At 49.9% G+C, this 72,089-nt stretch overlaps 1 protein-coding gene across 2 annotated transcripts; it reads left to right on the forward strand.

The window, feature by feature from the left end:
- The first annotated feature begins 26,380 nt into the window (after nt 1-26,380).
- GID8 (GID complex subunit 8 homolog) lies at nt 26,381-56,906 on the forward strand. Of its 2 annotated transcripts, none has more exons than XM_075350421.1 (5): nt 26,381-26,464; nt 31,700-31,822; nt 46,663-46,859; nt 49,392-49,589; nt 54,222-56,906. In XM_075350421.1, exons 2-5 carry the CDS (start codon nt 31,705-31,707, stop codon nt 54,393-54,395), a joined length of 687 nt encoding a protein of 228 aa, XP_075206536.1. In that variant the 5' UTR covers nt 26,381-26,464; nt 31,700-31,704; the 3' UTR covers nt 54,396-56,906. The 2 variants fall into 2 exon arrangements, with proteins under 2 accessions (XP_075206536.1, XP_075206534.1); XM_075350419.1 differs by lacking the exon at nt 26,381-26,464 and adding an exon at nt 26,471-26,562.
- The last annotated feature ends 15,183 nt before the right edge of the window (nt 56,907-72,089 follow it).

Consider the following 72,089-nt stretch of genomic DNA (forward strand, 5'->3'; position numbering starts at 1 on the left):
AGGAACTCCAACGCCAGCGTGAGACTCAGACCCGCATGCTGCAATTCATGTCTTCTGTGGACGCCCGCCTGAACACGCTACAAGCGGCAGTTACGACTTCAACATCCCGGGCTTCCACTAGTCAAGCCACGGCTCCAGCTCCTGTGGCGACTTCTTCAGATACCACCAGACTTCGGTTGGCTTCACCACCCCGGTACGCCGGAGACCCCAAGACCTGCAGGGGATTCTTAAACCAATGCTCCCTCCATTTCACGCAGCTGCCGCATTTGTTTGCCTCCGACCAAGCCAAGGTCGCCTTCATCATGTCCCATCTAGAGGGTGAGGCACTGGCGTGGGAGAAGGGGGATCCTGTGACCACGAACATCCAGGACTTCCTGCAGGCATTCCGTGGTACCTTCGATGAGCCCGGACGCGCCTCCGCGTCTGCTTCGTCTCTTCTCCGCTTACGTCAGGGGACTCTGACGGTGGGTCAATACGCGATCCGGTTTCGCACCCTGGCCTCAGAACTAGGGTGGAACAACGAGGCCCTAACCGCCGCCTTCTGGGAAGGACTCTCAGGGCGAATTAAAGACGAGCTGGCGGGTCGTGACGTACCGACCACCCTAGATGCCCTGATTGCCCTAGCGACTCGAGTGGACATTCGCTTTCAGGAGCGATCCAAGGAAGCGTCCCGTGAGAGACGTCCGGTACGGCATTCCCCTCCTCCGCAGAAACCCTCCGTACTTCAGTCATCGACAGCTGGGGCTCCCGTCCACGAGCCCATGCAGATCGACCGAGTGCGTCAGTCTGAACAACGTCGAGCAGAGCGGCTCGCCAAGGGTCTCTGCTTTTACTGCGGTGAGGGCACACACCTGCTACGCTCCTGTCCAGAGAGGCCGGGAAACTCCAAAGCCTAGGGTTGGTAGGAGAGGCCACCCTAGGTGCTGGGACTCTCTCTGACCCGGTTACATGGACAGTGCAAGTGACAACGGGAGAGACGCGGTTCACGGCTGATGCCTACCTCGATTCCGGGGCAGCAGGCAATTTCATCCAGCAGACCACGGTGGACAAGTACCGGGTGCCTGTTATTCCACTCGACAAGCCCCTAGTGATTGCCTCGGTGGATGGGAGACCCCTCTCTGACACCATCTCCTGGATCACCAGGCCGGTCGAACTGCGTATCGGTGCCCTTCACACCGAGAACATCGCTTTCTACGTCCTCCCACACATGTCCCACCAGATCCTGCTGGGACTTCCATGGTTGCGGACACACGAACCATCAGTCAGTTGGGGCACTGGCGAAATCACCCGATGGGGCTCTTCGTGTCATGAGAGGTGCCTAAAGTCCATACAACCCATCCAACGACCTCCGGTTCCAGAGAACCTACCGGGGCTGCCCTCGGCCTATTGGTCCTTTGCAGATGTTTTTGATAAAAAGGAATCCGAGGTACTGCCGCCACATCGTCCATACGATTGTGCCATCGACCTGCTCCCAGGAACAACACCACCACGAGGACGGATATATCCTTTATCTCCAGCCGAAACAAGGGCCATGTCTGCTTACATCTCAGAGAGCCTGGCAAGGGGGTTCATTCGGAGATCCTCCTCTCCTGCTGGAGCAGGTTTCTTCTTTGTCAAGAAGAAAGAGGGCGACTTACGCCCATGCATAGACTACCGGGGTTTGAATCAAATCACCGTAAAAAACAAGTACCCACTGCCGCTCATTCCCGAATTGTTTGACCGGCTTAGAGGAGCTCGTGTGTTCACCAAGCTGGATCTTCGGGGTGCTTACAATCTGGTCCGCATCCGCTCTGGTGACGAATGGAAAACCGCGTTCAATACGCGCGATGGACATTATGAATACTGCGTGATGCCCTTCGGCCTGTGTAACGCTCCTGCTGTCTTTCAAGAACTGGTGAACGACGTGTTCCGGGACCTTCTCTACATCTGTGTGGTAGTGTATCTAGATGACATCCTTGTCTTCTCTCCGGACCTCCAAACCCACAGAGAAAACGTACAGCTGGTTCTACAAAGACTGAGAGAGAATCGTCTGTACGCAAAGTATGAGAAGTGTGTCTTTGAGCAGTCTTCTCTCCCCTTCCTGGGGTACATCATCTCTGATACCGGACTGCAGATGGATCCAAAGAAGGTCTCCTCCATTCTCAACTGGCCTCCTCCTTCTGGACTGAAGGCAATCCAACGCTTCCTGGGATTCGCCAACTACTACCGCCAGTTTATCCCTCACTTCTCTGCCTTGACTGCTCCTCTCTCCGCCCTGACTAAGAAGGAGGCTAATCCAAAGGACTGGTCACCTGCGGCTGACGCCGCGTTTGGCTCTCTGAAGCGGGCATTTGCCTCCTCTCCTGTACTTCACCGTCCGGAGTTAAACCGCCAGTTCACCTTGGAGGTGGATGCCTCCTCCTCAGGAGCCGGAGCAGTGCTCATGCAAAAGTCCTCCTCCGGGAAGATGGTGACTTGCGGATTCTTCTCCAAGGGCTTCTCAGCGCCTGAACGCAACTACACCATCGGTGACCGAGAGCTCTTGGCAGTCAAACTGGCTTTGGAGGAATGGCGCTACCTCCTGGAAGGGGCAGTGTACCCCGTGATTATTTACACGGACCACAAGAACTTGGAATACCTGCGGTCCGCTCAGCGACTGAACCCACGGCAAGCCAGGTGGTCCCTATTCTTTGCCAGGTTTGATTTCCAGCTTCACTTCCGACCCGCGGACAAGAATGTACGTGCTGATGCCTTGTCCAGGTCTTTCATGCCCATGGAGCAGGAGGAAGAGACTACCCAACCCATCATTTGTCCTAGTAAAATCATTCCGGTGGCCCCTGTCACCCTGGCCCAGATACCGCCTGGGAAGACCTATGTCTCCGAGGTAGACAGGGAAAAAGTGTTACACTGGGGACATGCCTCGAAAACAGCCGGTCATGCTGGTCAGAAAAAGACATGGGGTGCGATTGTACGTCATTACTGGTGGCCATCCCTTCGCACGGACGTCGCTGCTTTTGTATCCGCCTGTTCCTCTTGTGCCAGGAACAAGACGCCCAAACACCTCCCATATGGCCGTCTTCTGCCTCTGCCGATACCGTCAGTTCCATGGCAACACATAGCAATGGACTTTATTACGGACTTGCCATTGTCCTCCGGACACACAGTCATATGGGTCGTGGTGGACCGGTTCTCTAAAATGGCCCATTTCGTCCCTATGGCTGGACTGCCCTCTGCTCAGGAACTCGCGGACGCCTATATACAACACATCTTCCGCTTGCATGGCTTTCCATTACACATCGTATCCGACAGAGGAACTCAGTTCACCTCCCGCTTCTGGAGGGCTCTCTGTAAACATCTGGGAGTGACTCTGGACTTTTCATCTGCATACCATCCTCAGTCTAATGGCCAGGTAGAGAGGGTCAATCAAATCTTGACCTCTTTCTTACGTCACTATGTTAACGCCCATCACGACGACTGGTCCGCTCTTCTTCCCTGGGCTGAATTCTCCCACAACCACCACGTCAGTGAGTCCTCCTCCAGCTCTCCCTTCCATGTTGTTTACGGACTTCAGCCTTCCATCCCATTGCCTGTATCTCCTTCTTCGGATGTCCCTGCTGCAGATACAGTAGCCCGTGACTTTGCAACCATTTGGGACTCTGTCAAAGCGTCCCTTGGGCGTGCTTCCCTGCGGATGAAAAGACACGCTGACAAGAAACGTCTGGACCCTCCGTGTTTCTCTCCTGGAGATCTCGTCTGGCTTGCTTCCCAGTACGTCCGCCTGAAGATACCATCATACAAGCTGGGTCCTCGCTACATTGGGCCGTTTAAAGTCCTCAACAAGATCAATGAGGTCTCCTACAAGCTACAGCTCCCGGCCACGATGAGGATACCCAACTCATTCCACGTCTCCCTGCTCAAGCCGGTTGTCCTTGGTCCCTTCTCCGCTGCTGCCAGTCCGGCTCCTCCACCTATTGCCGATGACGACATCTATGCGGTAAGGGATATCGTGGCCATGAAGACCGTACGAGGTCGACAGTTCTTCCTGGTGGACTGGGAAGGGTATGGTCCTGAGGATAGGTCCTGGGAGCCCAGGGAGAACGTGGGCACTCCTCTGATCCGTGCCTTCATGTCCCGGTTGCGGGGAGGGGGGCGTGGGGGGGGGGTACTGTCACGCTCCCCGGGTCCTCGGTTCCGCTCCCCGGGTCCTCACCCCCGCTCCCCGGCTCACCTGCCACGCTCCCCGCTCTCCAGCCTCCGGTGCCCGTCCTTCCCAGGCCCCCTGGTCCCCGATCCCGGCGCCCGACGGCTTCCCAGGCCCTGGCCGGCTCCCCTGCGTCCTCCTCGCAGCCTCCTTCCCTGGCTTCTGGCACCCGGGCGGCGCGCATGCGCATTAGGGCGCGCGCGCGGTCACTGACCCTTTCTTAAAGGGCCAGCGTCCATTAACAGGAAATGAGGCTAAACAGGTACAGGGTATAAAGGGGGTTATTGTCCAAGGGGGCGGGGCCTGATCTTCGTGTTTCCTAAGCTAGGAGTCAGGTCTCCTGGTGTTTCTGTGCATGTACTTACCTATCTCTCTCGTAGAGCCGTGCCTGCCTCGCCATCCAGTCCTGCCGTATCCCGAACCCCGAACGCTGTCCATCTGCCATCCTGACAGTCCGCACCATCCCGGATCCCTGCGGTGACTCATCACCTCGCTCCAAAGGTTCCGGACCCCGCCTGACATCATCTCGGCTTCCGAACCAGAGCTGCGTCACCCGGACTACCACCCGTGACTCCGTGGTCCCAGGGACTTCTCCGCTATACTCGTGTGCACGGACTGTTCTGCTGTTTATAGTGCTCCAGCTACCGGACTCTTTACTACCATCTAGGAGTTCGGCCCAGTGGATCCACCTCCTGGGTCTGCCCGTCCACCTGGCCGTGACAATATCGCTAACACATGTAGACATATTTGTGAACAATATTTGAGAAAAAGGCCTTTTGTGTACATAGAAAATACCTTAGATCGTTCAGTTCACCTAATGAAAAATGGGAGCAGAACAAAAGTGTTGTGTTTATTATTTTGTGCAGTGCATATATACAGTGGAGAAAATAAGTATTTGTTACACTGCCAATTTTGCAAGTTTTCCCACCTACAAAGAATGGAGAGGTCTGTAATTTTTATTGTAGTCACTTCAATTGTGACAGACAAAATAAAAAAAATCCAGAACATCACATTGTAGGATTTTTAATAATTCATTTGCTTTATTGCATGAAATAAGTATTTGATACAATAGAAAAACAGAACTTAATTTTTGGTACAGAAACCTTTACTTGGGTAAGTTCACACAGTGCGTTTTTCGCGGCGTTTTTGCGCGTTTTTCGGGTACGTTTTTGGCCTCAAAACTGCATGACTTTGCTTCCCCAGCAAAGTCTATGAGTTTTCATTTTTGCTGTCCGCACACAATTTTTTTTTTAAGCTGCGTTTTTGAGCTTAAAAAAAAAATGGACATGTCAATTCTTTCCTGCGTTTTTTTGCGTTTTCCCCCTATGCAATGCATTGGAAAAACGCAGAAAAACGCAGAGATCAAAAACGCAGCAAAACGCAGCCACAAACGCATTTTTTTGCTGCGGGTGCGTTTTTGTGCGTTTTTAGCAGCCAAAAACGCACAAAAACGCAGCGTAAAAAAACGCAGCGTGTGCACATAGCCTTACAGAGATCGATGTTTCATGTAATTCTTGACCAGGTTTGCCCACACTGCAGCAGGGATTTTGGCTCCTCCATACAGATCTTCTCCAGATCTTTCAGGTCAACACTGAGTTTCAGATCACTTCAAAGATTGGATATATCAGGGTCCCTGGTAAAACCCTTAGTAATTATATATTTATCACCTGTGCTTGAGTTTTAATTAGATAAGCAACCGTATTTTTTCGTTCTATAAGATGCACTGGATTATAAGACGCACCCCAAATTTAGAGGAAAAAAAAGGTAAAAAAAAATATGAGGTCCGTTTTATAGTCCGGTGATGTCTTACCGGGGGAAGGGAGGCGGTAGCCTTGGTGGAGCGGGGGTCACAGACAGGAGTCAGGGTTGCTGCTGGAGTAGGGCGATGCTACGGGTGGTGCAGAGGGGGGCCCAAATGCTCACTGCGGGCTGCAGTGCTGAGCTGGGGCTGTGGGCGCTGCTCTGTTCTGGGGCTGTGGGTACTGCTCTGTGATGGGGCAATGGGTGCTGCTCTGTACTGGGGCTGCAGGCGTTGCTCTGTTCTGGGGCTGCGGGCACTGCTCTGTGCTGGGACAATGAGTTCTGCTCTGTGCTGGTGCTGGCTACGGGCGGTGAGACATGGGCCATTCTGAAGATGTTGGCAGTGCAGGCTTCAAAGAATGGCAGCCGGAGTTGGCGCATGCGCAGATTGAGTTATCGGCTCAATGAAAACTGAGATCTCCTCTGCTCATGTGCTACCTTGGCGCCATTTTGCTTAAGTCCGCTGCTGGGAAGTCAATGGTCCAGAGGTGGCGCGTGCGCAGATGAGAGCTTCAGCCGAGAGCGCCATCTGCACAAGCGCTGCCTCCGGGCGCCATTATTTGAAACCCTCACCGCCGAGATCTTCAGAATAGCCCGTGCCTCACTGCCCGCCGCACAGAGCAGAGCTGCCCGTGACACAGAGCAGCGCCCGCAGCACAGCGCACAGCATTGCTCCTGCCTCCTGTGACCCCTCTCCCCATCCCCCGGTAAGCTACATTCGGATTTTAAGACGCACCCCTCATTTTCCTCCCAAAGTTTTTGAAGGAAAGGTGCTTCTTATAATCCAAAAAATATGGTAGCTTATGAAAACTGCCCAGAATGAATCCTAACACTTCTGGATGATTACAATCTAAAGCTAACCGTAGACTTTGGGTCCAATTCACCATTTGCTCTTTTTTATTGTCACTTTTTCTTTCATCAAATTTTTGCATGTGGTTCAAAATGGTCTTTTTTTTCTTTAGCCATTTTTGCAACATTTTTAGCTCGCAATGGCGTCCTCTTTGCAAGGTGTTGCAAAAATTACACAAAACTTTTTATTGTACATCAAGTCACTTCAAGGAGGGGACGGGACTGGAAAACATTTGGGATAAATTTTGTCAGCCGCAAATGAGGAATCAGGCAAAACATATGAATACACTAAACCCTGCCCATAGTGGAAAACTAAAATAAAAAGCAAGTGACCATGTATAAAATTGATTTTAAGAAAAGACTACATATAAAGATGAATTTGGTGCAAATAGAAAAAAAGGTGCATAATACTAAAACTCGACAAAAAAATAGGAGCAAATGCAATAATGAATCAGGCCGTTAATATGAAATGTTCTTTTTTTCAAACTCCTCTGTAAAAAGATTACTCTAGGGTCTCAAAACAAATTATTTCAAGGATGGAAGCAGAGGGGGGTACGGAGGTTGGGTGATTTACTGAAAGTAGAGAGGGCAAAATTCTGAGCTGGGCGGAGGTATCGGGAAAATTTAACTTGGAAAATCACTATTACCTACAATATCTACAAATAACAAGACATTACGCATCAGTGGTAAAAGAGGTCGGGAAGGCTGAGAAGAGGGGGAATTTTGATATATTGATTGGTCAGGGAGCGGGACATGAATCCCTTTTGATCATATTCCAACGATTGAGAGACCATGTACAGGGCCCCTGGAAAGAGCAAATATTTAAAACCTGGGAGACTTCTCTAGGCGATCCGGACATCTATGATAAAATTCTGAGGGGGTTGGAATATGTTAAGAAAGTAATGATAAATGAACAATGGAGAGAAATGCAATTCAAGCTAGTACACAACGCTATTTATGCCTTTAATATACCACATAGCAGCTCAACAGTGCATTTCTTGGACCATTGCCCTAAATGCGGACTCCATAAACCAAAACAGGTCCCGGAGAAGGCAGCGCCCGCGATGTCGATGGCCCCGGCAGTCCGCCCGGCCGCAGCAGAGACAGCCCCTGACCGGAAGTCAGCACCGCCAGAGACGCTGACCGCTCCCGGCCTCGGCTGAGGCACAGTGGGGATGCACCTGCGGGGCAGCAGAGCGGGCCATGACACAGCGGAGCCCTCTATTGCCAGTGGTGCCGGTCGTAGCTGGCACGGAGGGAGTCCGGCTGGGCCCAGCCCCCGTGCAGGTGGAAGCCGAGCATGAAGCAAGTGCTCCATATTGGGAACGGTAGCGACGCCAGCTGAACAAAGAGATAGCGGCCCGGGAGAAGAGAAAGGCGGAGGTACTGCCCCGGACGTACACGGAAAAGGACCATCTTCGAAATGCCACTTTCCGGGTGTGGGGCTCAACACACCAAGGCCAGGTCCGGCACTTCAGAGAGGCTAGGGTTTCATATATGACCCGGGCTTGGAGGCCGAGATCTTTGTGTCCCGGAGGGATGTGACCCCTCATCTGCCCGTTGGCCATCCAGACCGAGACCTGGAGCTCGGAGAGTTGGTCTCGTATACCCGGCACTGCGGAGAGAGGGGGTGGTTTGCCCTTGATGTGAGGAAGTGGGTAAAAATGGGCGCCCAGCTGCACTCCCACCTGTAATACTATTGTATGTACGGAGGATTTCGATTGCGTTAGGGCAATGACAACCAGAGACGAGTTCTTGGTGCAGAGATGTTTATAATATGTAACCAACAATATGTACATAAACGGAACAAAAACACAGTAGAACATAAAACACAGGAAATACCTTCCAGGATCGGAACGAAGGGAATTCCCGGGGCCACGCACCGGACTCCCCCAGGGAGACCACCAAGAGCGAACCCCTATACAGGGACTGTCTGGCAATCACCCCAGAAGGCCTAAATGCGCAGCAGCCGGGACACAAAGGGCAATAGGTATAGTCCAAAAATGTCCGTACGAGATGAGAGTCCAGAGTGGTTACGAACCGGGCAGAAGTGCTGAACAAAGACGGCAGACGGAGTCCGGGCACAGCTTGATGAGACCAGGTGAAGTCCAGAGTCGGTGTCGGTTGTTTTTCAGGAGGATCCAAATGTCAATCAGGAACCAAGAGCAGCAAAGCAGGAGTACACAGCAAGCAGTATACTCAGGCACTGGACTAAGCTTAGGGGCGGCCTTTTAAACAGATGGACAGGAAGTAGGGCAACAGAACAGCAAACTCCATGTTAACAGAGGGCAAGCTCTTTCAAAAGAGAACTGGAAATCCCGGAACTCTGACAGTACTCCCCCCCCCCAGAAACGGCCTCAGGACGGATCAGGGCCTGGCTTGTCCGGGTACCGCCGATGAAACTGAGCAACCTTCCGGGGCGCACGAATGTTACCCACAGGTTCCCAGGAATCGTCCTCGGGGGGAGTACCCCTGCCAACGTACCAGATACTGAAGCCGATGTCAATGGAGCCGGGAGCCAATAATGTCCTCAACCACGAACTGTTCCTGGCCGTCAACCATCACAGGCGGAGGAGGAGGCACGATACGACCATGAAACGTATTAGGGGAGACAGGTTTGAGCAGAGAAACATGAAAGACCGGGTGTACCTTCAAATGGTGCGGCAACCTCAGCCGACAGGCAACAGGGCTCACGATCCCGGTGATCCTAAACGGACCGATGAATTTCTGCCCCAGCTTCTGCGAAGGAACACCCAATTTCAGATTTTCGGTGGATAACCACACCGAGTCCCCTACCTTATACATGGGTGCCTGTTTCCGGTGAGTGTCTGCCGACTTCTTGTAACGCTCCTGAGCCGAAGCCAAAGAGTCCTTTAAAACCTCCAGATTCTGTCGTAGCTCCGTCACTCTGTCCTCCACCGCTGGCACCGAAACCGCCACCGGTGACCTAGGCAAAACATTCGGATGGTAACCCAAGTTAGCGAAAAAGGGCGTTACCTTAGTGGAGCTGCTCTGAGTGTTGTTATACGAGAACTCCGCCAAAGGAAGCAGCTTCAACCAATCATCCTGCAGATGGCTGACATAACAACGTAGGTACTGCTCCAGGGTTTGATTAGTCCGTTCGGTTTGCCCATTTGTCTGAGGATGGTATGCAGAAGACAAACAGACATCAATACGGAGTGCCGAACAAAACCCCTTCCAGAATTTAGACGTGAACTGCACGCCCCGGTCAGAGATGATCTCATCTGGTACCCCATGCAGTCGAAATACATTCTGGATAACCAAATCCACTGTCTCTGCGGCTGAGGGAAGACCAGTACATGGAATAAAGTGAGCAGCTTTGGTCAACCGATCCACCACCACTAAAATGGTATTGTTACCGCCTGAGACTGGCAACTCCACAATAAAATCCATTGAGATGGATCCCCAAGGGCGAGATGGAACGGGTAACGGTTGAAGGAGTCCCGTAGGAGCCACACGAGGGACCTTGCACCGGGCACAAACCACACATGAGTGGACATAGTCTTTCACATCCTTTAAACAGGTTGGCCACCAGAAAAAACGACTCAGAAATTCCTGTGTCTTCTGTACCCCCCTATGACCTGCCAACACGGAGTCATGGACCAATTTGAGAACCCGAAGTCTTACAGCCTCTGGGACATAAATACGTCGCTCTCTCAACCACACACCATTCCGAAGGACAAGAGTCACATCATTCGGGGGGGCAGCAAGAAATACGTCACCATCATAGGCCAGCTTGATGTCCTTCCACAAGTCCTGGTCCTGGATTACTCCAACGAAATTGGCATCAGATAACACGGTCTGAGACGGGGTTCCAGGCACGGAGTCCATGGCATGGATTCGGGACAAGGCATCGGCTTTCCCATTACGTGAACCTGGACGGTATGTAACGATAAAATTAAACTGGTTAAGGAACAAGCTCCAACGGGCTTGCCGTGGAGACAGGCACCTGGCAGATTTAAGGAATTCCAGGTTACGATGGTCTGTGAGAACTATCACTTGCTGCGCTGCTCCCTGTAAGTGGTGTCTCCATTCCTTAAAAGCCGCAATAATCGCCAACAATTCCTTGTCCGCAATGTCATAGTTCCTTTCTGCAGGGGACAACCGGCGAGAAAAGAAAGCACACGGATGCAAGAGACTCTTGTCCCCAGTTCTTTGGGAAAGGATAGCCCCTAATGCATAATCGGAAGCGTCGACTTCCACAATAAAGGGGAGTGCGGGATTCGGGTGTATTAGTATTGGTGCTGAGGTAAAACAAACCTTGAGACGATTGAAAGCTTCCTGGGCCTGGGCGGACCACACAAACGTCTGTCCTTTCTTGGTTAACAGAGTAATCGGACAGACGATCTCTGAAAAGTTACGGATAAAGCGTCTGTAAAAGTTGGCAAAACCGACAAAGCGTTGTACCTCCTTGATGTTTCCCGGTTCCGGCCAGTCTAGAATTGCTTGTATCTTGCCAGACTCCATGTTCAGTCCCTGAGGAGAGATGACATATCCTAAAAATTGTATTTTTGAGCAATGGAATTCGCACTTCTCCAGTTTAATATATAGGTGGTTATCCCTCAGTCGGGTAAGTATTGTCTTGACGTGCTCCTGGTGTTCCTGTAGGGAATCAGAAAAGATCAAGATATCATCCAGGTAAATCACCATGAATTGGTCCATTATATCCCTAAAAATATCGTTGACTAGGTGTTGGAAAGCCGCAGGAGCGTTACAAAGTCCAAAAGGCATCACTAGATACTCATAATGTCCATACCGACATCTGAACGCTGTCTTCCACTCATCTCCGGGACGTATGCGGAGTAGATTATATGCCCCACGGAGATCCAATTTAGTGAATATCTTTGCCTGTTGGACTCTCTCCAATAGCTCAGGAATCAACGGTAACGGATACCGGTTCCGGATGGTTATCTTATTTAGTTCCCGGTAGTCGATACAAGGTCTCAGAGTCCCCTCTTTCTTTTTCACAAAAAAGATGGGTGCCCCTGCTGGTGAGGTAGAAGGGCGAATAAATCCCTTGGCTAGACTTTCATCGATGTAATCCTTTAGTGCTTCTAACTCAGGTGCCGCCAACGGTTAGACATGACCAAACGGGATCTCTGCCCCTGGGAGTAAGTCTATGGGACAATCATACGGTCTATGCGGGGGAAGCCGATCTGCTTTTCTTTTGTCGCATATATCAGCGAAGTCATGATAAACCGGGGGTAGAACAGGTACCTTTACAGTGCCCTCCGCATTCGGTGTTACTGGAACCGGTACAGTTGGACTAATGGTCGGACCACTCTGCGGTGGGAAGGATATTTCTTTAGTCTCCCAATCGATGACTGGATTTGTAGACCGTAGCCATGGAATTCCTAAAATTATCGGAAAATGGGGAGAAGAAATCAACATGAAAACAAGGGTCTCCTGCTGACCTGGCTTCATCACACATTCTAGGGGTACTGTTTCCCGATCAACTGGTCCAGAAACTAACGGAGATCCGTCTACCGTCTCCATGGTAACCGGTGAGGATCTTTGTTGAGTCTGGATACCGTGTTTCCTGGCAAAAGAAGAGTCCATGAAATTTCCCCCTGCCCCAGAGTCTATCATAGCAGATGTAGGAATTAGCTGTCCCTCCCACCGTATCTGAATGGGAAGCGAGCAATGGGTGTATTTCCCTTCTGAGTCCTTAGGTGAAGTTGACATTACAGTCAAGGGAAATACCGCATCCAGGTGTCCACTTGCCTCAGAGATATCGGACTCTGCGTCCGTGTTGTCACACTCTGCCATGGCTGCCAATACCTTATTTGGGCGATTTGGACGTCTTGGGCAGTCAATCAGGAAATGGTCCGATTGACCGCAATAGAAACACAAACGCTCACGGAGCCGGTGTTCACGACGTTCGTTGGTCTCTCGCTTTTGTAGAGAGTCCACTTGCATAGGAACATCCTCGGCCTCCCGTGGCGTCCTGAGAGCGGGTTCTCTGGAAGGAAACGCAAAGTTGGTTACCTGGTTTACAGCTGCCCATTTTTCCTGTCTACGTTCCGTCAAGCGGGTATCGATACGCACACAGTGTTGGAGAAACAGTTCAAACTCCCCTGGAGATTCGGAACGAGCTAGCTCGTCCTTGATGGTACCGGACAAACCTTTTCTGAAAACTGACAATAACGCATTGTTTCCCCAGTCGGTGTCTACCACTAACCTCTTGAACTCAGTGGCGTATTCAACGACAGACCGCTTTCCCTGACGTAAGGAAAGGAGAGCCGATTCAGCGGTAGCACGGCGATTCGGATCATCAAACATTTGCGCCATTGCTGTCAGAAAGTCATCCAGGTGATTTAAACGGATATCACGATTCTCTATCATAGGATTAGCCCAAGCCAGTGCTCGTGAGGTTAACAACATGATTATACATAACACTTTTGACCGGTCAGAACGGTAATAATCAGCATGTACATCAAAAAACAGTATACATTGGTTAACAAATCCACGAAACTGACTACGATCACCACTGAAACGAAATGGGGGTAACCTAGGCATACCGGCAGCTGATACGGACGTAGTGGGGGCAGCTTCTTGAGCCTCCACTCTGGTTTGCAAATCCTGAATAGCCGGACCCAGTACCTGGTGATCATGGCCCAGCTGTACCTCCACATCCCTAAGCTTAGTTTGCACCGCCTCCATCTCCTGCTGCAAGGAGTTAATCATGGAAAAAAGCTGATCTACTCGTATCTCAGTCATTGCCCCAGCGAAATCCTTTTATGGCCTGAGTATAATGTAATACTATTGTATGTACGGAGGATTTCGATTGCGTTAGGGCAATGACAACCAGAGACGAGTTCTTGGTGCAGAGATGTTTATAATATGTAACCAACAATATGTACATAAACGGAACAAAAAGACAGTAGAACATAAAACACAGGAAATACCTTCCAGGATCGGAACGAAGGGAATTCCCGGGGCCACGCACCGGACTCCCCCAGGGAGACCACCAAGAGCGAACCCCTATACAGGGACTGTCTGGCAATCACCCCAGAAGGCCTAAATGCGCAGCAGCCGGGACACAAAGGGCAATAGGTATAGTCCAAAAATGTCCGTACGAGATGAGAGTCCAGAGTGGTTATGAACCGGGCAGAAGTGCTGAACAAAGACGGCAGACGGAGTCCGGGCACAGCTTGATGAGACCAGGTGAAGTCCAGAGTCGGTGTCGGTTGTTTTTCAGGAGGATCCAAATGTCAATCAGGAACCAAGAGCAACAAAGCAGGAGTACACAGCAAGCAGTATACTCAGGCACTGGACTAAGCTTAGGGGCGGCCTTTTAAACAGATGGACAGGAAGTAGGGCAACAGAACAGCAAACTCCATGTTAACAGAGGGCAAGCTCTTTCAAAAGAGAACTGGAAATCCCGGAACTCTGACACCACCCCTCTCCGCCAACTTCACCTGATTGAATGTTAAGGTAGCGGTTCCCGGCTACGCCAGTTATGCAAGTCCCCGTTGGGACCGTTTACAGTTTAAGTCCCATTTACAGTTCATGGACCCTGGCTTTGGACTGGAAAGCCAACCCAAAAACTTTTGGTCCTTGTAAATAGTTCCTGACCAACCTTCTCACCCTGCTTCAGTCTCTGGAGAGGCTGATTGGAGGAAGGACCTGCGGTAGAGTCGGCCGAGGCCCAGTCACCACCAAAACCGATGACTATCATCCGAGTCAGGGGTCCCCTGGACGTGGGGCCCTTGAAAAGGACTGCCGGTTAAGGAACTTTTTAGCCGGCATGTACGGGCAACACCCAGACCTACCCTGGACTTGGGCAAGGGGTGCCAACCTGTGTTTTAGAGGTGGCATCAGGGCTAGGTTATTTTGGGTGGATGAGGTGAGAAGGACCCGGTCTGTCCTGTCCCGGTTTGCATGCGTAACGTTTAAGCAAAGTGCCTGCCGTAAGGGAAGAATGTGAATATACTTCGATGTACATATGTTATTATAATTGTAATTGTGTTTTTACCTTTTTCTACAGTTTCTGTTAAATAAATGTTGGTGGTCGGACAGCCCGCGGACGGTCTGTATTAAACCAAGGGGGAATGTGACGTCCTGGCAAAACCAGGTAGTCACACATAGGCCCCCGCATAACACCTTCCCTCACCTAGGTGACACACAGCCGACCTAAAACCCTAGTCACCCCCCCTTAGGGCAAGACAGGCATACCAGTGGGCGGGACCAGGCGGTTAGGGAACGCCCACCTAGGGATCTGGACAGCCCGGGGCGGGAAAACAAACAGAGTAGATAAGTTTGTAGTTCGAGTGGAGAGGAGTGTGGGCTGGAGCTATGTGTAGCTCCAGCAGAGGAATTTCAAGTTGAACGGTGCCAGGGTCGCAGCCCTGGTACCTTGGCTAGGTGGCAGATGGTGGTCTCCTTCAGCAGGAGACGGGAAGACGGCTTGGCAGATCCGCGGAGGACCGGAGAAGGGTTGGAGCCCACTGGTACCGACACTGGAGACCTGACCGAAAACCGTGCACAGGGGGGGTACTCGGACACTGAAGCCAGATCAAGGTGTCTCTTGTCTGCATGTTTCTTCATCTGGGCAGAGGCACATTCAAGGGAGGTTTTGACAGAACTCCATATAGCAGAGAAGTCCCTGGACAGGGCATCTGCAGCAGGGACATCCGAGGTCGAGGATACCGGTAATGGAACGGAAGGCTGAAGATCGTAGACAACATAGAAGGGAGAGCTGGAGGAGGATTCACTGACGTGATGGTTATGGGAGAACTCAGCCCAAGGGAGAAGCGTGGACCAGTCGTCATGATGAACATTGACGTAGTGTCGAAGGAAGGACGTCAGGACCTGGTTGACACGTTCCACTTGGCCATTCGACTGGGGATGGTAGGCCGAGGAAAAGTCCAGAGATACTCCCAGATGTTCGCAGAGCGCCCTCCAGAAGCGCGAGGTGAACTGAGTTCCGCTGTTGGACACTATATGTAAGGGAAAGCCGTGCAGCCGGAAGATATGCTGAATGAAGGCATCAGCGAGCTCCTGGGCAGAGGGCAGTCTGACCATGGGGACGAAATAAGCCATCTTCAAGAAACGATCCACCACGACCCAGACGACCGTATGTCCGGAGGACAAAGGCAAGCCCGTGACAAAATCCATGGCTATGTGTTGCCATGGAACGGAGGGAATCGGCAGAGGCAGGAGACGGCCATAGGGCAAGTGCTTGGACGTCTTGTTCCGGGCACAGGATGGACAAGCGGAGACAAAGGAGACGACATCCTTGCGGAGGGACGGCCACCAATAGTGACGGACAATAGCGCTCCATGTTTTCTTCTGACCGGCATGTCCGGCCACTTTAGAAGAATGCCCCCATTGAAGGACTTTAGTTCTGTCGTTCTCCGTGACATACAGTTAGGTCCAGAAATATTTGGACAGTGACACAATTTTCGCGAGTTGGGCTCTGCATGCCACCACATTGGATTTGAAATGAAACCTCTACAACAGAATTCAAGTGCAGATTGTAACGTTTAATTTGAAGGTTTGAACAAAAATATCTGATAGAAATTGTAGGAATTGTACACATTTCTTTACAAACACTCCACATTTTAGGAGGTCAAAAGTAATTGGACAAATAAACCAAACCCAAACAAAATATTTTTATTTTCAATATTTTGTTGCGAATCCTTTGGAGGCAATCACTGCCTTAAGTCTGGAACCCATGGACATCACCAAACGCTGGGTTTCCTCCTTCTTAATGCTTTGCCAGGCCTTTACAGCCGCAGCCTTCAGGTCTTGCTTGTTTGTGGGTCTTTCCGTCTTAAGGCTATGTGCGCACTAGTGCGTTTTGCCCGCGGATTTACCCGCGGATTTGCCGCGGAAATTTCTTGAGAAATGTCTGCAATCTTTGTGCAGACATTTCCCAGCAAATTCTATGGTAAAAAAAAAAAAGCTGTGCGCACTGGTGCGGATTTTTCTCAAGAAATTTCCTTGAGAAGAATTTCTCGAGAAACTTTCTTGAGAAAATGAACATGTCCATTATTTCCGCAGGTACCCTGCGGATTTCGGCAGTACAGCCTGCAAAAATCCGCAGGGAACCACCCGCAGGAAAATCGCGGCAATTCCACGGCTAAACCGCGGCAAATCCGCATGCGGATTTGGTGCGGATTTTTTCCGGAGGTCCGGAAATCTTTCACTCCCAGAAGTTTCTCAAGAAATTTTCTTGAGAAACTTCACATTTCTAGTGCGCACATAGCCTAAGTCTGGATTTGAGCAAGTGAAATGCATGCTCAATTGGGTTAAGATCTGGTGATTGACTTGGCCATTGCAGAATGTTCCACTTTTTTGCACTCATGAACTCCTGGGTAGCTTTGGCTGTATGCTTGGGGTCATTGTCCATCTGTACTATGAAGCGCCGTCCGATCAACTTTGCGGCATTTGGCTGAATCTGGGCTGAAAGTATATCCCGGTACACTTCAGAATTCATCTGGCTACTCTTGTCTGCTGTTATGTCATCAATAAACACAAGTGACCCAGTGCCATTGAAAGCCATGCATGCCCATGCCATCACGTTGTCTCCACCATGTTTTACAGAGGATGTGGTGTGCCTTGGATCATGTGCCGTTCCCTTTCTTCTCCAAACTTTTTTCTTCCCATCATTCTGGTACAGGTTGATCTTTGTCTCATCTGTCCATAGAATACTTTTCCAGAACTGAGCTGGCTTCATGAGGTGTTTTTCAGCAAATTTAACTCTGGCCTGTCTATTTTTGGAATTGATGAATGGTTTGCATCTAGATGTGAACCCTTTGTATTTACTTTCATGGAGTCTTCTCTTTACAGTTGACTTAGAGACAGATACACCTACTTCACTGAGAGTGTTCTGGACTTCAGTTGATGTTGTGAACGGGTTCTTCTTCACCAAAGAAAGTATGCGGCGATCATCCACCACTGTTGTCATCCGTGGACGCCCAGGCCTTTTTGAGTTCCCAAGCTCACCAGTCAATTCCTTTTTTCTCAGAATGTACCCGACTGTTGATTTTGCTACTCCAGGCATGTCTGCTATCTCTCTGATGGATTTTTTTTATTTTTCAGCCTCAGGATGTTCTGCTTAACCTCAATTGAGAGTTCCTTAGACCGCATGTTGTCTGGTCACAGCAACAGCTTCCAAATGCAAAACCACACACCTGTAATCAACCCCAGACCTTTTAACTACTTAATTGATTACAGGTTAACGAGGGAGACGCCTTCAGAGTTAATTGCAGCCCTTAGAGTCCATTGTCCAATTACTTTTGGTCCCTTGAAAAAGAGGAGGCTATGCATTACAGAGCTATGATTCCTAAACCCTTTCTCCGATTTGGATGTGAAAACTCTCATATTGCAGCTGGGAGTGTGCACTTTCAGCCCATATTATATATATAATTGTATTTCTGAACATGTTTTTGTAAACAGCTAAAATAACAAAACTTGTGTCACTGTCCAAATATTTCTGGACCTAACTGTAAGTCTTCCCAGGGGGTATCTGTGCCAGAGTGACGGGAGCCACCGGAATGACCTTACTGTGACAGATGATGGACTGGTTCGTCTCTTCTTCTTGTTCCACCGGAACAAAGGACCGGGACAAGGCATCAGCCCGCACGTTCTTGTCCGCGGGCCGGAAATGTAGTTGGAAGTCAAACCGGGCAAAGAACAGGGACCAACGTGCTTGTTCAGTCTTCGAGCAGATCACAGATACTCCAGGTTCTTATGGTCGGTGTAAATAATAACCGGGTATACCGCACCCTCCAACGGGTAACGCCATTCCTCCAGTGCTAGCTTGACAGCTAGGAGTTCTCGATCGCCAATAGTATAGTTGCGTTTGGGTGCCGAGAAGATCTTGGAGAAGAAGCCGCAGGTGACCATCTTCCCCGTAGACGACTTCTGCATGAGCACGGCCCCAGCCCCTGAGGAAGAGGCATCCACCTCCAAGGTGAATTGTCGGTTTAACTCCGGTCTGTGGAGAACGGGAGAGGAGGCAAACGCCTGCTTCAGGAAACAGAAAGCGGCGTCGACCTCAGGTGACCAGTCCTTTGGGTTGGCCCCCTTCTTGGTCAAAGCGGAGAGAGGCGCCGTCAGAGCAGAGAAGTGAGGGATGAACTGGCGATAATAGTTGGCAAAGCCTAGGAAATGTTGGATGGCTTTCAGTCCGGAAGGAGGGGGCCACTTAAGGATAGAAGACACCTTCTCGGGATCCATCTTGAAGCCCGTGTCGGAGATCACGTAGCCCAGAAAGGGAAGGGACGTCCGTTCAAACACACATTTTTTGTACTTAGCGTACAGGCGGTTCTCCCTTGAAGAACGAGTCGTACGTTCCTTCTTTGGGTCGGCAAGTCCGGGGAATAGACCAGGATATCGTCCAGATATACGACCACACACACATAGAGAAGGTCCCTGAACACGTCATTCCCCAGTTCCTGGAAGACAGCCGGGTCGTTACAGAGACCGAAGGGATTCACACAATATTCGTAGTGCCCGTCACGGGTGTTGAACGCCGTCTTCCATTCGTCTCCAGTGCGAATACGGACCAGGTTGTAAGCTCCGCGAAGGTCTAGCTTGGTGAATATACGGGCCCCCCTGAGCCGATCGAATAGCTCTGGGATCAAAGGTAAAGGATATTTGTTTTTCACGGTGATCTGGTTCAAGCCCCGGTAGTCGATGCAGGGGCATAAGTCACCTTCTTTCTTCTTGACGAAGAAGAAGCCTGCTCCAGCAGGAGACGTGGACCTCCTGATGAACCCCCTTGCCAGGTTATCTGCAATGTAGTCCGACATGGCCTGAGTTTCTGCAGGAGACAAGGGATAGATCCGTCCACGAGGAGGAGTAGTTCCGGGCAACAAGTCGATGGCACAGTCTTAAGGCCCCGTCACACACAGAGATAAATCTTTGGAAGATCTGTGGTTGCAGTGAAATCATGGACATATTGCACCATTTGTACACAGCCACAAACCTGGCATTGATTGTCCACAATTTCACTGCAATCAAAGATCTGCCGCAGATTTATCTCTGTGTGTGGCAGGGCCTTTAGGGTCAATGTGGTAATACCTCTGCCTCCTTCTTGTCAAAAACGTCCACAAATGACCAATATGCGGAAGGCAGTCCCGGTAGGGACTCCGGAACCGGAGGCTGATGGATGGGCCGTACGGACTGCAGACAGTTCTCATGACAAGATGGGCCCCAACTGGTAATCTCTCCAGAACGCCAACTGAGGACAGGTTCATGTACTCGTAGCCAGGGCAAGCCCAACAGGAGTGATTGAGACATTTTCGGGAGGACACATAGAGCAATCTTTTCAGTGTGCAGAGCACCAATACGGAGTTCCACGGGTTTGGTGATAAACAAACAACACGGAGTCGGATAGGGGTTTTCCATCCACAGAAGCAATCACAAGGGGTTTTGCAAGCGGGATAACAGGTATCCGGTACTTGTCCACCGTAGCCTGTTGGATGAAGTTGCCCGCTGCCCCTGAATCAAGATACGCCTCTGCCGTGAACCGGGTCTCCTTCGTCGTCACTTGGACGGTCCATGTAACTGGGTCGGAGAGGGTTCCAGGACCTAGGGTGGCCTCTCCTACCAACCCTAGGATTTGGAGTTTCCCGGCTTCTCGGGGCAGGAACGAAGCAGGTGGGTACCGCTTCCACAGTAGAAGCACAGGTCCTTGGCGAGCCGTTCTGCTCGGCGTTGCTCGGTTTGTCTCAGTCGATCTATTTGCATTGGTTCGTGAGTAGAGGTGCCGGACGGCACCGACTGAGAGACGGTGGACTTCTGCGGAGTGGAGGTGTGCCGTGTCGGTCGCCTCTCCCGGGATACCTCCTTGGACCGTTCCTGGAAACGGAGATCAATCCGAGTTGCAAGAGAGACCAGGGCATCCAAGGTAGGAGGAACATCACGACCGGCCAACTCAACCTTGATGTGACCGAGAGCCCCTCCCAGAAGGCTGCTGTCAGTGCCTCGTTGTTCCACCCTAGTTCAGAGGCTAGGGTACGGAAGGGGATGGCATACTGGCCAACCGTTAAAGTCCCTTGGCGTAGCCGGAGAAGCGAAGAGGCGGACGTGGAGGTGCATCCTGGTTCGTCAAAAGTGTTACGGAAGGCCTCCAGGAATTCCCGGATGTTGGTAGTCACTGGATCTTCCTTTTCCCACAAGGGATTTATCCAGGCCAATGCTTCACCCTCCAGATGGGACATCAGAAAGGCCACCTTTGCTTGATCAGAGGCAAGCAGAGGCGGAAGCAACGTGAAGTGCAGCGAGCACTGATTCAGAAAACCTCTGCAGGTCTTGGGGTCCCCGGCATACCGGGGGGGAGAAGCTAAGCGAAGTTTCGAGGTCGCAGAGGAAGCTCCTACGGAAGCCTCTGCCGTGGTCTGAGTCGACAGGGATGTGGCTGTTGCTTGAAGAGTATTCAGGAGGGTGTCCACTGAAGACATAAAGGCCAGCATGCGAGATTGGGTCTCGCGTTGTCGTACCAGTTCTTGCTGTAATCCGGCCAGCTGGGACGCTAGTGCTTCAGCGGAATCCATGGCCTGATGAATCTGTAACGTCCTGGAGGTGGATTCACTGGACCGTGCACCGGATTCCCCCAGTGAGGCAACCCGGAGCTAACCCCTATACAAGGACTGTCCGATCACCCCACCAGAGGGCCTAGATGCACGGTAGCCGGAACACTAGGGGTACGGGATCAGAGTCCTTCAGGGATCTTGTACGGGAATGTCTCCAACGAACACTGGAGGCCGGACGGATGACTGGAACCGGATTCAGGTGCCGGTTAGGAAATGCAGACGGGGTCCGGGTCCAGCGAGACGTGAAGACTGATGTTACCAGGTGAAGTCGGGGATTGGTGATGGGTTCAGGCTGACGGTAGATGGCGGGATCCTCAGCAGACGGTCACCGGGAGACTTCCTGGGGAATCAGCAGTCAGGACCAGGTTAAGGTGGCAGGACGGGTTCTGCGGAAGAGACAGAGTTAGACGTGAGCACGGCACAAAGGGACCTGAACACCCAGCTATTTGAACACGTTGATCAGGCACCGCCTACATGGAAAGGGAGTCCTAATATACCCTGTACCTGTAATTGACCATATCCTGTTTCCGGGACGCTGGCCCTTTAAGAAGAGGTGAGTGAGCGCGCGCCCTAATGCGCATGCGCGAGGCTCGTGTGCCGGACCCCAGAGCAGGAAGCGGTGCAGGAGATGCAGGGGGACCAGACAGAGTGTCCTGGGTGGCAGGGGGACGCCAGAACCGGCGGGCAGGTGGCACGGAGGACACAGAGGAGGGAGAGTGAGGAGGGCAGACGCGGGCAGAAGGACCGGGAACCGGAGCGGTGAGTGACAGACGGCGCAGGTGTCGCCGGCGGCGGGGCGCTGCGCTCGCTAACGCTCGGGTCCGGCGCTGCGGCTGCTGCTGCTGCTCGGTGGCTCGAGCGGTGAGCCGGATCCGGGGACTCGAGCAGCGCTCCTCGCCCGTGAGTAAAAAGGGGGTGGTTTGTTTTGGGGATTTAGTCCGTGACGCCACCCACGGGTTGTGGTGAAGATGGGCACCACCGCTGCTGGTGACGGGGATCCCGGGAGCGATGGTAGGGAGCAGCTGGGATGTTGTTTTCCCCCTCCGTGGGTAGGAGTTGGTGGTCCCGGGCCCGGTGGTGTGACAGGGAGGCAGGGTCGGTGAGGTGCAGGGTTGCAGGGACAGCGCGGCGCGGTGCCGGATGACATGGGTGTACTCACTCAGCAAAAGATGCACAAAGTCTCCAGTAAACCAAACGGCTGGATGGACGGGTCCCGCGGCCAGCTGCAGTGTCTCTCCCCGGACAGGTGATGGTGGCTATCTCTCCCTGCACCTTTGTGTACTGTGTTGACTCCAATGGCTTCCCAACGGTAGTCCGCTCCCCAGTGTATAGATACCGGAGGAGCCCGTTTTGCCCGCAGGCGCTGGCACTTGGACTTCTAGCCGGTGGCGGTATGTCCTCACGGTGTGAGCGGTTGCCTTCAATAGGGACTTGGTTGTTAGGGAACCCCGGGGGTTCCTGTCACATTCGGATTTGACTATTGACGGCGGCTCCAAGCCTGGTCGGGGTCCGATGGCCCTGCCTGGGTGTGCTTAGCTTCACTCCATTCCCCGGTCCGGTACCGGTGGGCCACCGCCCAGCCCCGGTCCTTACGGCTCTGCGGAGTTCCACCAACTCCTTTAGCCGGCCACCACCGTCTGCCAACCTTGCTCTCAGTGCCTGGGCTCCAACCCAAACACTTGCAGTACGTGACCTCTCACTTTCACCTCCTGAACTGATCTACTCCAAACTCTAACTCTCACTGACTGCTTTCCCGCCTCCAGGCCTGTGAATTCCTCGGTGGGTGGGGCCAACCGCCTGGCTCCGCCCCACCTGTTGTGGACATCAGACCCTGGAGGAAGGTAACAAGGGTTTTGTGTCTGACTAATGTTACTGTCTGGGGGTGGGTGTGTGTGTGTGTTCTGTCTGTGGCTACCTGGCTAGTCCAGGGCGCCACACAGGGACCCGGGGAGCGTGACAAGTGACAACTCTGAACCACATCTCTCCATCTTCCCTGTGCTGTGTAGGTGTGTTTTAGACTTTTCATTGTTGTGGACATCTTGGATGCAGGAAGACCGCAGCGCCAGCTTCAATGAAGGAACCTGTGGGAAGTAAATGGACGGCGTCAGGTAGGGTGCATGTATATAACAAATGTGTAGTGTCTTTTTCAGTGCCAGGCTGGAGGGTCTCATTAATGTTTGATTTTTGTGGGTCTAAAGATTGGAACCCCAAACTCTCTTCCGTTACTAATCTAGGGCTCAAGGCCTCATTACACGCAGCGATATCGCTAGCGATATCGCTTGCGAGCGTACCCGTCCCATCGGTTGTGCGTCACGGGCAAATCGCTGCCCGTGGCGCACAACATCGTTAGGACCCGTCACATGGGACTTACCTGCCAAGCGACATCACTGTGGCCTGCAAACCGCCTCCTTTCTAGGGGGGGCGGTTCGTGCGGCGTCACAGCGACGTCATTAAGCGGCCGGCCAATAGAAGCGGAGGGGCGGAGATGAGCGGGACGTTACATCCCGCCCTCCTCCTTCCTTCCGCATTGCCGGCAGCCGCAGGTAAGCTGTAGTTCGTCGTTCCCGAGGTGTCACACATAGCGATGTGTGCTGCCTCGGGAACGATGAACAACCTGCGTCCTCAACAATCAACGATTTTTTAAAAAGGAACGACGTGTCAACGATGGACGATAAGATGAGTATTTTCCATCGTTAACACTCGCTTGGAGCTGTTACACACAGCGACGTCGCTAACCTGACCTCGACGATATAAAGTTAGATACGTCGTTACGTGTAACGGGGCCTTTAGTTGCAGCTGTGAGCTGTTAATAACCACTTATTAGCCCGATTTCCACCGCAACTGGGCAATTGGGATGAGCCGCGTAAAGTTCCAGGATTATCTCATCTAATGGATTTGACAATTCTGGGCGGCTGCAGGCTGCTGTTTTTAGGCTGTTTTTGGGCTGGGGGGCTCAATAACCATCGGCCTCCCCAACCTGAGAATACCAGCCACCAGCTGTTGGCTTTCTCATGGCTGAATATTAACATTGGGGGGACCGCACACCGTTTTTTAAAATTATTTATTTAAATATTTTTTTTTAAAAAATATTAGTCGCATACAGTCCCTCTTATTTTGATACACAGCCAAGATAAGCACATGGTTGGGGGCTGCAGCCTGTAGCTGTATGCTTTATATGTGCTGGGTATCATAATAAGAGGGGGACCCTATGCCAATTTTTTTACTTATTTTTACGCCAATATAGACACGCACAGTGTCTGTTATTGCAAGCAGACAGACACGCTGTCACACAGGGTGGGGGCGTGGTCTGACTGCAACCAATCAGAGATGCTGGCACTGCTGGTGAGTGGGGAAACAGTTCATTTGCATGAATGGTTTGCGAGTGCCATGCCATATTGGTAAAGCCCCTCTATTAACAGAAGAGATGCCCCACAAGGGACCAAACTTTGGAAACTAGACTCCTCAAGGAATGTATCTAGAGTGGTGACATTAGTAACGTTATCATTGTTCAGGGAGGTTGGGTCACCATGTCACTCCGGTTCATGCTGCGCTGTGTGTGACTCGGCGACTCTGATGAGCAGTAACGTTACTGATGTCACCGCTCTTCAGAGGCACCAGGTGTCACGCAGCGCAGCATTTGCTGGAATGACCTGGTGACCCGGCCACCCTGAACAGGGGTAAAGTTACTAATGTCACCGCTCTTCAGAAGCACCATGTCTCATGCAGCGCAGCGTGAACCGGAATGCTTGTAAGCAAAGTCTATGAAGTGACAGAACGATGCTCCACAGACTTTATTCGTTGGAATCCCTGGACTACGTCGGACCAGCTGGAAATCTTATTTTCTTCTGAATACAGTGGTGACCGAGGGTAAGTGTATTGTTTTATTTCTGTGTGTTTTTTTTTTTATTATTCTAATATCCTTTTTTGGACTACGACAGATTTGGTGGATTCTCTGCACTACGGCGGACTTGCATGGGGTGTTTTGTTTTTTTATAAAATGGTAAACGAGGGAATGTTTTGGGGAGTGTTTACTGAAAGAATTTTTTCTTGTGTGTCTGTTTTTTTTTTACCTAATGGATTAATAATAAGGGTATGTGATAGACACCTCTCCATTACTAACCCCAGGGCTTGATGGCAGCTGACATTATGCAGCTGACATCAATCCCATGAACCATTACCCCGATTGCCACTGCACCAGGGCAATTTGGAAGAGCCAAGACGAAGTGCCAGAATTGAAGCATCTAGTGTGATGTGCCACTTCTGAGGCAGCTGCGGGCTACTATTTTTAGGCTGGGAAGGGTCCAATAACCATGGACATTCACAGCCTGATAATACCAGCCCCAGCTGTCTGCTTTGCCTTTGCTGGTTATCAAAAATAGGCTTGAGCCCACATTATCTTTTTAAAATACTATTTATTTGGCTAATAGATGTAAAATCTATCTATCATTTATCTTTGCACATTTTTAACACATAAAAACCATTCCTTTCAGTGACATGTGAAGGGGCCTAATAAGTGACACATCTTTGGATTCAGGTTTTCTCTAGCATGAAGGCCGCAGACATTATGATATCACATCTGATGGTGGAAGGGGCTGGACTGCAACCGACTGCTGAAAATATCCCAGAATATTGGTCTTTTTGGTTTCTCGCCCCTCAATACCTTCTCGGACGCCCCCACCCTCACCGCACCCGCCCTAGATATTACATTGTAAATGTTGAAATAGTTTTTTCCAATCATTACTCCCATAGATCACACTGGTATGTGCTTTGTGGTGCTGCTGTTACTGTATGAGCTCACACATCATTACAATGTCAGTGAAATCATGGAGGGAAGGAAACAAATCACTACAGATTGACAACTAGAGCATGTGGATGTCTGGAGTGACAACTGGCCGTGCAGAACTTTATCAGTTGCCTATAGCAACCAGTAAAAAGCCAGCTAGAACGTACTGCGCATGTGCTAGCCGTACAGCCTCAATCACATGACCAAACCTCGCGATGCTGCCGCGTCACGTGACCCGCGCTGAGAACTCGGTGCTCAGGTGACGTCAGCGCCGGAAGTTCGGTAAGCGTCTGTTTACCGGGGGCTGGTGAGGATTGTGTCATTCCATGGTGTTGCCGTCCGGTGCCGACTTCCGGTCATTGTATGAGAGCCGGGCTCAGGTATCTGCCTGCGGACCCGGCGTCTGGGCTCGGGTCACATCCGGGGCTCCCGTCCATACTCTGTTGGTGCAGTGTTTCTCTGTGTTTTCATGTCTCTGCCTCCTCCATCTTCACAGCTCTGTGTCCTGCTCCATAGACTCGCAGATATCCTCCACCAATGGCTCCTGTGCTGGAAATCTGCTCATCTATGGGAAAAGCTGATAGATACTGGACAACCTGTCCCCCTCGCCTTATAATTGTGTGGCCGCACCAGGTTCTCCATCTGTCATTAGGGTTGGGGGAAATAATAAGACAGGTTTATCTGTCACCATCGCCATTATCTGACCTCAGTCCCTTCCGCCGCCATGTCTAGTAACCATGGCAGCAGAGTGTCCAGCGGGCTACAGAGCAACCTAGTCCTTCTCACAGCGGAGAGTTTGCCACTATTGTACCCGCTCTGCCAATCCGGGGCAGAAATCTGTCCTTATCATGGTTACAACGTATTGGTATGACATCTACCCCCGACACAACAGTGCGGACCCTCTGAGAAGAGTGAGATCTATGCAGAATTGTAGCCCCCAATTGGGAATCAGTATTGTCCCATTCACCCACAGCAAGCAGAGGTCAAGGAGACTGAGAAACCGAAACACTGATCTTATTACAAAGCTACCGCCATTGTTAATTATACAGTGAATAAGTCGGAAAGGGACTATTCCAAACTATAGATAGGTGATGGTTTAGAATTGTTGGGGGGGATTGATTGCTAGGACCACCCCTGCTGATCTGGAGAACAAGACTCTGAAATGTCCTATCAGACTGGATCAGGGGCCAGATGAGTGCAACTCCACTCCATGAATTCTCTACGGGACTGCCAGATGTAGTGGAGTACAGCGTAGGTGCATATGTCCGTCCCCCACTCCAATGATTCTCTATGGGGCCGCCAGATGTACCTGAGTACAGCGTAGGTATACGTTTCCATCCCCCTCTCCATGAATTCTCTACGGGACCGCCAGATGTAGCGGAGTACAGCATAGGTGCATGTGTCCATCCTCCGCTCCATGATTTTTCTACGGTGCCACCAGATGTAGCGGAGTGCAGCGTAGGTGCACATGTCCATCCTCTGCTGCATGATATCTCTACGGGACCGCCAGAGGTAGCGGAGTACAGCGTAGGTGTACATGTCCATCCTCTGCTGCATGATATCTCTACGGGACCGCCAGAGGTAGCGGAGTACAGCGTAGGTGTACATGTCCATCCTCTGCTGCATGATATCTCTACGGGACCGCCAGAGGTAGCGGAGTACAGCGTAGGTGCACATGTCCATCTTCTGATGCATGATAACTCTACGGGACCGCCAGTTGTAGCGGAGTACAGCATAGGTGCATGTGTCCATCCTCCGCTCCATGATTTTTCTACGGGGCCACCAGATGTAGCGGAGTGCAGCGTAGGTGCACATGTCCATCCTCTGCTGCATGATATCTCTACGGGACCGCCAGAGGTAGCGGAGTACAGCGTAGGTGTACATGTCCATCCTCTGCTGCATGATATCTCTACGGGACCGCCAGAGGTAGCGGAGTACAGCGTAGGTGTACATGTCCATCCTCTGCTGCATGATATCTCTACGGGACCGCCAGAGGTAGCGGAGTACAGCGTAGGTGCACATGTCCATCCTCTGCTGCATGATATCTCTACGGGACCGCCAGATGTAGCGGAGTACAGCATAGGTGCATGTGTCTATCCTCCGCTCCATGATTTTTCTACGGGGCCACCAGATGTAGCGGAGTGCAGCGTAGGTGCACATGTCCATCCTCTGCTGCATGATATCTCTACGGGACCGCCAGAGATAGCGGAGTACAGCGTAGGTGTACATGTCCACTCTCCACTCCATGAATTCTCTTTGGGACCATTGGAGGTAGTGGCGTACAACATAGGTGCACATGTTCATTCTTTGCTGCATGATATCTCTACGGGACCGCCAGATGTAGCGGAGTACAGTGTAGGTGCACGTGTCTGACCTCGCTCCATTAATTCTACTTGGGACCGCCAGATGTAGCGGAGTACAGCGTAGGTGCATGTGTCCAGCCTCCACTCCATGAATTCTCTTTGGGTCCATCAGATGTAGCGGAGTACAGCGTAGGTGCACACGTCTGGCCTTTGCTCTAATAATTCTCTACAGGACTGTCGTATGTAATGGAGTACAGAGTAGGTGTGTACGTCTGGCCCCCACTTCATTGATTCTCTACAAGACCATCGGATGTAGCGGAGTGCAGCGTTGGTGCACATGTTTGGCCTTGCTCCATTGATTCTCTATGGGACCACTAGATGTAGCGGAGTACAGCATAGGTGCACATGTCCAGTCCCCACTCCAAGAGGTAGCAGAGTACAGTGTAGGTGCACATGTATGGCCTCGGTCTATTAATGATTCTCTACGAGAAAGCCGTGGGTAGTGGAGTACAGTGTAGATGTACATGTTCGGCCTCTGCTCCATTGATTCTCTATGGGACGACCAGAGGTAGCTCAGTACAGTGTAGGTGCATGTGTTCTGCCCCCACTTCACTGATTCACTACGGGACCTCCAGAGGTAGGGAAGTACAGAGTAGGTGTACATTTCCGGTCTCCTCTCCATTGATTGTTTACTGGACCGTTGGAGGTAGCGTAGTACAGTGTAGGTGCACATGTACGGCCTCGCTCCATTAATTCTCTACGGGACCGCCATAGGTAGCGGAGTACAGTGTAGGTGCACATGTACGGCTTCGCTCCATTAATTCTCTACGGGACCGCCATAGGTAGCGGAGTACAGTGTAGGTGCACATGTACGGCCTCGCTCCATTAATTCTCTACGGGACCGCCATAGGTAGCGGAGTACAGTGTAGGTGCACGTGTACGACTTCGGTCCATTCATTCTCTGTGGAACCGCTGGAAGTAGCGTGGTACAGCGTAGGTGCACATGTCTTGCCTCTGCTTATTTCATATAGGACATTTCGAAGCCCAGTTCTCGGTACCAGTGTGGGACCCAGTGATCGGACGCCCAACCATCGAAAAATGATCACCTATTTACGCATGTGATAAATTCTATAGATGGGAATGACCCCTTAAAACATAAAAATACTTGTAGATTAGTATTTCTATTCACTGTCCTTATGCAGAGATGTTGAAATATTAATGCTGTGATTTAAGAATACCCACCCTGGTAATCAGTAGATACAGAGACAGTTTATGTCCTGGTGGTCATGTGCCATGTGTAGGTCTAGTTCTTTGCTTGTCCTTGTCATTTTTTCCCCAGTTCTGTTTATTCCCTTTTCCACCCTGGTGGTCTCACCTTACCAATATTTTGTTAGCAATGACAATGGCTGATACCCCACAGCTGTTGTGACCTGTTCTCCACAGTGTGATGTCACATTATAATTAGTGTATAGCACCAGAGCCATAAGATAAGGTAGGTGTGGGGGTCCGCTCCTTCCAGGGTCCAGCAGGGTTTGCTGCTTTACTTCTCTGCAGTGGCAGATGGATTTCTAGGTTATGTTCCCATCGGTAGATCTTTTTGATTTCTGTGTATAATTTTTACCTCTGCTCAGATTTCAGATGAATGAGACTCACAGAAAACAAATCTGCTCCGTGTGAATTCATCCTAACAGCGGATGCACACATTGCAGATATCACAGAATCGGCACTGAAATATCCCAGATTTCTATCATTACAAAAGTGAGAAATATGCAGTATAATGACCACATGCAGATGTCATTGTGGATTGTAAAGACGTTCCCTACCTTAGTGTCCATGAGGTCATTGACCTCCATAGTGAACCGCGGGATGCCGCGCAGGTCAGTGGCCTTTTGGATAGTGAGCCATGTTTTTAGCATTAGGCTTTGTGCGCACTAGAAATGTGAAGTTTCTCAAGAAAATTTCTTGAGAAACTTCTGGGAGTGGAAGATTTCCGGACCTCCGGGAAAAATCCACACCAAATCCGCGGTAAATCCGCATGCGGATTAGCCGTGAATTTGCCGCGATTTTCCCTGCCAGGTACCTGCGGAAAAGAATTGACATGCTCATTTTCTCAAGAAATTTTCTTAAGAAAATCTTCTCCAGGAAATTTCTTGAAAAATCCGCAGCGTGTGCACAGCTATTTTTTTTTTTCTCATAGGATTTGCTGGGAAATGTCTGCACAAAGATTGCAGATATTTCTCAAGAAATTTCCGCAGCAAATCTGTAATGTAGTAGTAACGTCACTGCATGTCCGATTCAGAGCGCAGCTGAAAAGCTCCGTTCTGAAACTTTGGTGACTGCAGAATTCGTGCGCTCTGGATGCTGCCTCTCCCTATAGACAGAATGGAGACAGCATGCAGAGCGCATGAAGGAAGTGACATGTTGCTTTTTAGAACGCAGCGATTTGGCAGCATGCAAATCGCTGTTCTAAAATGCAACGTGGGCATGGATAATGCATAATCTTCATAGATTGTGCAGGGGACGCAGGACGCATGCAGTTACACTGCAGTGCAGATCGCAGCGTAACTGCATGCAATACGCACACGTGGGCACAGAGCCTTAATGTCAGTTTACACTAGTTGACTTTAGGCACTAAGTGACTTCAGATCAGCTACTTGTTTGCTAATGATTAATAGCCTTGTTAGCCGACAAAGCTTCAGATGCACAGTGAGCGATCTGTAATAGATTGTTCAGTGCGCATAGGCTACCATTGTACTTGGCAGCACAGGTCCTGTTTATTTAAAGAAGTGTGTTACTGAGTCATGATCTTTTGTGCAAATGGTTATTTTACTCACTGAACATGCATTTTGCTCGTTCATCGGATAAGCGTCAGCCTGTTTAGCATACAAAATTATTGTGAAGCAAGTACTTGTTCATGATCGTTTCATGGACCTTTACATTGCTGTAAATAATATTAGACTACAGAGAAATGGTGGGGATCTCAAGAGTTGACTCCTAAGCCTGTAATGTAGCTATTTTATATTTTCGGACAGACTCTTAGTTTGTCTTCTTTACAATGAGCTGTAAATAATGTAAGATAAAAGTTCTCTTAGCAGATAGAATAAGCAAGTTATTTACAAATGTATTCAGTGTCATGGTGTCTAAGCAACTATACAAATTTCATAACATGAGAATACCCCTTATAATTTAATTATATCTTTTCTGCCTTTAACAGCAATCATGAGCTATGCAGAGAAACCCGAGGAGATCACCAAGGATGAGTGGATGGAAAAGCTGAACAACTTGCACATCCAGAGAGCAGATATGAACCGACTGATCATGAACTACCTGGTAACCGGTCAGTGCTGTGTGTGCGATTAAGGGTCAATAATCCTAATGTCTGTGGTGTATTATATTGCAGCTGCTGATTTCTGAGTACTGGCAGTATTGTGAGTTTTCAGAGCTCTCAGAAAAACATTTTTTTTTATTATGCAAAATTAGCAAGACAAAGAAATTCTATAAATTTGGCAGATACCAGCAACTTTGCCCTTTGTTTAAAGCTACAACCTTTGGGAGGTGGAGAGGTTCTTTAATGTAGACAGCTACTTAGGGGATCTCTAACCTCTGGTGGTCAGCTGTTATCTGACCTTCCGTGTAATATATTGTCCACCAGAATGTGAACCTTTACATGGAGTAGTCTTAAATGGGTTGTCCACTACTTTTACATTGATGGCCTATCCTTAGGATAGGTCATCAATGTCTGATCGGACACCCCGCACCCCTCGCCTATCAGCTGTTCTCGGTCCCGGCGGCGGCAGCTGGAAATGCTCAGTTCCGGAGCTGCCCCATCTTCTGATAGTCGCCGGAGCTGAGCATTTCCTGCTACCGGGACAGAGAACGGCTGATCGGCCGATCAGACATTGATGACCTACCCTAAGGATAGGCCAGCAGTGTAAAAGTAGTGGACAACCCCTTTTAAAAGGTTTCCAAGGGAATCGAAAAAAGTTAACTAAATGAAATATTGTTATAAATAAATTCCTAAATATTTTAATTAGCAAATCACAATTGTTTTGTCTATGGAGGAAATCACTGTAGACAAAAATGTCCGCCAACTTGTTACACTGACAAAACCCTACCCTTTAGGCTACTTTCCCACAATGAACTTTTGGAGAGTTCTTGATGTTGAAGAATTTCTGCACTTGTTATGTAAATGGGTTTTTCACACTGTTTTTTTTTTTTTTTTTTTTTTATTTAATGTGTCATACTTTAAGTAAAGCTGCTTTGTTTTTGGAAGTTTCTGGTATTTGGGTATGACAAAACTTTACTGACATTCTTATGTCATAATATGACATATGACATAATATGACATAATATGTTTCCCCCTCTGAAACGTGCTAAAAATGCATGTGAATTTTTTACCTGCTGATTTTCCACTTCTAAAGTTTATCTGTGGGAAAAGTCTGTGCAGAAAAGTCAGCGTACCCGCAAGAGGAGTTGGCATGTTGTTTGTTTGAAAAATGCACCGCAGGTCAGTTTACACAGCATAAAAATAAAGCACAGTGGCTATGAGATTTCTATTAATTCCATTCTTTATGCTGGAAGTGTAAGATGCTGCATTTCTGGCACAGGAAAATATGCAGTGTTAAAAAGGCACCAAAAACTTATCATAGGAACGTACCCTTAGGCTGCATCCCCACAATCAGGGTGTTATCGCTCAGCGTGTTATCGCTGTGTCCAAAACGCTGCATTGTACAGTACAAGCACAGTGGATGAGATTGATAGAAATCCTATGCCCACTATGCTTGATTTGCCCGCAGCGAAAACTGACATGCGGTGCAGCTTCCCAAGCCGCAGCATGTCAATTTATTGCTGCTGAACCAAAACTGTTCTCCGCAGGGATTACAGAGAGAGACCTCAGTAGCCTAAACCCTGATGTGGGAACTGGCAGCTGCTGTCTCCTGCGGAGAGCATTTGCAGCCCCGCAGGAGAATACATGCTGCGTCCAGGACACAGCATGTCTGGATCGTGGGCACATAGCCTTAGTGTTTTGACAGTGGTCTGTGAACATGTGCAACAAGAAGCTTCTCTGCTGTGACCTGGAGATCACATGTAACATGTATTGTTATTCAGAAAGACAGGATGGAGAGCAGTGTGAGCAGCCTCTTATTACCTTAGCACCCCTGGTTTCTCCAACATTAGGTCATATAGACAGAGTGGACAGCAGTGCATGGACAGTGGCTCAGTGGTTAGCATTGCAGTCTTGCAGCGCTGGGGTCCTGGGTTCAATCTCCACCAAGGACAACATCTGCAGGGAGTTTGTATGTTCTTCCCATGTTTGCGTGGGTTACCTCTGGGTTTTCCGGTTTCCTCCCACACTCCAAAAAACATACTGATAGGGAATTTAGATTGTGAGCCCCAATGGGAGAATGTTGCCGAATGTATATGTGAGCCGCTCCGAGTGTCAGGAGAAGGGTGGCATACAAATTTGACAAATAATGCAGCCTTTTCTTACCTCAACACCCCTGGTTTCTCCAACATTAGGTCATATAGACAGGGTGGACAGCAGTGTGAGCAGCCTCTTCTTACCTCAGTACTCCTGGTTTCTCCAACATTAGGTCATCTAGACAGCAGTGTGAGCATAAAGGCCACCGGGAACACTCCTGTCCTACTGGTCTACAGCACATCTTGGTCCCCAGTGGCTTTTAAAGCATCTTTTTCTCCGAAACTCTGCTATGTTTCAGAATCAGACATACCTGGCTGATATCATACAGCTAGTACCTCATCCGTGCTGCTCCATACACGAGATGCGTGCATCAGCTGTCAGGTTCTCTTGAAACCTATCTATGGGTCCATGGTCAGGACAGATTCAAGATGGATACTTTATTGTTCACACAGATTTTGAAGGCTTCAGCCCGTCAGCGTCCATTGATTGGCTGCAGCCATCACGTAACATAGTTTATGCTGGGAGACTGGTGGGAGACACAGAAGCCAGTGCAGAGGAGCGCTGCCGCTTCTGGAGGCAAGTACAAGTTTTTTAACTTTGTTCCTCACCCCGGGCCCATGCACAGTGTTATAAAGTAGAGGAAACCTACCCAGGGGTCCCTTATTACCTTTTGTACATCACATAAGATGTTTGGGACCAATGTGGATCCTCACATAGACAGTAAAGCACAGAGATGCTGGATTATCAGACTCTTCAGATTATCCGCCAGGTCACATCCCTCACCAGTACGTCATTTTCAGATGATCCAGAACTGATTTTTTGTTTGTTGCCAGATTAGCAGTTATACCTGTTTGGCTGGATTAGCAGTGACTAAAGCCAGACATACAGGTTAATGTTCCCTGATCTGACTGGTGTTTCTGATGGCATGTCATTAAAGGGCCATGCACTGCAAGATGTCAGCGATGATCAAAATGAGCTGCTTCATTGAATAGTGTGCAGATTGTGGCATATATATAATTTAGGAACATTAATACACGTTAATATTTTTTTTTCTTTTTGATCAATTGTTATTAATGAACCATAGGCCATAAATGTATAGAATCTATATAAAGAATTTTATTTTTTTCACACCAAAAACGTAATATTTCTTTTCTAAGTGAGAAAGGTCTGCTTCTCCTAATGACTCTCTGAATCGGTCAGTGCAGTCATGTATTGCTTAGTCTCCAGTACATGTGAATGATTATTATTTAATACTGAATTTCTCCAGGTCACTGCAGGGAAAATGAGTGGTAATCCGTATTACATATCAGCCATCAAAACCTTCTTCCTTCAGTATAAGCATAATTTTTATTTGATATTTAAAGGAACAAATTCTAGTAAAAAAATGACACCAACAAAAAGCAATCCAGAAAAAGGCGTCCGTGAGAAAAATAGATTGCTCACAAAAAATCAAACTGTCCAAAGTGCAGTAAAGTGCGACGGAGTACCGAAACATACGTAGGTGTTGGTGCGACGGAGTTACATAGTTACATAGTTACTTAGGTTGAAAAAAGACCTAGGTTCATCTAGTTCAACCTTCCTCCACCAGTTCTACATTTAGTCACTAAGTCATTTATAACCAACAATGTTTTGTGCACTGAGGAAATCATCCAGCCCTTTTTTAAAAGCTGTTATAGTATCTGCCATTACTACCTCTTGTGGTAGGGCATTCCACAGTCTGACCGCTCTAACTGTAAAGAACCCTTTCCAATTTAGCTGCTGGAATCGCTTTTCTTCCACTCGCAGTGAGTGCCCCCTGGTCCTTAGTATTGTTTTCGGAAGAAATAAGTCATGTGCCAGTCCTTTATATTGACCACACATGTATTTATACATATAAATGAGATCTCCTCTGAGACGTCTTTTCTTTGTCGCTCCATTGGGAGACCCAGACAATTGGGTGTATAGCTTCTGCCTCCGGAGGCCACACAAAGTATTACACTTTAAAAAGTGTAACCCCTCCCCTCTGCCTATACACCCTCCCGTGCCTCACGGGCTCCTCAGTCTGTTTTATGCTTTGTGTTGAAGGAGGCACACATTCACTCAAGCTCCCATTTTAGTCAGCAGCAGCTGCTGATGGTATCGGATGGAAGAAAAGTGGGCCCCCACAGGGCCCCCGGCATGCTCCCTTCTCACCCCACTAAGTCGGCGGTGCTGCTAAGGTTGAGGTACCCATTGCGGGTACAAAGGCTGGAGCCACATGCCGTTTTCCTTCCCTATCCCTTAGAGGCTCTGGGAGAAGTGGGATCCTAACCGGTCATCCATTCACTGGGACCGGGCTCCATCCGCAGCCCCTGTGGGAATCTGACGGACAGGAGACTTGGTATCATCAGGGACAGGGCCCTGCATCTAAAGGTACTCTGTGTCCCCTTGGGGACGGTGCATGGAGCGTTTTTGTCACAGACGCTGCAGCGGCTGCTGTATTTTTATGACGACCGGGACTACCGCGCCGACCGCACCTGTTTGCCGGCCGCGGTATTAAATTTAGTCCCCGGCTTCATGCGGCCTAGTACCATAACTCCCGCCCCCGGGCCTGCCAGTCAGGGGTAAGGGCGGGACGGTCGACCTGTCGTCGACAGTGAGGGCTGGAGCATACTTTAGGTGTCCTCCTCCCCCCTCACTGATCACTGTGGGGCACCAGATTCCCGCACTTTATTAGTCGCCGCCCACGGCTCCCTCCTTCCCTGAGAGCTCCGTCAGCCATTTTTACACACAGTCTGCCGGTGGAGGACTTCTGGCTGCAGCTCTGGGAGACCCAAGGCAGGGAATCTGGTGGACACACACCGCTTTGGGCGGTCGGTAAGCCACACCGGTCACCCGGTGCTGGTCCCCCTAGGGTGCCGAAGTGTGTGTGTGTATATATATATATATATATTTTTTGTATACATTCTCTCTGTTCGGCCGCATTGTTTTGCTCTTGGCTATATACCCTCAGTGATCACTCTCCTAGCAGACAACAGTATGTCGTTCACAAGGAGCAAGGGTGCCAAGACACAGGGTTATTTTGCAACCTGTACCTCTTGTGCGGCTAGGCTACCTGCAGGTTTCACCTACCCAGTTTCTAGACTGGCGGCTAGATCCGTAGTATCAGTGGCAGACGGTTCATCGCTCAAGGATGCCACTGACAGGCAGATAGAGCTCCTAATGAAATCCATCTATGAAGCCACAGGCGCGTCTTTTGCCCCGGCCTTTGCAGCCGTGTGGGCACTCCAAGCTATCTCAGCCTGTCTGTCTGAGATTAATGCGGTCACACGTACCTCTGCTCCGCAAGTTGCGTCTTTGACTTCTCAGGCGTCGGTATTTTCATCCTACGCCATGAATGCCGTCCTGGACTCTGCTAGCCGTACAGCGGTAGCATCCACCAATTCGGTGGCAGTCCGCAGGGCCATGTGGTTACGCGAATGGAAGGCAGACTCTGCTTCCAAGAAGTTCTTAACCGGTTTGCCATTTTCTGGCGACCGATTGTTTGGCGAGCGATTGGATGAAATTATTAAGCAATCCAAGGGAAAGGACTCGTCCTTACCCCAGTCCAAACCAAACAGACCTCAGCAACGGAAAATTCAAGCGAGGTTTCGGTCCTTTCGGCCCTCAGCCAGGTCCCAATCCTCCTCGTCCAACAGGCCACAGAAGGACCAGAGGAAATCTTATGCATGGAGGTCTAAGTCACGTCCTCCAAAGACCGCCGGAGGCACCGTCTCCAAGGCGGCCTCCTCATGACTTTCGGCCTCCCCAAACCGCATCCTCGGTCGGTGGCAGGCTCTCCCGCTTTTGCGACGCCTGGTGGCCACATGTCCAAGACCGATGGGTGAGAGACATTCTGGCTCACGGTTACAGAATAGAGTTCAGCTCTCGTCCTCCGACTCGTTTCTTCAGAACCTCTCCGTCCCCCGAGCGAGCCGATGCACTTTTTCAGGCGGTGAACACTCTGAAGACAGCAGGAGTTGTGATCCCCGTTCCCCTTCAGGAACGTGGTCGCGGTTTTTACTCCAACTTGTTCGTGGTGCCAAAAAAGGACGGATCATTCCGTCCCGTTTTGGACCTCAAACTGCTCAACAGACACGTGAGAACCAGACGGTTTCGCATGGAATCTCTCCGCTCTATCATCGCTTCGATGTCCCAAGGAGACTTCCTGGCATCAATCGACATCAGGGATGCTTATCTCCATGTGCCGATCGCACCAGAGCATCAACGCTTCCTGCGTTTCGCCATCGGGGAAGAACACCTTCAGTTTGTGGCACTGCCTTTCGGCCTGGCGACAGCCCCACGGGTCTTCACCAAGGTCATGGCATCCGTTGTGGCGGTCCTACACTCTCAGGGCCACTCGGTGATCCCTTACTTAGACGATCTCCTAGTCAAGGCACCCTCCCGGGTGGCATGTCAACATAGCCTGACCGTTGCTCTGGAGACTCTCCAGAGGTTCGGGTGGATCATCAATTTCCCAAAGTCAAAATTGACTCCGACCCAATCACTGACTTACCTCGGGATGGAGTTTCATACTCTCTCAGCGATAGTCAAGCTACCGCTGGACAAACAGCGTTCGCTACAGACAGGGGTGCACTCTCTTCTGCGGGCCCAGTCACACCCCTTGAGGCGCCTCATGCACTTCCTGGGGAAGATGGTGGCAGCAATGGAGGCAGTCCCCTTTGCGCAGTTTCATCTGCGTCCACTCCAATGGGACATTCTCCGCAAATGGGACAGGAGGTCGACGTCCCTAGACAGGAACGTCTCTCTTTCTCTGGCAGCCAAAACCTCTCTTCAGTGGTGGCTTCTTCCCACTTCTCTGTCGAAGGGAAAATCCTTCCTGCCCCCATCCTGGGCTGTGGTCACGACGGACGCGAGTCTGTCAGGGTGGGGAGCGGTTTTTCTCCACCACAGGGCTCAGGGAACCTGGACTCCGACAGAGTCCTCCCTTCAGATCAATGTTCTGGAGATAAGGGAAGTGTATCTGGCCCTAAAGGCGTTCCATCGGTGGCTGGCGGGCAGGCAGATCCGCATACAGTCGGACAACGCCACGGCGGTCGCGTACATCAACCACCAGGGCGGCACGCGCAGCCATCAAGCCTTCCAAGAAGTTCGGCGGATTCTGCTGTGGGCGGAGGCCACAGCCTCCACCATCTCCGCAGTTCACATCCCGGGCGTAGAAAACTGGGAAGCAGACTTTCTCAGTCGCCAGGGCATGGACGCAGGGGAATGGTCTCTTCACTCGGACGTGTTTCAAGAGATCTGTTGCCGCTGGGGAACGCCGGACGTCGATCTCATGGCGTCTCGGCACAACAACAAAGTTCCGGCATTCATGGCACGGTCTCAGGATCACAGAGCCCTGGCTGCGGACGCATTAGTTCAGGATTGGTCGCAGTTTCGACTGCCTTATGTATTTCCTCCTCTGGCAATGCTGCCCAGAGTGTTACGCAAGATCAGGTCCGACTGCCGCCGCGCCATCCTCGTCGCTCCAGACTGGCCGAGGAGGTCATGGTACCCGGATCTGTGGCACCTCACGGTGGGTCAACCGTGGGCACTCCCAGACCGACCAGACTTGCTGTCTCAAGGGCCATTTTTCCATCTGAATTCTGCGGCCCTCAACCTGACTGTGTGGCCATTGAGTCCTGGCTCCTAGCGTCCTCAGGGTTATCTCAAGATGTCATTGCCACTATGAGACAGGGCAGGAAACCAACGTCCGCCAAGATCTATCACAGGACTTGGAGGATCTTCTTATCCTGGTGCTCTGATAAGGGTTTTACCCCCTGGCCGTTTCCCTTACCCACTTTTCTTTCCTTCCTTCAATCCGGGATGGACAAGGGTTTGTCTCTTGGCTCTCTCAAGGGACAAGTATCGGCGCTTTCAGTGTTTTTTCAAAAGCGTCTAGCCAGGCTTCCGCAGGTCCGCACGTTCCTGCAGGGAGTTTGCCACATAGTCCCACCTTACAAGCGGCCGCTGGAACCCTGGGATCTTAACAGGGTGCTAACGGCTCTTCAGAAACCACCTTTCGAGCCGCTGCGGGATGTCTCTCTTTCACGTCTTTCGCAGAAGGTGGCCTTTCTAGTGGCAGTTACATCGCTCCGTAGAGTGTCGGAGCTTGCAGCGCTGTCATGCAAAGCCCCCTTCCTGGTTTTTCACCAGGATAAGGTGGTTCTGCGTCCGGTCCCGGAATTTCTCCCTAAGGTGGTATCCCCTTTTCATCTCAATCAGGATATCTCCTTACCTTCATTTTGCCCTCATCCAGTTCACCAATGTGAAAAGGATTTGCACTTGTTAGATCTAGTGAGAGCACTCCGGATCTACGTGTCTCGCACGGCGCCACTGCGCCGTTCTGATGCGCTCTTTGTCCTTGTCGCTGGCCAGCATAAGGGGTCGCAGGCTTCCAAGTCAACCTTGGCTCGGTGGATCAAGGAACCGATTTTTGAAGCCTACCGTTCTTCTGGGCTTCCGATTCCTTCAGGGCTGAAAGCCCATTCTACCAGAGCCGTAGGTGCGTCCTGGGCATTGCGGCACCGGGCTACGGCTCAGCAGGTGTGTCAGGCGGCTACCTGGTCTAGTCTGCACACTTTCACGAAACACTATCAGGTGCATACCTATGCTTCGGCAGATGCCAGTCTAGGTAGGCGAGTCCTTCAGGCGGCGGTTGCCCACCTGTAAGAGGGGGCCGTTGTCGGCTCTTTTTATCGGGGTATTCTTTTACCCACCCAGGGACTGCTTTTGGACGTCCCAATTGTCTGGGTCTCCCAATGGAGCGACAAAGAAGAAGGGAATTTTGTTTACTTACCGTAAATTCCTTTTCTTCTAGCTCCTATTGGGAGACCCAGCACCCGCCCCTGTTCCCTTCGGGCTGTTTGTTCTTTTGTGTACACACGTTGTTCATGTTGAATTGTTCCTTTGGTTCATGGTTTCAGTTCTCCGAACATCGTTCGGATTGAATTTACCTTAGAACATTTATAAGTTTCCTCCTTCCTGCTTTTGCACCAAAACTGAGGAGCCCGTGAGGCACGGGAGGGTGTATAGGCAGAGGGGAGGGGTTACACTTTTTAAAGTGTAATACTTTGTGTGGCCTCCGGAGGCAGAAGCTATACACCCAATTGTCTGGGTCTCCCAATAGGAGCTAGAAGAAAAGGAATTTACGGTAAGTAAACAAAATTCCCTTCTTTTCTAAGCTAAACATATCTAACTTTTTCAATCTGCCATCATATGGGAGGCCTTCCATTCCTTGTAATAGTCTAGTTGCCCGCCTTTGAACTGACTCTAACTTCTGAATGTCCTTTTTAAAATGTGGAGCCCAAAACTGGATCCCGTATTCCAGATGTGGCCTTACAAGTGATTTATAGAGGGGTAACAATACGTTGGGATCACGGGATCTAATCTCTCTTTTTATACACCCTAAAATCTTGTTTGCTTTAGCAGCTGCTGCTTGACATTGAGTGCTGCTGCTCAGCTTATTTGTAATGAGAATACCCAAGTCCTTCTCCTGTTCTGTAGTCCCGAGTTTATTTCCATTTAATGTATACGCAGCTATAGGATTACTCCGTCCTAGGTGCATTACTTTACATTTATCAACATTAAATCTCATTTGCCAAGTATCTGCCCATTCTGACATCTTATCCAGATCTTTTTGTAATATTGTACTATCCAGGTCAGTTTTTAATATCCTACATAGTTTGGTGTCATCGGCAAAGACTGACACTGTACTATCAATCCCATCCACAAGGTCATTAATAAAGAGAGTAAAAAGAATTGGTCCTAGCACAGATCCCTGCGGCACCCCACTGCTGACTATAGCCCATTTAGAGAATGTACCATTTATGACTACTCTTTGTTTCCTATCTTTTAGCCATTCCTTACCCAGTTGCATATTGTGTCCCCTAGTCCTTGCTTCTGGAGCTTTAGTATAAGGCTATCATGTGGTACAGTATCAAATGCCTTTGCAAAGTCCAAATAAATCACATCAGCTGCATTACCAATACCGAAACGTACGTAGGTGTTGGTGCGATGGAGTGCCGAAACGTACGTAGGTGTTGGTGCGATGGAGTGCCGAAACGTACGTAGGTGTTGGTGCTACGGAGTGCCGAAACGTACGTAGGGGTTGGTCCGACGGAGTGCCGAAACGTACGTAGGGGTTGGTCCGACGGAGTGCCGCAACGTACGTAGGGTTTGGTTCGACGGAGTGCCGAAACGTACGTAGGGGTTGGTCCGACGGAGTGCCGAAACGTACGTAGGGGTTGGCGCGACGGCGTGCCAAAACGTACGTAGGGGTTGGCGCGACGGCGTGCCGAAAGGTACGTAGGGGGTTGGCGCGACGGCGTGCCGAAAGGTACGTAGGGGGTTGGCGCGACGGCGTGCCGAAAGGTACGTAGGGGGTTGGCGCGACGGCGTGCCGAAAGGTACGTAGGGGGTTGGCGCGACGGCGTGCCGAAAGGTACGTAGGGGGTTGGCGCGACGGCGTGCCGAAACGTACGTAGGGGGTTGGCGCGACGGCGTGCCGAAAGGTACGTAGGGGGTTGGCGCGACGGCGTGCCGAAACGTACGTAGGGGGTTGGCGCGACGGCGTGCCGAAACGTACGTAGGGGGTTGGCGCGACGGCGTGCCGAAACGTACGTAGGGGGTTGGCGCGATATTTGCTATATTACTGATTGACCAGTGCAATAGATATATAAAAATACATCTTTGGAGTGATATTTTTACATTAGTGGATTTGTGCAATAACATTAATTATGGGTATTAGTTTTGTATTATTTGAAATTATTTATTATATTGCATATTGTTAAAGGGGTGGTTCACCCATTTTTTTTAATTTTCTTTAGGAGTTCTACTTACCTTTCTAGGCGTTTTCTCCATTGTCTTCTGTTTCCAGTTCTGGCACTAAGCGGCGCTATCCTGCACGCTCAGTGCCGGTCACATGACCTCCTGGAGCTGTGGCCGCCAGCATCCTCTGACGTCCCGGCATTTCCGGGCTCTCAAACAAGACGGGTACGTCAGAGGAGGCTGGCACCACTCAGATTGAGTGACAGGGCTGTGGGCGGTAACTACCGCATGTCACAGCCCAGCATCGAGGGGAGGAGCCGGAGGACGTCAGTGTGGAGCCGGCGTCCTGCAGATGGTGAGGCACGGGGCGCCAGTGTGCAGTACAGGGGGGGGGGTTCTTCAGCTGAATCCCCCCCTGCACGTAAGTATGTGATCACACTGTCCACCCGCCCGCTCTGCTGCGATGTCAGGAGAGCGGCCGGTGTCGGGCAGTGTGATCATCTGCTCCTCCCAGCAGCAAGACACTGACAGGCATGTCACCGCTGTGCTCTGCCACCTGTCCTGCTGCATGGGACCAACTGTCTGCACTCTGTCACCTGCACCACAAGTCACAGAGTGGAGACAGTTGGTGACATGTAGCATCCGGTCACCTGCACAACAATTCCCAGAGTGGAGACAGTGACATGCTCTGCTCTGACACATAGTGTGCTATATGTCACTAACTGTCTCCACTCTGGGACTTGTTGTGCAGGTGAGAGTGTATACAGTTGGTACTATGCAGCAGAAATCACAGAGTGGGGCAGTTAGTGACATGTATCATCCGGTCACCTGCACAACAAGTCCCAGAGTGGAGACAGTGGCATGTAGCATCCGGTCACCTGCACAACAAGTCCCTGAGTGGAGACAGTGACATGCTCTGCTCTGACACATAGTGTGCTGCATGTCACTATCTGTCTCCACTCTGGGACTTGTTGTGCAGGTGACCGGATGATACATGTCAATAACTGCCCCACTCTGAGACTTGTTCAGGTGAGAGTGTATACAGTTGGAACAATGCAGCAGAAGTCACAGAGTGGAGCAAGTTAGTGACATCTCTCATCCGGTCACCTGCACAACAAGTCCCAGAGTGGATACAGTGACATGCAGCACACTATGTGTCAGAGCAGAGCATGTCACCAACTTGCTCTGCTCTGTCATCTGCGGTGCTGCATGTCACGTTTTTGCCGCGATTTGGTGCGTTTTTTGCTGCGTTTTTGCTCACTGCGTTTTTAATCAGTGCACAATGCCATTAAAGATTGTTGATGAAAAAAAAAAAGGTCTGATGTCATTTCCTTATTCAAAATGTTCATTGTATGCAGGAGAGCAGACAGCAGCTGCAGAACTACAAGGCTCAGCATCCTCCATTCAATTAGTGTATGCAGGAGAGCAGACAGCAGCTGCAGAACTACTTGGCTCAGCATCCTCCATTCACTAGTGTATGCAGGAGAGCAGACAGCAGCTGCAGAACTACAAGGCTCAGCATCCTCCATTCACTAGTGTATGCAGGAGAGCAGACAGCAGCTGCAGGACTACAAGGCTCAGCATCCTCCATTCACTAGTGTATGCAGGAGAGCAGACAGCAGCTGCAGAACTACAAGGCTCAGCATCCTCCATTCACTAGTGTATGCAGGAGAGCAGACAGCAGCTGCAGAACTACTTGGCTCAGCATCCTCCATTCACTAGTGTATGCAGGAGAGCAGACAGCAGCTGCAGAACTACTTGGCTCAGCATCCTCCATTCACTAGTGTATGCAGGAGAGCAGACAGCAGCTGCAGGACTACAAGGCTCAGCATCCTCCATTCACTAGTGTATGCAGGAGAGCAGACAGAAGCTGCAGAACTACAAGGCTCAGCATCCTCCATCCAGGACTGTATGCAGTTTTTTACCCAAAAAGAAAAAAAAAAATGACATGGGCTTCGCCATATTTTTGTATGCTAGCCGGGTACAGCAGACAGGTATGGGCTGCCTCCAACCCCCAGCTGCCTATTTGTACCCGGCTGGGAACCAAAAATATAGAGAAGCCCTTTTTTTTTTAATTATTTCATGAATTTCATGAAATAATTAAAAAAAAAAAAAAAAAAATGACGTGAGCTTCGCCTTATTTTGGTGTCCAGCCGGGTACAACTAGGCAGCTGGGGATTGGAATCCACAGTGAAGGGTGCCCAAGCTTTCTGGGCACCCCCACTGCGAATTGCAGTCCGCAGCCACCCCAGAAAATGGCGCTTTCATAGAAGCGCCATCTTCTGGCGCTGTATCCAACTCTTCCAGCTGCCCTGATGCTGGGTGGCTAGCTGGGTAATAATGGAGTTAGGGCTAGCTGTATATTATCAGCTAGCCCTAAGCCCGAAATTCATGGTGTCACGCCAATATTAGACATGGCCACCATGAATTTCTAGTAATGATAAAAAAAAAACACAACACACAGAAAAATATTTTTATTAGAAATAAAACACAACACAATTAGTGACTCCATCTTTATTGAAATAAACCCCCCTCCGCAGTAATCCTGGGTCAGGGTCCCGCGCCGTCCAATCCGGATCCAATAGCATCTGATCGGTTTGCTGGAAGGCAAAGCGATCAGATGATGTGTCAGGTTAAAGGATGTGAATCACATCATACATCAGCTGATTCTATAAAAGCCGATTATACAATCAGCTGATGCATCAGTAGAAAATAAATAAATAAATAAATACATACTCACTTATGTGCTGATTACCGACAGCTCCTGCAGCGGAGTCTGATCCTGGCCCATCATTGCAGGAGCTGCCGGTAATCAGCTGATGAAGTCCCCTGACGGCAGGATCAGCTGATAGCCGGCCGCCGGCACCGCGAGAATCGATCAGCTGATGCGTCAGGTGACTGCATCAGGTGATCCACCGCCAGGTCCTGCAAGCTTCGTACGTGCCCCGGGGAGACTGCACACAGCCAGAGCGGCGGTACCGAGACAGGGGCTGGAAGCAGGCATGGCACCGGGACCCTGCAGACAGGTGAGTATGACATACACACACACACATACACACTCACACTGTATATATACGCACACACACTGTATATACACACACACTGTATATACGCGCACACATATACACACACTGTATATACGCGCACACATACACATACACTGTATATACGCGCACACACACTTTCTTCCCCTGGCTGTGTAGAGCTGCTGCTGTCTCTGTGTGATTGCTCTCAGTGCACATCCACTGGGAAGAGGCAGGGAGGAGGGTTTGGTCGGAGAGCAGAGTGGGTGTATTAGACACAATGGGTGTGTTAGATAAGCCAGACACCGCCCTAGAGCCACAAAGAATTCTGGGACTTGTAGGAACTGAACACAGGAAGTCAGAGGAGAGATTAACCCCATCAGAGCTGGAGCCAGCAATGAGCATGTGCTGCTAGTTCACAATAAAAGGTAATTTTGCTGAAAAAACATAATAGATGTGTTGAGGGGCACATATTAGCAAGATTTATCAGAAAAAAAAAAAACAGTTTTAGTAACTGGACAACTTCTTTAATATCTAAACCTATATGCACTTTATTGCACTTTGCACAGTTTGATTTTTTTGTGAACGATTTATTTTTCCCACGGACGCCTTTTTCTGGATTGCTTTCTGTTGGTGTCATTTTTTTACCAGAATTTGTGCCTTTAAATATCAAATAATTATATTTGAACCCTATCTCTGATTTTGTTTTGTTGGTTTGTGTTGTAATGACAGCGAGGGTTTTTTTCAATTTTGTCCTATGTGTATACACCATATGATATGTTGTATTTATTGGTGATTTTTTAGTTTTTTTGTATTGAGAAAAATTGCTTTATGTCCTTCAGTATGAGGCAATGTGATGAGACGTTTTCCTTCCTCAGTCACCACTAGGGGGAGCTCACAGAATACAGGTTTATTATTGAGCGCAATGTAAGATGTATTATTTTAATTCTCTTTTTTTTTCCACAGAGGGTTTCAAGGAAGCGGCAGAGAAATTCCGGATGGAGTCCGGTATTGAGCCTAGTGTAGACCTGGAGAGCCTGGACGAAAGGATTAAGATTCGGGAGATGATTCTTAAAGGACAGATCCAGGAAGCCATCGCCCTGATCAACTCCCTTCATCCTGAATTATTGGACACACACCGTTACCTGTATTTCCACCTGCAGGTCAGACCAGGGGCAGTACAGGGTTAGCGCACTCACAGGGCATGTTGTTCACCACGTCATATTCACGGGGGTTCGCAGAGCTGAGGTTCGGTAGGATGGGTAAAATATAAAGCTGTGCCTGCTTGTGATAACTTTGGATCCTCAGATTTTCTCTATCTGGCCAGAGCTTTGACTTTTTTTTTTTTTTTTGACCCTTTTTTAATTTTTTTATTTTAAAGAATAGAATGTCCCAGATTATAAGTGCTCCCTTCAAACCCAGGGGCCACTACAGCTGAGTGTTTGTGGGTTATCGATGGGTAAATGGGAGATAGACCCTTCTGACAGTCATTTTTCTCTGCCCAATTCTTCTCTTCCTCAGCATCATCTGTCATGGGAGACTTGGAAGGCCCATGCACGTCAGATGAAATTAAAGGCTTTATTTAAAGGGAGCCAATCACCAGGATTTTCGTATATAACTTAAAGCCAGTGCTATACTGGCACTATCAGGCTGATTCTCTACATACAGTGCTATACTGGCACCATCAGGCTGATTCTCTACATACAGTGCTATACTGGCACTATCAGACTGATTATCTACATACCATTAGTGGTCAGCCCGGATGTTTAGGCTTTCAAATCCAAGAAAGTAAAGTTTATAAAATCACCAGCTTCTTGAGTGACAGTTGCAACGGAGCAGATAATATCTGGGTGGGTATTAATATAGATTCCCGCCCCCCTGCCTGTTGTTCCTCTCTCTGTTCTCTATGCTAATATTACTATTCATCTTTTTTGTCACTAAGATGGCGTCGGAGTTGGCGCCTGCACATAGCGCTTATCTCCGGTTATCATTAATCTCAGCTTATCATTGCGCCTAAACAACTAAGCTGACCACTAATGGTATGTAGATAAGCAGCCTGATAGTGCCAGTATAGCACTGGCTTTAGCTTATATCCGAAAATCCTGATGATTGGTTCCCTTTAAAGGGAATCTGTCACCAGGTTTTTCCCACTTAATCTGAGAGCAGCATAATGTAGGGGCAGAGACCTTGATTCCAGCGATTTGTCACTTAAGCTGGGTTCACACATAGCGACAGCGACGCCGCTGTTACGTCACCATTTTCTGACACGCAACAGCGACCTTGTAAGTCGCTGTTATGATCGCTGCTTAGCTGTCAAACACAGCGCCGAAGCAGCGATCATAACGACACGCATCGCTGTGCTACATGTGCAGAGAGCAGGGAGCCGCGCACACTGCTTAGCGCTGGCTCCCTGCACTCCTAGCTACAGTACACATCGGGTTAATTAACCCGATGTGTCCTGCAGCTACATGTGCAGAGAGCAGGAGCCGGCACTGGCAGCGAGAGCGGCGGACGCTGGTAACGAAGGTAAATATCGGGTAACCAGGGAAAGGTCTTCCCTTGGTTACCCGATGTTTACCCTGGTTATAGCTTACCGCAGCTGCCAGATGCCGGCTCCTGCTCCCTGCTCGCTTCATTTCGTCGCTCTCTCGCTGTCACACACAGCGATGTGTGCGTCACAGTGGGAGAGCGACGACCAAAAAATGAAGCTGGACATTCAGCAACGACCGGCGACCTCACAGCAGGGGCCAGCTCGTTGCTGGATGTCACACACAGCGACGGGACGTCGCTGCAACGTCACAGAAAATGGTGACTTAGCAGCTACTTCGTTGTCGTCATCGCTGTGTGTGACGCCACCTTTACTGAGCTGCTTAGTGTACTTGTGATAAAATCACTGATTATTCAGCAGTAGATTATCATTAGAAGGCCTCACATCATTGGAAGGCCTCACATATGATGAGAGGTTGGAAAAGTTAGATATGTTTAGCTTAGAAAAAAGACGTCTCAGAGATCTCATTTATATGTATAAATACATGTGTGGTCAATACAAAGGACGGGCATATGACTTATTCCTTCCAAAGACAATACTAAGGATCAGGGGGCATACACTGCGAGTGGAAGAAAAGATATTCCGGCAGCTAAATAGGAAAGGGTTCTTTACAGTTAGAGCAGTCAGACTGTGGAATACCCTACCACAAGAGGTAGTAATGGCAGATACTATAACAGCTTTTATAAAAGGGCTGGATGATTTCCTCAGTACACAACATTGTCGGTTATAAATGACTTAGGGACAAAATGTAGAACTGGTGGAGGAAGGTTGAACTATATGGACCTAGGTCTTTTTTCAACCTAAGTAACTATGTAATTGGAGGACTACTTGGTGTGCTGCAGCTAGTCCAGCATACTCATGAGCTCTGTATAACTGCTAGATCTGCAGCAATGAAAACATTGATTTTAACAAAATGACAGCAAACAGCCCAGTAAGTGACACATCGCTGGAATCGGGGTCTCTGTCTCTACATTATGCTGCTTTGAGGGGGAGCAAAAATCTGGTGCCAGATTCCCTTTAATGTGTCTGAGGGTCCTTTATGATTATAAGAAAAGCAAACTGCTCCCCTTCTCTTTGTGACATGAGCGCTGTATATTGGAGAAGTAGTTCAGACCTAAACTCATCCGTCCTTGTTTTCATTCTTCAGCAACAACATCTGATAGAGCTGATCAGGCAGCGGGAGACAGAGGCCGCCCTGGAGTTCGCCCAGACGCAGCTGGCCGAGCAGGGGGAGGAGAGCAGAGAGTGTCTGACGGAGATGGAGCGGACGCTGGCACTATTAGCCTTCGACAACCCAGAGGAATCTCCGTTCGGTGATTTGCTGAACATGATGCAGCGGCAGAAGGTATTCTTCACAAGCCACACGTCAGGCAGGACGGCATGTAGCACACTTCCTGAATGGTTAAAACATGAAGCTTAGCAGCATACTGTTCTGTAGTTAGAGGGGCTGTATATATATATTTAGGAAACTATGCCTACTTTCTTCCTAAAATAGTGCCACCTTTGTCCACTGGCTTTATGGAGTATCGCAGTGTCATTGACCTCAGCTGCAATACTACACTCAACCCATGGACAGCGTTGGCACTGATTCTGAAGAAAGCAGCCATGTTTTTCTAATTATATCCAACCCCTTTTGGATAAGTAAGGTGCTGGGAGAGCACACGTATACGTAATAGGCGGCCTTAGTGCTACAGTGTACCTGTGTAATCCGGAGCTGCAAATATCCATATCCGTTCACATAATTGTTAGAAAAAACTTCATGAACATTCCGATGTCTATTCTTCTTCCTAGCCAGCAGGGGGGGCTGCAAAAAGCGTAGATGCAAAATCTGAACGTCCGTTATTTGGGGTTAAGGGTGCTTTACACACTGCGACATCGCTAGCGATCTGACACGCGAGATCGTAGGTGCGATCTACCGCACATAGGTCGCCTTTATAGCGCCGGTAACATGTGCGATCTCGGCAGATCGCATCTGCGATCTAGCATGTCACATCGCTAACGAGATCGCTAGCGATGTCGCAGCGTGTAAAGCACCCTTTAGTCTGTCCAGCCTAAAGGACCAATATTGCAGCTCATTACAGGAGCATGAAGGCGGAAAGGAATGGGTTATTCCTGTGCTGCCGAGGAGTAATGAAGAAAGTAGATTCCTGGAGTGCGATTTATTTGCCAAAAGTTTTCATATCAATTACAGGAGCGGCTAATATTCCTAAAGTGTAATTATAGTTGAAGGGAACCTGTCACCAGGTTTTTCCCATATAAACTGCGGCCACCACCAGTGAGCCCTTATATACAGCATACTGTATATAAGTCCCCAAGCTACTCTGTATAACATATAAAAGACCTTTTTTCTTATACTCGCCTGCGGGGTGGTGTGGTCTGATTTGCATTTGTGATCTTGATCCGACGCCTCCTCTCTTGCGATCACCGTTCTCCTTCCCTGCTCCGTGTGGATGACGCGTCCTATGTCATCCACACAGTGTCCTCCGTTACGCTCCTGTGCACACACACTTCTCTCTGCCCTGTGAGGGCAGATCACAGTATTGTAATGTGCAGTTGTGGAAAAAGGTCGAACAATGCCCACAAATGTGCACTACAGTACTTTGCTCTGCCCTCACAGGGCAGAGAGCAGTGTGTGCGCAAAGGAGCGCAATGGAGGACACTGTGTGGATGACATAGGACACGTCATCCACACGGAGCAAGGAAAGAGGACGGTGATTGCAAGAAGAGAGGGGGCGTCAGATCAAGATCAACAATGGCCATTGGACCGGACCGCCCTGCAGGTGAGTATAATAAAAGGTCTTTTATATTATACAGATAGGCTTGGGGACTTATATACAGTATGTATATAAGAGCTCACTGGTGGTGGCTGCAGAAAAACCTGTTGACAGTTTCCCATTTAAAGGGGGTTGTCCAGTCTTTTGCTAAAAGTCTGAGATCACTTTGTGACTGTAGACTTCTGAATCTTCATAGCGTGCACACTGCGGGGTGTTTGGATTCTCCAGTGGTGGTAGCTGTGGAGACACGGGGGTCAGTGGGTGCTCTCGTCCGCTGGCCCGGCCGCCTTTAGAAAGACAGCATGGCCCAGGGCTCATCCCAACTGAACGCCCGACCTCCTTAACCGTGGGCGGAACACTACTCGGACAACACAGGGTGAGGGAATCAAAATATTGAGACTTTATTGGATCCCCAAACAATTAACGGCACATAGCACATAACCAGCAAAACACACAAATGTAACAGGCAACAGAGTCTCACCCTTCCGCTGGCTCACCAGGGATTAGAATGTCCGTGCCTCAGAGCTACCAGGGCTACTTACTTCAATCCAGCAGCACCCCGCTTTTGGCGGGCACCCACCGATAATGCAATAACGCCAGATGTAGGAAGCTGTGTGAGAACCGCAAAGCCTGTAGTCAGGTGACTGGACTGTCCCAAGCTGGATTCCTTCCTTAGGTAGTCCTTGATAGCTCAGCCGAATCCTTGCATTCGATGCTGAAGTCCATGTAGTATCATAATCCAGGTTCGGTTATGGCTTGCCAATTGGATCCGCAGATCCTAGATTGGTAGCACGTACAAGAGTCTACCCGGGCAATATACAGTCCTCCTTCTTATACCCCTAAGCTCTTCATTCAGACCATTGGGGTCTTCACGATTGGTGGATAAGACTGGGCTCTTATTGGCTAGATTTCAAGCCGTATATAAAATATCCCTAGTAGTAATGATCTCTGGCAGACGAGGGAGAGACAGCTAAGTTACATCGCAATACAATGGGATGTTCGCATAATTGATTTGTCTGGGTATCTGACCTTCATTGGCCAAGGCAATTACATGAGTCAACAAGAACTGTAACACTAGTCTCATTAAGCGCCATCGCTAGCAACATCGCTGCTGAGGCACGACTTTTGTGACGTAACAGCGATCTTGCTAGCGATGTCGCTGTGTGTGACATCCAGCAACAACCTGGCCCCTGCTGTGAGGTCGTTGGTTGTTGCTGAATGCCCTGGACCATTTTTTAGTTGTTGCTCTCGCGCTGTGAAGCACAGATCGCTGTGTGAGACAGCGAGAGAGCAACAACTAAATGTGCAGTGAGCAGGGAGCCGGCTTCTGCGGACGCTGGTAACCAATGTAAATATCGGGTAACCAAGAAGCCCTTTCCTTGGTTACCCGATATTTACCTTCGTTACCAGCGTCCGCCGCTCTCATGCTGTCGGTGCCGGCTCCCTGCTCTCTGCACACGTAGCCGGAGTACACATCGGGTAATTAACCCAATGTGTACTGTGGCTAGGTGTGCAGGGAGCCAGCGCGAAGCGGTGTGCGCTGGTAACCAAGGTAAATATCGGGTTGGTTACCCGATATTTACCTTAGTTACCAAGCGCAGCATCGCTTCCACGCGGCGCTGCTGGCTGGGGGCTGGTCACTGGTTGCTGGTGAGATCTGCCTGTGTGACAGCTCACCAGCAACCCGTGTAGCAATGCTCCAGCGATCCCTGCCAGGTCAGGTTGCTGGTGGGATCGCTGGAGCGTCCCTTAGTGTGACGGTACCTTAAGAGTCTTGTAGAAATAATGAGGGGCTTATCCCCCGTCTATAAACAAACTATCTTCATGTCTGGCTGAATTTTAAGAAATTTAACCCATGCTAGGCACTGACTGTCCATGTCGTCACAGTAGCGACAGAGGGCAATTATCTGGCAGAGCATGTCTAGAGAGAATGTAGCCAGAAGTATCCATATCACATTGTTGTGGTTACATGACTGTCCGCTCTCGCTGCCGACAGAAGAGGATGCAGACAGCGTGCAGTGCGCACTGTGAGGAGTCAGCAGTCATGTAAAGGGACATCCTCTATAAGGTGCTCTTTGTGCCCACTGTAACTGACCTTTTATGTGCATCTCACACACTGGCCCTTTTAAAGATTATTTCCCCGAGGATCAGGGGGGTCTAACTCCCGGTACCACTTCCATACAGCTGAGCGCAGCGGTAGTGAAGTGCCCCGTCCTTGCCATTGTCTTATCAGGCATGGCGCCATTCATTTATTAGACTGTCAAAATCCCATCAGTCAATTGGCACAACACTTAGGGGTGCTTCACACAGCGAGATCGCTACCGAAATTGCTGCTAAGTCACGGTTTTGGTGACGCAACAGTGACCTCATTAGCGATCTCGCTGTGTGTGACACTGAGCAGCGATCTGGCCCCTGCTGTGAGATCGCTGCTCGTTACACACAGCCCTGGTTCGTTTTCTTCAAAGGCGCTCTCCCGCTGTGACACACAGATCGCTGTGTGTGACAGCGAGAGAGTGACGAAATGAAGCGAGCAGGGAGCAGGAGCCGGCATCTGGCAGCTGCGGTAAGCTGTAACCAAGATAAACATCGGGTAACCAAGGGAAGCCCTTTCCCTAGTTACCCGATATTTACCTTCGTTACCAGCCTCCGCCGCTCTCACGCTGCCAGTGCCGGCTCCTGCTCTCTGCACATGTAGCTGCAGTACACATCGGGTTAATTAACCCGATGTGTACTGCAGCTAGGAGAGCAAGGAGCCAGCGCTAAGCAGTGTGCGCGGCTCCCTGCACATGTAGCTGCAGTACACATCGGGTTAATTAACCCGATGTGTACTGTAGCTAGGAGAGCAAGGAGCCAGTGCTAAGCAGTGCGCGCGGCTCCCTGCTCTCTGCAGTGTGACATGTAGCTGCAGCACACATCGGGTAATTAACCCAATGTGTACTGTACCTAGGAGAGCAAGGAGCCAGCGCTAAGCGCGGCTCCCTGCTCTCTGCACATGTAGCACAGCGACGTTATGATCGCTGCTTCTGCTGTGTTTGACAGCTAAGCAGCGATCATAACAGCGACTTACAAGGTCGCTGCTACGTCACAGAAAATGGTGACGTAACAGCGACGTCGTTGTCGCTGTCGCTATGTGTGAACCCAGCCTTATTCCTTCCAAAATCCATATACACCTGCCGTAACCAAGATGTATTCTGTCCTTACAGGTTTGGAGTGAAGTGAACCAGGCCGTCTTGGACTACGAGAACCGCGAATCTACACCCAAACTGGCAAAACTCCTTAAACTGCTCCTGTGGGCTCAGAACGAGCTCGACCAGAAGAAAGTGAAATACCCCAAGATGGCCGACCTCAGTAAAGGCACAGTGGAGGATCCCAAGTAATACCCCCACCGAGGGGGGATACCCAGAACGTGTGCGACCTCCTGCATTACCAGTCTGTGACTGCAGCGTTGTTTTTTTTTTTTCTTACCAGCCACAAACCTGGACACTTCTTCACCGAGCCAGTTCCTCATGGGGCACAGATTTACATGGGACAAATATTCAACTTAGCCAAGCAAAGCCCTATGAGGTTAAAAAAAAAAAATATGGGTCTTTTTTTTTCTCCTATGGTCCCTTGGCTGTCCATTATATGACTATATACTCAGCATCAGTATATACCGTCATTGTCCTATTGATCTCGAGAGGAAATTTATGGAAGGAGTAGTAGTCTATGCATTTTACCACAGGATTACAGAGTATTTAAGCCACAGTACAGTGATCTGTGACCTATATATTTATGAAGCTCATTTTTACCATAGCCTTCTATGAACTGTCTGACAAAATTTAATTTATACCCTTTCTAATCCGGCCCCTGTAATATTCTCATTCTTTTTATATTGTGATAATTATAGTAGCATTGTATTGGATATATTTGCTGTGGCCTAGTTCTTCTCCAATATTTTCTGCATAACGCGACTATTTGGGGTAGTTCATGTGTATGTACGCCACAGTCTCTACTAAGAAAATTAGTTTAAAGGGGATATCCATTTTTACAGTTTATAGAATGAGGAGTCACTGTATATATACATTACATTACTGATCCGAAAATATCCCAAGTTACGTCATGTATTATACTCAGAGCTGCGCTCATTATTCTGTTGGTGGAGTTACTGTGTACATACATCACATTAATTATCTGTAATGACCCAGTGTTACAACCTGTCTTATATACCAGAGCTGGAATCACTAACCAGGTTACTGTACTATGACTTGTGTAAAAGTAAACTACTGAAGCTCAATGCAGTCACTGAACAAGCAGTGATAGTGATTTCAACACTGAAGCCTAAGTGCAGCTCTGGAGAATAATACTGGATGTAACCAGGATCAGTACAGGATAAGAAATGTAATGTACAAAGTGACTCCACCAGCAGAATAGTGAGTGCAGCTCTGAAGTATACTCGATGTAACTCAGGATCAGTACAGGATAAGTAATGTACAAAGTGACTCCACCAGAAGAATAGTGAGTGCAGCTCTGGAGAATAATACAGGATGTAATTCAGGATCAGTACAGGATAAGTAATGTACAAAGTGACTCCACCTGAAGAATAGTGAGTGCAGCTCAGGAGAGTAATACTGGATGTAACCAGGATCAGTACAGGATAAGTAATGTAATGTACAAAGTGACTCCATCAGAAGAACAGTGAGTACAGCTCTTGAGTATAATACAGGATTTAACTCGGGATCATTACAGGATAAGTAATGTATGTACATAGTGATTCCACCAGCTGAATTGTGAGTGCAGCTCTGGAGTATAATACAGCAGATAACGCAGGATCAGTACCGGATAAGTAATGTTATGTACACAGTGACTCCACCAGAAGAATAGTGAGTGCAGCTCTGTAGTATAATACTGGATGTAATTCAGGATCAGTACAGGATAAATAATGTAATGTATGTACACAGTAAGTCCACCAGCAGAATAGTGAGTGCAGCTCTGGAGTATAATACATCATGCAAGTCAGCCTCAGTACAGGGTAAGTAATGTAATGTATGTACATAGTGACTCCACCAGCAGAATAGTGAGTGCAGCTCTGGAGTATGATGCAGCAGATAACTCGGGCTCAGTACAGGATAACTAATGTATGTATAGTGACTGCACCAGAAGAATAGTGAGTGCAGCTCTGGCCAATAATGTAGGACATAATGCAGAGTGGACATCTTTCAGAGGATTTTGTCTAGCTATAAGCTATGAAGTGATGATCAGAGGGGGGCGGTGTCTTCCATGGACCTGTGTTTTCTTTTAATCATTGAAGGCTACAAGTGGTAAGTTAACTCTTTCCTCAGTGTCGGTGCTCCATCCCCTTGGCATGGAGCTGGGATCTTACTTGTTGTAGTCCGGGGGTCTGATCCATACCTAGGTCACAATGTGACTGATTAGTTGTGTACACTACAGCAGGTTATATTAGCGCTGTGCAAACACTGAGGTCTGTAGGAGACTCCTTAATCCTTAACACACAAACCAAGCAAACTCCTGAGAAATAGGGCAAGGATCCAGCGGGGTAAATAAATTGGGGGTTCAGTTCTAAACCCTAGACCTTTACAGGCAGACGTGTAGAGTAAGATCTGGGGGTTTCTGGTCACTAAATGACACGGGCACAACACAATATGGTTCTAGTTGTTGGCGTCCATAATCCAGTATACACCACACTGACTGACAATGGAGCTGCCATTGTTACTTTTTCTGCAGGGGATGTAGTAATGATAACCTGTATAGAACTGAGGAGCCTAAAGGGATGTGCACATTTCCGCTGACATGTAAAACATGTCTTTTTCCAGGAAAATCACTGCATACAGCACGTTTTTCCGTGCGGTTTTCATTTGTTTTTTCCCCATTCATTGAAATGGGGGGGGGGGGGGGGGGCAAAATGCTAAAATGATTAACATGCTTCAAATCAGTAAAAAATGTGACATGTGAACATACCCTTGGGCTAGAGTTTTAGTGTGTCTGGGAGGATAGTTGGTCCAGTTTGTCTTAAAGGAGCACAGCAGAGCCGGCTGTCGGTCAGTGCAGGCGTGCTGACATCCGCAGCGCTCAGTGCCGTCAGCCGTGACTGCTCCACACCTGAATGAGCAGAAATAAAGTCCTTTTTTTCTCCAGGGTGTCGCACAAACAGTACAGAGGTCTGGTATATATGCAGGTTAATAGCATTATCTGATGAGATGGGGAACCCTTTAAATGCTGGTTTTCAGGTTCTCTCCAGGATACATTCAGGCAGGTGTCTGGGACAGAGACCAGTCCCTTCTTTCTCCATCCAGGAGCGATGAATCCCAGCCCGATCATACAGGTAACGAAGATCCTATTATTATAGTGCGTAATTGCTATGCAAGCGATTTTCCTGCTATATTGTGCACAGACCTGGGCTTAGTTCTCGTTGGTCAGTCACACACTACTTTTCCCATCGGTGAGTGTTGCGCAGGTGGAGCACACTCCCTACAGCCATTGTCCCATTGTGTATGACATCGGTTGTGTACCCAGCAGGGTTGTGGCCGCTTCCAGCATTTATTTACTCTCTACCAACTGCAGGCAACTAAGGTGACATTGACATGTTAGAAATCATAGAGTATAATGACCAGTGCCACGTTAATGCATAGCGAGGCAGGGTGCCAGTCTGGATTATTGGAAAGCTGGATGGCAGTTCCAATGTAGCTGTAATGGCAGCCATGTTGGTTGATGGACATTTATAGCTAGATTTGAAGAATTTGTAATTGGCCTAGTGGTTGGTATATAGAGTTGACAATTTCGGGTCCCCTCTGTGATAAGCAGCCATATTGTACGAGGTGTTACATGCGGTGACATTTCTTAGCTGTCTATATTACTAGGAAGGCTGGACAGCTATTGGTATGGTCACCTAGCTGGCATCTTCCCAAAACAGTGCCACATCTGTCTTCAGGTTGTTTTAGGTATTGCAGTGAGCTATATTGCCAGACAAAACCTGTGCCCGGTGTGGCGCTATTGTGTAATAATTGCAGATACTATAAAGAACTGGTATGCCGGAGGGTGTGAAACTAAAACTCCCAGCATTGTAGTTTCACACTCACTACGCGCGCCACAGCCTCTACCATACGGTATTTACTTGTGATTGTAATATGACCATCCCCCGTATGTTTTTTTTTTTTTTTCTTTTTTTGGGGGGGATACAGCCTCTGTGGGGGACATGGATGAAATTGGTCTAGATTTTGTTAACATCAATCACCTCCTTCTTTCCTTTTCTTGTCAGACAGGTCTTGCGGTTTAGGTCAGCGGGAAAATGCGGGGGGTGGCACTCCACTGCGTCCGGGAGGGGGGCGGAGGGTGTGCATTACATTGTATATAGCAGTCTGCCTTTGTATATAGTTTTACATTTTTGCAGGTTGTATCCATTGATTGATTGATGTGTGCGTGTGTGCGCTGTATAAGATGTGCATCCAACCCCAGAGAGGTTAGTCTAATGTTTTACAATTAAAAGACCTGAGACCGGAGACTTGTTCTGCTGACTCTTTATTTAAAGGCCTCTTCCCCACGATTCTTGTTAGCAGCGTTTTAGATCTGCTTGTTTTCACTGGGTCCAAAACGCTGCATTGTACAGTACAAGCACAGTGGATGGGATTTATAGAATCCCGTGTCCCAGATGCTGTGTTTAGACACTACATAAACTGACTTGCGCTGCGGGTTTCTGAGTCGCAGTATGTCAATTTATTTTCGCGGAGAGGTTAGAGTTCAGAGCCGGAGAACACAGCGAAAATCCACTGCATCAGTAATCCTGATCCTGCACAGGACACAAGAGAAATTACCCTGCGTCCAGAATGAGCGAAAGCCTGATCATGGGCAAGTATCCTTAGGGGTCCTCCTGTCATCTATATATCTACCATAAATGTGTATAATCTCTTTGCATCTACCTCATTGATGTCCATAGGAGTGACGGAAAACGGCAACAGCTCAGAAACCGGATCCTCTACTCCTACAAGATGAGGGTCCCAGATATAGACCTGCACCTATCCTTGTATTCATTTCATGTCCTTTGAGGGACAGCTGTCTTTCCATATGTTCTATAATGGAGGTGAAGGTTGGAAGTCGTCCCTAAGGGGTACTTTGCACGTTGCGCATCCGGCGTCACTGTCGACATCGCAGTATGTGAATCCTTTTACATACGATTGAGTGCAAAAGCGTCGTTATCGTATGATCAGTGTAGGGTCCGACATTTCCATAATTTTGCAGCAGCGACTGTACGATGTTGTTCCTCGCTCCTGCGGCAGCACACATCGCTGTGTATGAAGTCGCAGGAGCGTGGAACATCTCCTTCCCTGCGTCCCGGCTGCAATGAGTAAGGAAGGAGGTGGGCGGGATGTTTACATCCTGCTCATCTCCGCCCCTCCGCTTTTATTGGCCGCCTGCCGTGTGACGTCGCTATGACGCCGCACGACCCGCCCCCTTAGGAAGGAGGCGGGTCGCCGGCCAGAGCGAACGTCGCAGGGCAGGTAAGTGCATGTGAAGCTGGCGTAGCGATAATGTTCGCTACGGCAGCAATCACAAGAGATCGCATGTGCGACGGGGGCGGGGACTATCGCGCTCGGCTTCGCTACAATCGGCTAGCGATGTCGCAGCGTGCAAAGTACCCCTTAATCTTTACGTTAGAGGTTCAAGCTGATTGATGGATTTGCACTGTTGGAAGTCTTATGCTAATCTCTTAATTCACAGCACTGTGGCATTAGAGGACTTGAAGTTTCAGAGCGGGGGCCGTCCAGAACAGTGTAGCCCCTCCCATGCTTAACTGATCATCCTGTAAACACAAGGAGCAACTCCTCAATTGTCTGTATTCCAGATCCTTTCTTGATTATAATAGATACTTAAAATACCATCATTGTTCCAGATTCAATAGTGATTGCTAATAACCTGAATATTTGGGCAGTGTGCCAGGGAAGCCAAGCTGGAGAATTTTAATAACATAATTATCTTATTATGAATGTAGGTGAAGGAAAGAATGTTTAACGGGATTGTGCATCTCATTTCCATATCCTAATTAATAGGGTGCGTACACAATACTCGCCTGGTGTTGGACGGTTGCCCCTGCGCAGTACCATTAACAATATGATCTCCAGCCCTTGTGAAAAGCCTTTCCATACCTCCCAATTCCAATTTATATGCATCTGACCCACTTTTTTCTGCTTCCTATTGGATGAGTCTATACATGTACAGAGAGGAGGCAGAGAAAGGCCACACTGCATAAATGGAGTAAAATGTGGTTCTTTAGTGGAAGAAGGTCCCGGCAGGGCTGTACCTCGATATACAGTGTGTCCACCCATATCCTGTCCACCGCCATTAACTTGAGAACGGCGGCAGCTATAGGCATAGAAGTGGTGTCTAGGTATAGTAAACTAGCCATGCGCTACGCAATGATACCACCTATAGCGCCACCTGGTGGAATACAACAGAGTTAGCATTTTATCTCTAAAACGGAACGAGATAGAGAAAAAGTGAATTAAAAAAATTGTAGTTCATCATCAATAAAATACAAAACAACACTTTACATACAGAAATGCTATGATATGAAACCCATGACCCCCCCCCAAACATTGAATGCTGGTCACGCATATGGCGCTCATGTAACTTTGATGCTCAAAGTGGCCACCGTCAGCTGCAATGCACATCTGGACTCTGGACAGCATACTGTATCTTGCTGCACGTTGTGCAATATGGTAGGTGACACGTTTGCACAAGCATCTGTGATACGTCGTCGTAGGTCCTGCAATGTTGGTGGTGGGGTCGCATACACCTGCTGTTTGATGTGACCTCACAGAAAGAAGTCCAATGGGGTCAGGTTAGGTGAGCGTGGAGGCCAATCCACGCAGCCACCGTATCCAATGACTTGTAGGAAGGTCTCCATGAGGTATCGCTTCACATCCGCAGCCTTGTGAGTTTTACACGTTCTAATCATAGCACGTCTGTATGCAAGGTGTCGATTCATATTGAATTGATGATGCCCTACAACTTTGTAATTCACTTTTTTTTCCTCTCTCGTTCCGTTTTCGAGAAAAATGTTAACTCCGTTGTTTTCCACCAGGTGGTGCAATAGGTGGTTTCATTGCGTAGCACATGGCTAATTTACTATACCTAGACACCACTTCTATGCCTACAGCTGCCGCCGTTCTCAAGTTAATGGCGGTGGACACACTGTATACTTAACTTATGCAAAACCCATCACCTGCAGTTATGATTCGGGCCATAGAAACACTGAAGGTCCACATTATGCCAACCATGGCAACCTGGATAACAGTATGTGTATATTGCCCCCTCTATTAAAGTCTGTCCGTTGGGAACAGTTGAGTGCTTTTCCAGCTCATCCTGGTGCAATAGAGTCCTGAGCCCCTCCTGATACATGTTCTACTCCCAGAGATTGGATATGCATAATGCACATGGAGCCTTGACTACACACCGTGTACTCCTGTACAAAGGAATAGAGCTGGGTAGGATGTGGAAAAGAAAAAATATATTTTTTTTTCCTCCCTATTTGGTGCTGATTAGTAATAAGTGCTACCATGCTCGGGTGCGCTATATTTATAACGAGCAGTTAGATGGGGATATAATGGAAGTGAATCGGGGAACTTGAAATTTTTTTCCAGAAAATTTTCACATTGACTTCTATTGCTCGGTACATGAGTCGAGCCCCTTCCGAGGGTCCAGCCTGCTTGTTATGAGTGCCCGAGCATGGTAGTGTGCGCTCATCACTAGTGTTGATCCTCTACATTGACTATCCTAATGACCCAGGGTCAATGGTAAGGTAGAATCACCACTTGGGTCTATATACATTGCACTACATGGAGGTTTACGGCCACATGCTAATCCTGGAAAATATGTATATTGACATCATCCTATACTGACTGCGGTAATAGTGGTAGGAGGATGGACCCATTACTTGGCTCTGCTACATCTTGGGTAAATATTGGCCATAGAGATTATGTATTGAGAAGGATCTAATTTCACTACAGGCGACTGAACAATGGAAAACTTGAATCGTAAAACTTATTTTTTCACCTTAGGCAACATTAAATATTCAGTATATAAATAACAGTAGGTGAACCCCTGAGCATTATTCTTATATTCCATATGAAATTATGACTACCTTCATCCTTCAGGGGAGGGTTTTTACCAGATTTTGGGATATAACCCCTGGGATTTGTGGCCATTTGGCCACTAAAGGTATTCAGAAGGTCATATACTGATAAGGGTTAATACTTCTGATTGGCAGTGATAGGGTTGAGGTCAGGGCTCCATCACACCTTTCAATTATAATCATTTTTTTTATTAATATTGATCAATAAAAAAATCATGGCATATTATAAAATGACAGGTAATGGGAAAGGATATATATTAAAGAAGTTGTCCAGGACTAACATTGATGAGCTGTCCTTGGGATTAGAGATGAGCGAACTTGTTCGGTTTGCCAATTTCAGATTCGGTACAAGCCTTGGCCTGTTCGTTCGGGCTAAGTTAAGTGAACACTTTTCTCAAAAGTCGGCAATGTTTGGTAACTGTTCATTTGCAGAAAGCCCACTCCCGGCCCCATCACAGCCATACTAATCTGTAAGTAAAAATAAAGAAACAAACCCTAAAAAAAATCCTTTATTTGAAATAAAAGACAAAACTGCACCCTCTTGCACCAATTTATTAACACCCAGTTCCAACGTAATCCACACGAGGTCCCATGACGATTCCAGCTTTGCTACATCTGAAGTTACACAGAGTGGCCATAGAAAATGACTGCCCACTGTAACTTCAGGCAGAGACTGAGCGTCCGCTGTGAGCGGTGACGTCAGTCAAGTTAGCTGCGGCCACAGCTGGAGGTTCCCGTGGCCCTCCACCTGTGACCACATGTTGCGTGACCTCAATGGACTCAGACCTGCTTTTCCTGGCACAAAAATGGAATCACTATTGCAAGCGTTATGATGTGGTTTTGATATGGTTCTTTTCTTTTTCGCTCCTAATTGGAAGACCCAGACAATTGGGTGTATAGCTACTGCCTCCGGAGGCCGCACAAAGTACTACACTTAAAAGTGTAAGGCCCCTCCCCTTCTGGCTATACACCCCCCGTGGGAGCACGGGTCCTTCAGTTTTTTGCTTTGTGCGAAGGAGGTCAGACACGCACGCATAGCTCCACGGTTTAGTCAGCAGCAGCTGCTGACTATGTCGGATGGAAGAAAAGAGGACCCATACAAGGGTCCCCAGCATGCTCCCTTCTCACCCCACTTTTTGTCGGTGGTGCTTGTTAAGGTTGAGGTACCCATTGCGGGTACAGAGGCTGGAGCCCACATGCTGATTCCTTCCCCATCCCCATTAGGGCTCTGGGCGAAGTGGGATTTTACCGGTCTCCAGGCACAGAGACCGTGCTCCATCCGCAGCCCCTGGAGAAGCCGCTGGATATGGAGCTGAGTATCGTCAGGGACATGGCCCTGCTCCGTCAAGGTACTCTGTGTCCCCGTGCATACGCGCGCACACCGCAGCATGGCTGGGTGTGTTAGTGCGCCGGGGACAACAGCGCTGCTGCGCTTGTGCCATTTCCTCACTTCAGCTTAGCTGAGTGGGTAGACTCAGGGAGAACGGTCGCGCCGGCCGCTGGGACTGCGACGCGACTGGGACTTGTGGTGCGCCGGGGACTTCCGCGCTGGCCGTGCATATATCACGGCCGCGCTTATTACTACAGTCCCCGGCTTTTGCGGCCTAGTTCGTTCGTTCCCGCCTCCGCACCTGCCAGTCAGGAGGAGGGCGGGACGCTGTACAGAGCATCAGCGCTGAGGGCTGGAGTCGTTTTTACATACTCCAGCCCTCACACCAGGCACAGTAGGACGCAGTTTCCCGCTCTTTGTTTGTGGCACGCCAACGGTCCGCCCCTCTTCACAGAACGCCGGCAGCCATTCCTGCCTGCACGCTGAGCTGCAGAGGGGAGACGGGGAGACCCAGACAAGGGATTCTACGGCCTCATACCCGCTGTTCAGCGGGCGGTAAGCAGCCCTCAAGGGCTCACCCCCACTTGTGCCGTTTGTATACTGAGTATTTTGTGTTGCAAATACTTTGTACTGTACGGTCGCTGGTGATTCTCGGCTATATACCCTCCTAGATTACAAGGAGGCAACAGCATGTCGTCCGCAAAACGCAAGGGTGCCAAGGCACAGACATTATATGCTGCCTGTACCGCATGTGGGGCTGCTCTACCGGCAGGTTCCACTGACCCCCATTGTGTGCAGTGCTCGGCCCCTGTGCAACTTGCACAGCCGGGGCCTCTGCTGGACGTGACCCAGGGTGTACCACCTGTGAATGCTGTCCAGGTGACAGGAACGGAGTTTGCAGCTTTTGCTGACAGATTGTCTATGACCATGTCAAGGATTCTTGAAACATTGCAGTCTAGACCAGTAACTCAGACCACGGACACTGTGGCATCATTGCTCCCTGGTCCCCCTCAGCTGGAACACTTCCAAGCTCCGGGGGTGTCACATGCACCCCAGGGTGACGATTCTGACTCGGACGACAGTCCCAGACAACCTAAGCGGGCTCGTTATGAGGGGCCCTCAACTTCGTCTCACTGGTCAGGGTCCCAGCGGGACGGATCTATGGGTGATGAGGCGGATGTAACTGATCAAGATTCTGATCCTGGGTCCGCCCTCAATCTGGATACACCGGATGGTGACGCCATAGTGAATGATCTTATAGCGTCCATCAATAGGATGTTAGATATTTCTCCGCCAGCTCCTACTCAGGAGGAGGCAGCTTCACAGCAGGAGAAATTCCATTTCAGATATCCCAAGCGTAAATTAAGCACTTTTCTGGACCACGCTGACTTTAGAGATGCAATCCAGAAACACCACGCTTATCCTGAGAAGCGGTTTTCTAAACGGCTTAAAGATACACACTATCCTTTTCCCCCTGACGTGGTCAAGGGTTGGACCCAGCGTCCCAAGGTGGACCCTCCAATCTCGAGGCTTGCAGCTAGATCCTTAGTTGCAGTAGAAGATGGAGCGGCACTTAAAGATGCCACTGACAGGCAGATGGAGCTCTGGCTGAAATCCATCTATGAAGCTATTGGAGCGTCGTTGGCGCCAGCTTTCGCAGCCGTATGGGCACTCCAAGCTATTTCAGCTGGGCTTATACAGGTCGACTCGGTCACACGTACATCTGCCCCGCAGGTGGCACCATTGACCTCTCAAATGTCTGCATTCGCGTCTTACGCGATTAATGCTGTCCTGGACTCTACGAGCCGTACGGCGGTGGCGTCAGCCAACTCCGTGGTTTTGCGCAGAGCCCTGTGGTTGAGAGAATGGAAAGCAGATTCTGCTTCCAAGAAGTGCTTAACCAGTTTGCCCTTTTCTCGTGACCGATTGTTTGGGGAGCGTTTGGATGAAATCATTAAACACTCCAAGGGTAAGGACTCATCCTTACCTCAACACAGACAAAACAAGCCCCAACAAAGGAGGGGTCAGTCTGGTTTTCGGTCCTTTCGAGGCTCAGGCAGGTCCCAATTCTCCTCGTCCAAGAGGACTCAAAAGGATCAGAGAGGCTCAGATTCTTGGCGGACGCAGTCACGCCCAAAAAAGACAGCAGGAAGAACCGTTACCAAGACGGCTTCCTCATGACTTTCAGCCTCCTCTCTCCGCATCCTCGGTCGGTGGCAGGCTCTCCCGCTTGGCGGCATTTGGCTGTCACAGGTCAAAGACCGTTGGGTGAGGGACATTCTGTCTCACGGGTACAGGATAGAATTCGTCTCTCGTCCTCCAACTCGTTTCTTCAGAACTTCCCCACCGCCCGACCGAGCCGATGCTCTGCTGCAGGCGGTGACCGCTCTAAAGGCGGAAGGAGTGGTGACTTCCGTTCCTCTTCAGGAACAAGGTCACGGTTTTTACTCCAATCTGTTTGTGGTGCCAAAGAAGGACGGGTCCTTTCGGCCCGTCCTGGATCTAAAGTTGCTCAACAAACATGTAAAAACCAGGAGGTTCCGGATGGAATCTCTCCGCTCCGTCATAGCCTCAATGTCTCAAGGAGATTTCTTAGCATCAATAGACATCAAGGATGCTTATCTTCACGTGCCGATTGCGCCAGAGCATCAGCGTTTTCTACGCTTCGTTATAGAAAGCGAACACCTGCAGTTCGTAGCGTTACCTTTCGGGCTGGCAACAGCCCCTCGGGTCTTCACCAAGGTCATGGCAGCAGTAGTAGCTGTCCTGCACTCGCAGGGTCACTCTGTGATCCCGTATTTGGACGATCTACTTATAAAGGCACCCTCTCAAGAGGCATGCCAACACAGCCTGAACGTGGCACTGAAGACTCTCCAGAGTTTCGGGTGGATTATCAACTTTTCAAAGTCAAATCTAACCCCGACCCAATCACTAACATATCTTGGCATGGAGTTTCATACTCTCTCAGCGATAGTGAAGCTTCCACTGGACAAGCAGTGCTCTCTGCAGACAGGGGTGCAATCTCTCCTGCAGGGCCAGTCCCACTCCTTGAGGCGCCTCATGCATTTCCTAGGGAAGATGGTGGCAGCAATGGAAGCAGTCCCTTTCGCGCAGTTTCATCTGCGCCCTCTACAATGGGACATTCTCCGCCAATGGGACGGGAAGTCGACGTCCCTCGACAGGGATGTCTACCTCTCTCAGGCAACCAAGGACTCTCTCCGTTGGTGGCTTCTTCCCACCTCATTGTCAAAAGGAAAGTCGTTCCTACCCCCATCCTGGGCGGTGGTCACGACAGATGCAAGCCTATCAGGGTGGGGAGCAGTGTTTCTTCACCACAGGGCTCAGGGTACGTGGACTCAGAGAGAGTCCACCCTTCAGATCAATGTTCTGGAAATCAGAGCAGTGTATCTTGCTCTGCGAGCCTTCCAACAGTGGCTGGAGGGCAAGCAGAACCGGATTCAGTCGGACAATTCCACAGCGGTGGCGTACATCAACCACCAAGGGGGATCACGCAGTCGACAAGCCTTTCAAGAAGTCCGGCGGATTCTGACGTGGGTGGAAAACACAGCATCCACCATATCCGCAGTTCACATCCCAGGCGTGGAAAACTGGGAAGCAGACTTTCTCAGTCGCCAGGGCATGGACGCAGGGGAATGGTCCCTTCACCCGGACGTGTTTCAGGAGATCTGTCGCCGCTGGGGGATGCCGGACGTCGACCTGATGGCGTCACGGCACAACAACAAGGTCCCGGTTTTCATGGCACGGTCTCACGATCACCGAGCTCTGGCGGCAGACGCCTTAGTTCAGGATTGGTCGCAGTTCCGACTACCTTATGTGTTCCCACCTCTGGCATTGTTGCCCAGAGTGCTCCGCAAAATCAGGTCCGACTGCCGTTGCGCCATTCTCGTCGCTCCAGACTGGCCAAGGAGGTCGTGGTACCCGGATCTGTGGCATCTCACGGTAGGACAACCGTGGGCGCTACCAGGCCGTCCAGACTTGCTGTCTCAAGGGCCGTTTTTCCATCTGAATTCTGCGGCCCTGAACCTGACTGTGTGGCCATTGAGTCCTGGATCCTAGGGACCTCAGGTTTATCTCATGATGTTGTTGCCACCATGAGACAGGCTAGGAAACCATCCTCCGCCAAGATCTACCACAGAACGTGGAAGATATTCTTATCTTGGTGCTCTGCTCAGGGAGTTTCTCCCTGGCCATTTGCATTACCTATTTTTCTTTCCTTCCTGCAGTCTGGGTTGGAAAAAGGTTTGTCGCTTAGCTCCCTTAACCCCTTCACGACCTTTGACGGATCTAGCCGTCATGGTGCCCTGGTACTTAAAGACCCATGACGGCTAGATCCGTCATGGCGGAATCGCGGCACCAGAGCACCGGGCACCGCGATCGGTTTTAAAAAACTGTAGATTCGGGAAGGAGAGGACTTGTACCTGACCTCAGGAGGGGTGGTGTCTCCTTCCCGGACCTACGGAGGCTGTGATTGGCTGAACGGCGTTCGTCAGCCAATCACAGCCAGTGTTATGTTTCAGCCATTGAAAATGGCTGAAGCATTGAAATCCAGCTATGTCAGTGCAGCTGCAGCACTGGCCATTGGCTGGAGCTCAGTGAGCTTTACTGCACCCGCCCCCAGCTCTGATTGGAGAGATCGGCCTTGTGACCGATTTCTCCAAGCAGCACCGTGCCTCTGGAACCGGGTGAGCTCGCTGTAGGAGATCGCTCTCCTTAGCTTCTCCCTCCGTGGAATCTGAGGAGAGCGATCCCTGCAGGCGCCCATCTGTGAGTCACAGCCCCCGATCCACCGCTGCCCTGCTCCATGTGCTTCGCCCCCTGCTCTCCCACTGCGCCCCTGCATGTGACGCCGCTACTCAGCAGTAAGAGCAAGCGGCGTCAGATGCAGGGGGTGGCGCAGCGGGAGGAGAGCGTCACGGTGGCCGCTGCACTCTCCCCATCAGCCGCTCCACCGCCCCAGCATCTGCCGTCCCCTCTCCCCATCAGTCACTGCTGTCGCCCCATCTGCTGCTCACCGCCCAGCATCTGCCGTCCCCTCTCCCCATCAGTCACTGCTGTCGCCCCATCTGCTGCTCCACCGCCCAGCATCTGCCGCTCCCCTCTCCCCATCAGTCACTGCTGTCGCCCCATCTGCTGCTCACCGCCCAGCATCTGCCGTCCCCTCTCCCCATCAGTCACTGCTGTCGCCCCATCTGCTGCTCACCGCCCAGCATCTGCCGTCCCCTCTCCCCATCAGTCACTGCTGTCGCCCCATCTGCTGCTCACCGCCCAGCATCTGCCGTCCCCTCTCCCCATCAGTCACTGCTGTCGCCCCATCTGCTGCTCCACCGCCCAGCATCTGCCGCTCCCCTCTCCCCATCAGTCACTGCTGTCGCCCCATCTGCTGCTCCACCGCCCAGCATCTGCCGTCCCCTCTCCCCATCAGTCACTGCTGTCGCCCCATCTGCTGCTCCACCGCCCAGCATCTGCCGTCCCCTCTCCCCATCAGTCACTGCTGTCGCCCCATCTGCTGCTCACCGCCCAGCATCTGCTGTCCCCTCTCCCCATCAGTCACTGCTCTCGCCCCATCTGCTGCTCCACCGCCCAGCATCTGCCGCTCCCCTCTCCCCATCAGTCACTGCTCTCTCCCCATCTGCCGCTCCACCGCCCCAGCATCTGCCGCTCCACCGCCCCAGCATCTGCCGCTCCCCTCTACCCATCAGCCACTGCTCTCTCCCATCTGCCGCTCCACCGCCCCTGCATCTGCCGCTCCACCGCCCCTGCATCTGCCGCTCCACCGCCCCTGCATCTGCCGCTCCACCGCCCCTGCATCTGCCGCTCCACCGCCCCTGCATCTGCCGCTCCACTCTTCCCTGCATCTGCCGCTCCACTCTCCCCTGCATCTGCCGCTCCACTCTCCCCTGCATCTGCCGCTCCACTCTCCCCTGCATCTGCCGCTGCACTCCCCAGCATCTGCCGCGGCACTCCCCAGCATCTGCCGCTGCACTCCCCAGCATCTGCCGCTGCACTCCCCAGCATCTGCCGCTGCGCACTCCCCAGCATCTGCCGCTGCGCACTCCCCAACATCTGCCGCTGCGCACTCCCCAACATCTGCCGCTCCACTCTCCCCTGCATCTGCCGCTCCACTCTCCCCTGCATCTGCCGCTCCACTCTCCCCTGCATCTGCCGCTCCACTCTCCCCTGCATCTGCCGCTCCACTCCCCCCTGCATCTGCCGCTCCACTCTCCCCTGCATCTGCCGCTCCACTCTCCCCAACATCTGCCGCTCCACTCTCCCCATCAGCCGCTCCACCGCCCCTGCATCAGCCGCCACACTCTCCCCATCAGCCGCTCCACCGCCCCTGCATCTGCCGCCGCACTCTCCCAATCAGCCACAGTTCTCTCCCCATCTGCCGCTGCGCCCCTGCATCAGCCACCTCACTCCCCCATCAGCCTCTGCGCCCCTGCATCTGCCACCTCACTCCCCAATCAGCCTCTGCGCCCCTGCATCTGCCACCTCACTCCCCCATCAGCCTCTGCGCCCCTGCATCTGCCACCTCACTCCCCAATCAGCCTCTGCGCCCTTGCATCTGCCACCTCACTCCCCCATCAGCCTCTGCCCCCTCCCTTATCTGCTGCCTGCTCTCTCTCATCCCCTTAATCCTCTGCCCCCTCCCCCCCTCCCGGATCTGCTGCAATCCTGCTGCCTAGATGCATTCTGTAAGGTAGCTATCCCCAATCTCACCTCCCACTCCCCTTCCACCCTTCCCCTCGCCCCCCCTTCCTCCGCCGCTCCTGCATCCGTTGTGCCCTCACCCATCCTCAACCGCTCCTCCATCCGCCACGCCCTCCCATCCTCCGACGTGCCCCCTCACCAATCCTCCGCCGTGGCCCCTCACCCATCCTCCGCCGCTCCTGCATCCGTTGCGCCCTCTTCTATCCTCCATCCATCTTTTTTCCATCCCACCTAGTCCCCCCCCTTTTTGCAGTACATCTGTGCGTTCGTCCTAATTTTTTTTTCTGTAAACTAAGAAAGAAATACAAATAAACTTAGTTTAGGGCCAGTAAAATTATACTGTAGTAATCATCAACTACAGTATTTTTTACTGAATATTGTAAGGGTCAGCCCAGTGCCACACATGAGAGCGATGCTCGAGTCTCACACCGCATCATCCGGCACGGTTGCTCTCTTCCAGACAGGAGTGTGCGGCTGTGTCGGGTGATGCGATGCGAGATTTGTGCATTGCTCTTACGTGTGGCACTTGCCTTAGTGTCAGTTGCAGGTGCATATATTTTTTTTTTTTTTACTGACGTCTGTATTTTTTATTATGCCAAACTAATATTTCTTTGTATTGGGGGGGGGAGGTCTAGTTTCCAACATGGGGTCACATGTGGGGGAGCTCCACTGTTTGGGCACATCAGGGGGATCTCCAAACGCGACATGGTGCGGCTAACGATTCCAGCTAATTTTCCATTTAAAAAGTCAAATGATGCTCCTTCCCTCTGGAGCTCTGCCGTGCGCCCAAACAGTGTTTTTCTGCCACATATGAGGTATCAGCGTACTCAGAACAAATTGCCCAACAAATTTTGCGGTCCAGTTTATCCTGTTACCCCTGTACAAATTAAAAAATGGAGCCTAAAATAACATTTTGTGGAAAAAAAAAGTACTTTTTTGTTTTTATGCCTCAATGTATGAAGCACGTGAGGGTTCAAAGTGCTCATTACCCATGTAGATTTATGCCATGGGGTTTAGTTTCCAAAATGAGGTCACTTGTGGGGGAGCTCCATTGTTTAGGCACCTCAGGGGGTCTCCAAACGCAACATGGCGTACGCTAATAATTCCAACCAATTTTGCTGTGAAATGGCGCTCCTTCCCTTCTGAGCCCCGCTGTGTGCCCAGACAATTACTTTCCACCACATATGAGGTATCTGTGTACTCAGGAGAAATTGCACAATACATTGTATGGTGCATTTTTTCCTGATACCCTTGTGGAAAAAAAAGCTACCTGGTTGAAATAACAATTTCATGGTAAAAAAAAAATATATATATTTTCACGGCTGAACGTTCTTAACTTTTGTGAAGCCTCCAGGGGTTCAAAGTGTTCAGTAAACATCTAGATAAATTCAATGAGGGGTCTAGTTTCCAAAATGGGGTCACTTGTGGGGGAGCTCCATTGTTTAGGCACCTCAGGGGGTCTCCAAACACAACATGGCATCCACTAACGATTCCAGACAATTTTGCGTTTGAAAAGTCAATTGTCGCACCTTGCCTTCCGAGCCCTGCTGCGCGCCCAAACATTTGATTTCCACCACATATGAGGTATCTGTGTACTCAGGAGAAAATGCACAATACATTTTATGTTGCAATTTTTCCTGATACCCTTGTGAAAAAAAAAGCTACCTGGTTGAAGTAACAATTTCGTGGTAATTTTTTTTTTTTTTATTTTCATTGCTCAAAGTTATTAACTTTTGTGAAGCCCCCAGAGGTTCAAAGTGCTCAATAAACATCTAGATAAATTCCATGAGGGGTCTAGTTTCCAAAATGGGGTCACTTGTGGGGGAGCTCCATTGTTTAGGAACCTCAGGGGGTCTCCAAACGCAACATCACATCTGCTAATTATTC

Source organism: Anomaloglossus baeobatrachus, chromosome 5 (genome assembly GCF_048569485.1).
Source record: "Anomaloglossus baeobatrachus isolate aAnoBae1 chromosome 5, aAnoBae1.hap1, whole genome shotgun sequence".
Classification (NCBI taxonomy): Eukaryota; Metazoa; Chordata; class Amphibia; order Anura; family Aromobatidae; genus Anomaloglossus; species Anomaloglossus baeobatrachus.

Coding starts and splice junctions, on each gene's coding strand:
- GID8 (XM_075350421.1), top strand. CDS start 31,705: ATGAGCTATGCAGAGAAACCCGAGGAGATCACCAAGGATGAGTGGATG. Junction 46,860..49,391: donor ACCTGTATTTCCACCTGCAG/GTCAGACCAGGG, acceptor TTCATTCTTCAG/CAACAACATCTGATAGAGCT. Junction 49,590..54,221: donor ACATGATGCAGCGGCAGAAG/GTATTCTTCACA, acceptor CTGTCCTTACAG/GTTTGGAGTGAAGTGAACCA.